The sequence below is a fragment of the Dipodomys merriami genome, unplaced genomic scaffold (genome assembly GCF_024711535.1).
Source record: "Dipodomys merriami isolate MVZ:Mamm:240054 unplaced genomic scaffold, mDipMer1.0.p SCAF_33, whole genome shotgun sequence".
Classification (NCBI taxonomy): domain Eukaryota; kingdom Metazoa; phylum Chordata; class Mammalia; order Rodentia; family Heteromyidae; genus Dipodomys; species Dipodomys merriami.
The window spans coordinates 609,815-680,657 of record NW_027204826.1 but is presented as its reverse complement, the minus strand read 5'-3'; the positions used below and the strand labels follow the sequence as shown (position 1 = coordinate 680,657).

General features: G+C 47.0%; 2 protein-coding genes across 7 annotated transcripts; both read right to left on the bottom strand.

Moving 5' to 3' along the window:
* Window positions 1-18,928: 18,928 nt before the first annotated feature.
* On the bottom strand, window positions 18,929-47,439 carry LOC138841855 (uncharacterized). 2 transcript variants are annotated; one of them, XM_070042767.1, is made up of 4 exons: window positions 46,856-47,439; window positions 32,551-33,339; window positions 23,828-23,914; window positions 18,929-19,094 (listed from the first exon to the last, which is right to left on the bottom strand). In XM_070042767.1, the coding sequence occupies exons 1-2, from the start codon at window positions 47,217-47,219 to the stop codon at window positions 32,672-32,674; spliced, it is 1,032 nt and encodes a 343-aa protein (XP_069898868.1). In that variant the 5' UTR covers window positions 47,220-47,439; the 3' UTR covers window positions 18,929-19,094; window positions 23,828-23,914; window positions 32,551-32,671. The 2 variants fall into 2 exon arrangements, with proteins under 2 accessions (XP_069898868.1, XP_069898867.1); XM_070042766.1 differs by lacking the exon at window positions 23,828-23,914.
* A 1,603-nt stretch (window positions 47,440-49,042) lies between these two features.
* Mthfs (methenyltetrahydrofolate synthetase) lies at window positions 49,043-70,405 on the bottom strand. Of its 5 annotated transcripts, none has more exons than XM_070042768.1 (3): window positions 70,180-70,405; window positions 64,449-64,728; window positions 49,043-49,672 (listed from the first exon to the last, which is right to left on the bottom strand). In XM_070042768.1, the coding sequence occupies exons 1-3, from the start codon at window positions 70,294-70,296 to the stop codon at window positions 49,425-49,427; spliced, it is 645 nt and encodes a 214-aa protein (XP_069898869.1). In that variant the 5' UTR covers window positions 70,297-70,405; the 3' UTR covers window positions 49,043-49,424. The 5 variants fall into 5 exon arrangements, with proteins under 5 accessions (XP_069898869.1, XP_069898870.1, XP_069898871.1 ...); XM_070042769.1 differs by having other exon boundaries at window positions 64,449-64,710; window positions 70,180-70,403; XM_070042770.1 differs by lacking the exon at window positions 70,180-70,405 and adding an exon at window positions 69,350-69,431 and having other exon boundaries at window positions 64,449-64,710.
* Window positions 70,406-70,843: the final 438 nt, after the last annotated feature.

The following is a 70,843-nucleotide window of genomic DNA, read 5'->3' as shown; positions in this document are numbered from 1 at the left end:
GGGTTAATTTCTTTTCCACTTTGGTTTCCATTAATGTTGTTCATACAAGGAATAATTTGTAAAAACCCATTAAGGTGCCTTGGTGACAATTGGGAAACCAATTATAAATTCCTGCATCTCTGAAATGAGGCGGAAGCGGTGGCACGGAGCCTCTGTGCTCAAAGGTTTTTCTTTTCTTTTCTGCCTCTGTGGAAGAAAGACTTTGTTTAGAGGGGGAAAGTCTTTTTTTGTTTGTTTTCGTGCATGCCTGCACCAGGGCTTGAGCTCAGGACTTGCTGTTCTCATTTGGCTTTTCTGCTCATAGGTGGATAATTCTACCATCTGAAATGCAGCTTCATTTCTGGCTTTTTGCTGGTGAATTGCAGATACGAGTCTTAGGAACTTTTTCTTCCCAGGCTGATTTTGAACCCTGACTCTCAGAACTCCAGTCTCCCAAGTAGCTGGTAGGACAGGTATGAGCCATCAGAAAAAGCATCTTTATCTCATTGATCATGTAGCTATAGTGTTTACTCTAGAAGCATGGCCTATTCAGAACAACAACAACAAAAAATTGGCCAGGTGCTGGTGGCTCACACTTATCATCCTAGCTACTCAGGAGGCTAAGATCTGAGGATCACAGTTTGAGGCCAGGTGGGCAGAAAAGTCCCTGTGAGACTCTCATCTCCAATGAACCATTCAAAACCAGAAGTAGTTCTGTTGCGTAAAGTGGTAGAGCGCTAGCCTTGAGCAGAAAAGCTCAGGGACAGTGCCCAGGCCATGAGTTCAAGTCCTGCAACCAATTAAAAAAAAATAATTGCTTAAATCATCTCTGAGATCCATTTCATCTCACACACTCAGTGCTGTGGGTTTGGTGGAAGCCCACACATACATGAACCATTCCCCCCAGGGAAGTTGGGGTCCCCGTGTCTGTACCCCCCCACGAGCCACTCCCTCCAGGCCCCTGCATACTCTGCTCTGCCAGGCCAAGGGTGTCACGTGTGAGGAACCTCACCCCCCCCCAGTGTCCAGAACAGAAGTGATGTCCGGTCCACCCAGGGAGAGAAGGAGATGTCAGATCAGGCCATGTGCCCTTGAATGCACAGGGCCTGGGGTGCAGCTGGCTGTGTCCCGCCATCAAGTAGTCATTGTAGGGTCTCATCCTCCCTGCCACCGAGATGGTGAGCACCCAGCTGCTGCTGCTTGGGGTAAGGAGCGAGCAGCAGGAAGGAGCGAGAGGCTGGAAGAGGCCGGGGAGGGGGGTTTGGTCCTGTCACACCCAGAGGGAAGGGCTGCATGCCCCATTGTTGTCATTAGCCTTCAGAGACAACGCTGGCCTCCTGTCACACATTGCCTCTGATTTCCAGTCCTGATGCCTTTGTGGATTGTGGCCATTTGAATTCCAGCTCTTCTGGCAACTTAATTGATACCAGAACAGATCACTGCCAGATGAGCAGAAGAGAGCTAAAAGCTCAAGCAGCAACAGGTGGCTCACACCTGTAATCCCGGACCTCAGGAGGCTGAGGTCTGAGGATCTCAGTTCAAAGGCAGTCTGGGCTGGAAAGTGCTAACTAGTAATGAATTAGAAGTGGAACTGTGGCCCAAGTGGTAGAGCACCAGCCTTGAGCAAAAAATCAAAAAGCCACTAAGTGAGAGTATAAGGCCCTGAGTTCAAGCCAGCTACCAGCAAGTTAAAAAAGTTCAGGCAGGCAAGTGGGATTCTCTCACTCACTCAATGCACACCGTCTGCACCGCTTTCTCCTCACACACTTGTGTGCACCTGCCTGGAGCTGCACACCTCAAATGACAATAGAAACAAAACAGGCCATTGAGGAGGCTGACACACTTCAACTCAAGCTGACACACACAGTTCTATGTGTGTGTATACGAGACAGAGACAGACAGACAGAGAAAAGAGAATTAGCTCCTTTTTTTAATGCTTGTACTGGGGCTTTAACTCAGATGCTGTCCCTTAGCTTTTTTTTTTCCCCCTTGTGGCTAGTGCTCTACCAGTTGAGCCACAGCTCCACTTCTGGCTTTTTAGTGGTTATTAAAGTCTCATGGACTTTTCCTGCCTGGGCTGGCTTTGAAGTGTGATCCTCAGATCTCAGCCTCCTGAGTAGCTAGGATGGCAGGCATGAGCCACAAACCACCAGCGCCATTTAATATCAACTTCTTTTTTTTTGGGGGGGGGGGGGTCCAGTCGTGGGGCCTGAACTCTGGGCCTGGGCACTGTCCCTCAGCTCTTCAGCTCAAGGCTAGTGCTCCACCACTTGAGCCACAGTGCCACTTCCGGCTTTTTTTTCTGCTTATGCGGTGCTGAGGAATCGAACCCAGGGCCTCATGCATGCAAGGCAAGCACTCTACCACTGAGCCACCTTCCCAGCCCTAATATCAACTTCTTAACAGACATTTCTCTATAATTATCTCCTTTCCCCCACTGTCTCTGTCCAAGCAGAACTGGTTACTCTGCCTTTCCTTTCTTTTTTCTTCCCTCTCCCTCTCCCTCTCCCCTTCTCTCTCTCTCTCTCCTTCTCCCCCTCCCTCTCCCCCCCCTCTTTCTCTTTCTTTTCTTGCCAGTATTGGGGTTTGAACTCAAGTCCCTTAGCTTTTTCACTCAAGGATTGTGCCACAGCTCCACTTCTGGCTTTTTGATGATTCATTGGCAATAAGAGTCTCACAGACTTTCCTGCCCAGGCTGGCTTTTTTTTTTTTTTTGGTCAGTTGTGGGTCTTGATCTCTGGGCCTAGGCACTATCTCTGAGCTCTTCAGCTCAAGGCTAGCCCTCTACCACTTGAGCCACCACACTACTTCCAGTTTTCTGGTGATTAATTGGAGATAAGAGTCTCAAGGACATTCCTGCCCAGGTTGGCTTTGAGCTGCAATCCTCAGATCTCAGTCTCCTGAGTAGTGGGGATTATAAGCATGCCCACCAGTGGTTGGCCTAGATTTGTGTGCACAGTGCAGTGTTTACTAACCTCAGTGGAGTGAAGATATTGATCCACGTCTGACATCTCCAGACTCCTAAGTCCCTGGAGACAGCCCATGGCTTCCACCATGACTGTGGGGATGGGCTGCCTAGAAGAGACTACCACCCCAAGCCCTCCTCCTTGCTCAGAACTGAGCTGCAAGCTTCCCTTCCTTCCTTCCTTCCCATCCCAGGAAGGTGAGGAACAGGCACAGACCTGCAGAACAATGAGGAGGCAGAGAACTGGGGAGGGGTGGGAGGAGACACACCTCAGATAATCAGGAAATGAAGCTGAGTGCTGATGCTCACGCCTGTAATCCCAGCTACTCAGGGCTGAAAAGTGGAGGTGTGGCTCAAGAGCACCAGCCTTGAGCGGAAAGGCTGAGCTAGAGCAGAAGGCCCTGAATTCAAGTCTAGGAGAGAGAGATAGAGAAAGAAAGAGAAAGGAAGGAAGGAAGGAAGGAAGGAAGGAAGGAAGGAAGGAAGGAAGGAAGGAAGGGAGGGAGGGAGGGAGGGAAGGAGGGAGGGACGGAGGGACGGAGGGACGGAGGGAGGAGGAGAGGGAAGAAAATTAGGAGGGAAAACTGGGAGAAAAAGATGCACTCATCACCTGATGTATGTAGCTGTAAACACTCTGTATGTTGCTTTTACAATAAAAAGAAACAACAAAAGGAAGGAAGGAGAGAGAGGAAGGAAGGGTGGAAGGAAGAAAGGAATGTGAAGAGAGATTAAAACGAAAGGGAAAGAAAGAAAGAAAAAGAGGGAGAAAGAGAAGGGAGGGGAGGGGAAGAGAGGGGAGGAGAGAAGGGTGGAAATCATTGGAAAGGGGAAAAGTAGCAGGCCCGGCAGACCGAGTGACCCCGCATGCAGCTGTCTGAGTAGAACCACACTGCCCTCCAAGTCTGAGTCTGAACAACCAAAACCCTGACTCCTTCCAGAGCCCGGCCAGCGTTTCTTACTCAGCTCAAGTCCGATATTTGCTTTCTTCCTGAAAGCTCCCAAATGTGACCGACTGAATCCGAGGAGCCCTGTGAACAGCTGTCTTCCAAATCCTCCCTCTCTCCCCAGATCTTCTCTCTCTCTCTAAATCCTCTCCCTCTCTCTGCAGCTGTGGAGAGTCTGGATCTCCTGTCTGTCCAGGCTGGAATGCTGCTCTCTCTTCTTGCCAGCTTGGGCTCTGCCGAAGGGACTTGTGGTCGCAGCGGCCGGGTTTACAGAAGGGAAAACAATCTACAGGGAACGCAAACCTACTCATGGGTAAAGAACGAGCTCCATGCTGGAAATGCAAATGTTGAAGGCTGAAAAAAAGAATCTCATTTCTTAATGCGTAACGGTCTCTAATGAGCTCACGAGTAATTAGAGCAATAATCAGGGGCCAGCCGGTAGTACATGCCTGTCATCCTGGCTACTCAGGAGGCTGAGATCTCAGGATCCTGGTTCAAAGCCAGCCCAGGCAGGAAAGTCCGTGAGACTCTTATCTCCAATGAACTGCTCAGGAAAAGGCGAATATAGTGCCCAGTCTATGTAGTCTAGTTTTCTGTTTACCAAACATGTACCCATTGATACTGGATACTATAGTAATTAATATAAATTCCTTAGTTCAGTGGATTTGCATAGAATCGGTGGAAGGCACTTTTCCTAATTCCCATTTTACAAATAACCACAGACCTGTCTTCTCCAGCTGACTTTGAACTTGGATCCTCAGCTCTCAGCCTCCTGAGTAGCCAAGATGACAGGAGTGAGCTTCCAGCGCCTAGCTGGAAGAGAACATTCTTAAGGATCCATATGGCCAATGGAGAGAATTCTGAGCATGGAGAACACATGGCGGGGGGGGGGGGGTGGAGGGGAAGGGGGGGTGTTGGTGTTTGCCACCTGTGCCCTTTGTCACTTTTCTGCTCTGGGTCCATCCCAGTAAACCATGTAGGAAATGCTGCTGAATAGAAATGAGAATCATTAAGTCATCAACTTGAATGAATGATTCTCATTTCTCATGAATGATTACAAAGGTTTATTGTCTACTTATTTGTTCGTTATCATTTCCTTGTGAGTTAGGTGAAGTAGAATGTGTCCCCTGAAAGCAAGAATTAGAAAGATGTGCTATTAGTCGGGTGCTAGTGGCTCACGTCTGTCATCCTAGCTACTCAGGAGGCCGAGATCTGAGGATTATGGTTCAAAACCAGCTCAGGCAGGAAAATCTGTGAGACTTTCCTGTGAGCAGAGAGCCGGAAGTGGAGCTGTGGCTCAAAGTGGTAGAGTGCTAGCCTTGAGCAAAAGAGCTCAGGGACAGTGCCCAGGCCCTGAGTTCAAGCTCCATGACTGGCAAAGAGAAAAAGAGAAATATTAGTTATTAAATTAACCCTCTGGCCAGCCCCATGCTGTGTGGTGTCATTATAATTCACGGCTATACCATTGTGTGGTTTGTATGGGCCTGCCAGGCCCCAGGCCTGGCTTGTCTAGCTCAGTGTGAGCCCCAGTACCCACCTCACCCCTCCAAAACCTCAGACCAACTCAGGGCAACCCCATGGCCAGAGAAAACAGAAGTCACTGCTCTGAACCCAGAAAGTGGAGCCTGCACATCAGGGTGACAAACTGCGCCATGGAATTCTATTAGCCATGAAATTTCTGAGAGCTTTGTACAGGACAAAGATGATCATAAATCTTTCATAAAAACTTCTCATAACAAATGCTCTGGCACCCGGGCACCTGTGGCTCAGGGCCATAACCCTAGCTACTCAGGAGGCCAAGGTCTGAGGACCATGGTTCAAATATAGCCCCTAGAAGAAAGGTCTGTGAGATTTCTACCTCCAATTAACCGCCAAAAAACTGAACGTAGAAGTGTAGCCTGAGTGGGTAGAGTGCCAGACTTAATCAGAAAAAAAGAAAAAAAGCTAAGCAAGACCAGTGTAAGGCTCTAAGTTCAAGCCCTGGTACTGGCATGAAAAGTCCCAGAGACCCCATCTGCATTTAGGAAACTGGACAAGGCTGGTGGCACATGCCGATGGCCACAGGAATGGCAGGAAGCCTAAATGTAGGTGAATGGTAACTCAGAAATACACCAGGGGAAGCAAGAAAGACCCTATCCTAAAACCAACCAGTGAACAACTGGGCTGGAGGTATGGCTCAAGTGGTAGAACTCCAGCCATGAGTGAGAGCCCAAAGCCCTCAGCCCAGCATGGTACCACAGTAAACAACAACAATAATAATAACAGCAGTAACAATAACATATAAAATAAATAAATGCTATATAATAACAACAAAACATGAATCCAAGGAAAAAACAGTTCAATCGGTTTTCCACAAACTCAAAAGAATTTAAATTTAAAAAAAAAAGGAGGAGGAAGTGGCACTGTGGATTAAGTGGTAGAGCGCTCGCCTTGAGTTGAAGAGCACAGGGACAGCACCCAGGCCCAGAGTTCAAGCCCCACGACCAACAACAACAACAAAAAAAGGAGGACGAGGAAGAGGAATGAGTTAGAAGCAAGTTTTTTTTTTTGAGAGCAGTTTTGAATTTTGATGAAGTCCAATATGTAGCTTTGTTTTGTTTTGTCTTGTTTTCATGAATGTGTGATGGGCCATTAATTCTAAAATGTTTACCTAATTTAAAACTTTCCTCCTCTGCCCTCTCCTAAAAGCTTACTGTTTGGGTTTTATATGTGAGTGTGCTCTATTTTAATTCTGGGGTTTTATTTTTTGTACATATCATCAGGTGACATTTAATTTCATCCTGTGGAAGGTAGATAACTAATTGCTTCTGTACCAAATTTTTTCATGAAATTTCTCTTTCATCAGAGAATTAAAGACTGTTGCAAAAAAAAAGTCAATTTATTTTGTGTATACAGATTTATTTCTGCAGCTTTATAGTAAGCATAGTGAGTTTGTGTGTGTGTTTGTACCTGTACTAGAGCTTAAAGAAAGGGTTTGGGTCCTGCTCCTTAGCTTTTTTTTTACTCAAGGCTGTGGCATTCAACCACTTGAGCCACAGAGCCACTTGCAGCTCTTTCTAAATAGTTTATTGGAGGTAAGAGTCTCATGGACTTTTCTGCTCAGGCTGGCTTTGAACCACGATCCTCAGATCTCAGTCTCCCGAGTAGCTGGGATTTATAGGCATGAGCCACCAGTGCCCAGCTAAGCAGATCTTATAAACAACAACAACAACAAACAAACTGTAAATAATTATGTACCGATTACATTTCTACTTCAATGAGTCTGTGTTAAACAGATGGAGTCAGAACATTCCTATTCTTTCTAAAGGAAACATAATACAAGCCACCAATGCAAAACCCAGACAATTTTCTAATAGACATACATTAGAAAAGCTTAAAAAAAAACAGATGAAATAAACATGAATAATATATACACACTTAACTTGGTATATCCAAAATAAAATCAGTTAACATATAACCAATAGAAAAAAATTGTTAATAAGTTTTTGTGTGTGTCAGTGCTGGGGCTTGAACTCAGGCCCTCACACTTTTGCTTAGCTTATTTGTTCCAGGCTGGTGTTCTAACACTTGGTCCAGGCCTCCATTTCAGGCTTTTTGCTGGTTTGTTAGAGATAAGAGTCTCTCAGCCCTGAGACTTTTCTGCCAAAGCTGGCTTTCAAACTATGATCCTCAGACCTCAGCCTCTCGAGTAACTAGGATTACAGGTGTGATCTACCAGGCTTAGTTTAATGGGATAGTTTACATTCTTACAACTCCTGTGCAGAGTTCATTCAAAGCAGAGCTCAGGAACAGCTCCACACAGCTGTCAGAGACTGCACTACCAAGGGAAGAAGATTTGTGCCTTTTTTTCACATCCGGAAAATTCCTTCTCTAATTAGCCAGTGCATTCCCAAAATAATCTTTAAGTGTGGTGCAATGTGAGAAAAAAAATCATCACATGGTTAGAAATTACAAGTCAGGCATCTGGAAGAATTTCTATGCCCAGTAATATGCTCCCAGGGAAGATAAAGTACACCTCCCTTGCCAGCAACTGCAAGGAATGATTTATTTCTACAGACACTCCAAGAGACTCTTGTCTCCAATTAATCAGGAAAAAGCTGAGAGTAGAAGTATAGCTTAAGTGGTAGGGCCCCAATTTCTCCCCCCCCCCCCCCCGCTCCCCCCCCCAATCATTGGAAGTCAACTGAGAACCAGGTCCCAGTCATGCCCAATCCACAAGTCCCACGCTCCCTGCTCTCAGTAGGCCTGGTCCTGCGCAGAGGGGCCTTGTGATCATGGGGTGTCCTGGGAGCTGTGGAGGGGTGACTCTGTGGGCAGTAGAGGGGGACCCTGTGTCCATCACTGGGGGCTGTGGAGGAGTGACCTTGTGTCCACCAATGAGGACCCTGAGCCCTCTGAGGCCACGCCCAGCCCACTGCACCAAGGAGGAGCTTGAGTCCTTCAAGCCCACGCCCATGGGCTGACCAATGAGGAGCCTGAGCCTCTGAGGCCACACCCTTCCCACTCCACATCTGGAAGCTCCCAGATGTGGATGGTTGTATGTGTGTGTGTGTGTGTGTGTGTGTGTGTGTGTGTGTGTGTGTGTGTGTATGTGTGTGTGTGTGTGTTTAATTGGAGATAAGAGTCTCACAGACTTCCCTGCTCATACTGGCTTCAAACCACAATCCTCAGCTCTCAGATCTCAGCCTGCTGAGTGGCTAGGATGACAGGTGTTGAGCCACCAGCTCCCAGTGAGTTTCTGCAAAGTCTTACAAGTTCCTTTCCTCGTCCTTCCCCCCATCATCTGTATAGCGAGAAGCTTCTTTCACTAACTCACAGCCTGGGTTGGCTTTTTTCTAAAATACTCAATGATTTTAGCTCTTATTACCTCAATGTTTCCATTTTCTTTCTTTTTATCTTGGGCCATCCCAACATTTGAACTCAGGGCTTTGCACTTGCTAAGCAAGGGTTCTACTTTTTGAGCCATCCTCCCAGCCCTTTTCACTTTTAGTTATTTTTCAGATAGGGTCTCATGTTTTTGCTTGATTAGGGGCTCTGATCCTTGCGTCTTTGCCTCCTGCCAGCTGGGGTTACAGGACCCTGGCAGTGCCCACCTCCTGCTCGGGATTTCAGACTATGAATATTCATGGCGTCTCCCTCAACCACAGCTGTCCTTGGAGCATAGAGCAATTAGATCCCAGGTGCATTTGGCTCATAGGATAGGGTGCCCAGAAACACTAACAAAACCCATGAAGGAGAAGAGAAACCACCTTTGTCCTAGAGGGGTTGTGCCCTAGCTACTGGGGTCACTCTAGTTCACCCAGAAGAAACCTCTTATACTGGACCTGATTGTGCCCCATGGTCCTCCTCCTCCTCCTAGCTCTGGTCCAAAGCCAGAAATCTCAGCCCTGGGCTTCCCCGCCCCCAGTTCCCAGGACATGTCTTACATCACCAGCTTTGTTCAAAACTTTGCCCTTCAGGGTTTGTGTGTGTGTGTTTGTTTTTGTTTTTTGTTGGTTGCTCATGAGGCTTGAAGTCTGGGCCTGTGCGCTGTCCCTAAGCTCTTTCGCTTAAGGGTGAGCCCTGTACCACTTGAGCCACCGTGCCACTTCTGGTTTTCTGATGGTTCATTGGAGACAAGAGTCTCACTGACTTTCCTGCCCAGGCTGGCTTTGAACCACAATTCTCAGATCTCAGCTGCTGCCGGAGTAGTTAGAATGACAGGGATGAGCCACTGGTGCCCAGCTTCACTGGTTATTTTAGGAAAGTCTCATTTCCTGCACAGGTGTGCACCTCATCTTTTATTCACCTGTTTGAGGCCTCCTCAGAGTTTCCGGGGTGACAGGCATGCATCGTAGCAGCTGTGCCCAGCTAGGGTTTGAAAAAGAGTCTCTTCAATTTTTCTGCCCCCAGAGAGCCTTGACCTGCAATGCTCACATGAAATTGCATCACAGAGCATTTGCAAATCACGTGTGCCAGATTTTCAATATACCTCACACAGAGATTACCGTGGTGCCCTGAGAATAATTACCTATCATTACCTAAGAGCCAGCATGCTCCACACAGTGGGAAAAAATAGCTGCACACAGAATTGGCGAGGTAATTCCCTTAAAACAAGGAATTCCCAAAATAAAAGGGCAGTCGTGGTGGAATTGGGCCAGCTGTTTCCTTGGCTTTCTTTTTCTGTAAAGACTTGCTTCTTGCTGAGTGCTGTGGCTCATGCCTGTCAGCCTAGTTACTCAGGAGGCTGAGATCTGAGGATCTTGGTTCAAAGCCAACCCTGTCAAGAAAGGCTGTGGGATTCTTATCTCCAACTAACCAACAGAAAACTGGAAGTTGGTGCTGGCTCAAGTGGTAGAGCAATAGCCTCGAACTGAAGAGCTCAGGAACAGCACCCAGAGCCAGAGTTCAAGCCCCACAATGGATATGTGTGTGTGTGTGTGTGTGTGTGTGTGTGTGTGTGTGTGTGTATACAAATACACATAAATACATATATACATACATACATATATAATATAAATTATAAAGACTTGCTTCTTTTTTCTCATTATCATGGTCTATAATGTTTGTGAATTCTATGAGCTTTGACACAGAATCAGAGAGAAATAGAAAAATATACAACAGAGGAGCCCATCAGCTGCACTTTGTCATATCTCCTTGCATTTTGAATTTAACATTTACATATCAGGGAGACCATGTGCCATTTGTCTCTCTGCTTTTGGCTTACCTTGCTCAAAATGATTTGTTCTAGATGAATGGATCCAAAAGTTGTGGTACCTATATACAATGGAATATTATGCAGCCACTAGAAAGGACAAAATAATGGCATTCACAGGGAAATGGGTGGAACTAGAAAAAAATCATTTTGAATGAGGTAAGCCAAGAGTAGAGAGACAAATCATGGTCTCCTATGTGGATGTTAAACCCAAAATGCAAGGAGATATGACAAAGTAAACAGGACTCAAGAAACAAAGGACCTCCACTCCTCTTGTCATATTACTAAATGACTCCATGTTCTTGACCTCATATATATATATATATATATATATATATATATATATATATATATATATATATATGCACCTCTGAGTCTGAGGGAAAGTAAGGAGGACACAGAATCAGAGAGAAATGGGAAAATATACAACACAGGAGCCCATCAGCTGCACTGGACATTGATGAAAATGAACTCAGCAACTCAAGGGCAGCGATGGAAGGCAAGAAATGTCCATATCACCTGATGTGGATGAAATAGTTGTATTATCAAAACTCATAGAATTCATAAACTTTATAGATCATGATAATGACAATTAGTCTCTATCTTGTTAATTTCAGCTCTGATTTTGGTTATCTTGCTTCATCTATTAAGTTTGGGTTCAATTTTTCTTGCTTTTCTAACAGTTTTAGTTGCATCCTGAGATTATTTACTTGGTATACCTCTATTTTCTTGATGTGTGCACTGAGAGCAATAAATTTGCCCCTCAGGACTGCTTTTGCTGTGTCCCACAGGTTTCTTTGTGATGTATATTCATTTTCATTGAATTGTAGGAACTTTTAAATTTCTTCTGTGACCCAGGTGTTACTCAGAAGTGTGCTGTTCAATTTCCCTATATTTGAGTAATTTCTATGGTATGCTTTGTTATTGAGAACTAGCTTGATTCCACTATGGTTGGATAGAATACAAGGGATTTTGTCAATCCTCTTGTATTTGCTTAAATTCTTTGTATGAACTATGATATGGTCTATTTTGGAGAAAGTCCCATGGGCTGTTGAGAAGAATGTGTACTGGGTTGTTGTTGGGTGGAAAACTCTGTAGATGTCAATTAAGTCCACTTTAAATATGGCATCACTTAATTTGGAGGTTTCTTTGTAGACCTATCTTTTGGTGAGAGTATAGTATTAAAGTCTCCTAGTATTATTATATTTGGATCTTTTTTTTCTGTAAGTCTGAGAGTATTTGCTTAACATATTTGGGTGCACCAATGTTTGAAGAGTATAAATTGATAATGGTGATATCCTCTTCTTGGACTGTTCCTTGTATTAGTATGTAGTGTCCTTCTTTGTCTTTCTGTATTGATTTTAATGAAAAGTTTATTTTGTCAGATATCAGGATGACAACGCCTGCCTTTTTGCTGGGAGCATTTGCATGGTAGATCTTCCTCCATCCCTCCACTCAGAGTTTGTTTTTATCTTTGGCTGTGAGATGGGTGTCTTGAAGACAACAAATGGAATGGACCTTGTTTTCTGATCCAATCTGCAGTTCTTTTTCTTTTGATTGGTGAATTGAATCCATTGATACTTATGGTTATTATAGAGAGATGCATTGTGTTTTCTGTCATTTTCCTGCTTTCCTAAGTGTTTTATTTTTCCTTTCTTCCTGTGCTTACTAATTTGGTCTTCTAGTGATAGATATGTCTGACATGGATCCCTGATCTTGATTGTTTTCTTCAGATTGTAATCTCCTTCTTAATATTCTTTGTAATGTTGGCTTATTGTTTACAAGTTCATTTAGTTTTTCTTTATTAAAAATTTCAGTTTCTCCATTGAATGTGAATGCTAGCTTCACTGGATATATCAGTCTGGGTTGGCAGTTATTGGTTCTCAGGGCTCAAATGGTACTTTCCTTGCATTCAGAGTCTGTGTGGCAAGAAATGCAGTGATTCTGATTTTTACCCATTGTAGTGTAGCTCCTTCTTTGCTTTTGCTGCATGCAAGATCGTTTCTTTATTGTTCAAATCTAGTGTTTTTACTGTGATGTGCCTAGAAGTGTTCCCCCCGATCCTGTTTGCTAGGTGTTCTGTTTGCTTCTGTTATGTAGGTAAGATTTTCTCTTTTAAGATTGGGGACATTTTTTGGTGATAATCTTATTGAAGAAGAGTTGCATCCCTCTGTTCTGGTATTCCTCAATTATACAAAGGTTAAATTCCTTGGCACTGTTTGCTTGTTCTTGGACTTTCCTTTGGCATATGTTGAGTGTTTTTTCCCATATCTTTGACTTTTTTTTTCCTGTTGCTGCATTTTGTCTTCAGTGCCTGATATTCTATTTCCCATCCATTCACTCTATTAACTATGGCTTCCATTGTGCTTTGCATGGAGGAAATTGAACCATTTATGATTTCATGTCAGTTCTCAAAGTATTTTGTCTTTTGAAGAGATGTGTACTGCATCTATTTTTGAGTGCATCTCTTGTTCGAAATCCTGGATCTCTTTTGATAATTTGTTTCTTTGTTCTTTAAATTTCTGATCCATTCCTCACCATAATTCTTGAGTCATTGCCTCTATCAACTCTTGGATGTAGCATTTGTCTTCCATTTCATTTTTGCTTTCACTAGAGTTTTTCCCTTGATGGCTGCTAGCCTTTGGGGATGATTTGTTGTCTTAGCTGTTGATGAATCTTGTAATATTTTGCTGTGATTTTTTGCATGAGGATTCAGGGATTATTGGAGATGAATCTCAAACTCTGACTATTTTGGTCAATAGGTGGCCACCTTCGCTTGGTTCTGGGTTGATTCCTGGGTCAGTTGCTGAAGGCTGCTCTCAGACCTGGACTGGCTGAGAGAGACTGCCCAGTCTCAGTTCTTTTGGGGGAGTGGGCCCCTGTAGCTGCTAGTCTGACTGACATAGGGCCCACTCTTGTTAGATTCTGGTGGGCTGACACACTCCATCCTCTGCTGAGGTGTGCACTCAGTTCCTGACTTCAGTCAGGGACAGGTGGTTTAGACAGCTGGGGCTCCTGCCTGGGACACAGGTGGGGTTGTTCAGCCACCTGCTGGAGTCCACAGAGTTCCCGGCTTCACCCCAGGGTGTTTGTGCTTCCTCCCAGGGGCACTCTTGGCAAAACCTGGTGGGCTGGATATATTGCTGGAGCCTGCTCACAGTCCCAACTTTAGCCAGGTACTGGTGGCCTAAGCTGCCTGACGCCCAGCCTGGGAAACATAGGTCGAGCTCCTTCCACCACTGGCTACTGAGACCCACGAGCGTGGTTCCTGACTTCAGCTAGGGTCTCATGGATCTAGGCTGCTGGGTCTCCCCTCCCCCGCAGGACACACAGGTCAGACTCCTTCCACCGCTGGCTGCTAGGGCCCATGGGCCCAGTTCCTGACTTTAGCCAGGGACCAGCCACATTCAAGCTCCCTCCCAGGGGTGCTCTTGGTCAAGTCTGGCAGGTTGGGTGTGCTCCACTGGTTTCTGGGGTGCTTGCACAATTCCCAGCTTCAGTGGGACCAGTAGGAGTGCGCTGCAGGTGACTGGTTGCCACTGCGTTCCACCTTCCATTGAGGTGACTGTGGCCTGGGCTGGGTGGTGGTTGAGGCTCCTGGTCTGGGCTTCTTGGTACCTTGTCTCTGGCTTCCCCCTCCATTTACACTGTCTGTCCACGGGAGTCTTCTGCACTGGCATTCTATGGACCGCTGTGGCTCTGGGGTCCCTGGCAGCCATGTGCCCGGCCACTTTGGCTGCTTGGCACAGAGCCACGCCACCAGCCAGTGGTGGGGGAAGGGTCCTCATGCTTTTCCATCTTTGTGCAAGCTCTGAATTTTTTTTCCTTTTCTTTTTTGGCTTTATGTATTTCTTCGAGTGTTCACCTTTTTGCTGTTGTTGGTCCCTTGGGGAAACCAAGCATTGGAACTTGAATTCTCTAATTAGTTAGCGAGAGCTGTGGTGTTTCCCTACTGTTCTGTGGCCATCTTGAGTCCCTCCCCCCCACAAGACTTGCTTCTTAAATAGTTGCAGTGTTTGAGATTTGGGGTTGTTTGGTTTTGTGCCAGTAGTGGGGCTTGAACTCAAGACCTTGATCTCTCCCTTGGCTTTTTCCGCTCAAGGCTGACACTCTGGCCACTTGAGCCACAGCTCCATTTCTGGGCCTTCTGAGAGTTAGTTGGACAGCAGAGTCTCTTGGTCTGTTTGCCCAGGCTGATTTCCAGCCTCAATCCTTAGATGTCAGCCTTCTGAGTAGCTGGGATTGCAGGCATGAGCCACAAGTGCCCAGCTTCGTAATTTGGCTTTCAGCCTAGAATAGGAAGTTTTCTGGTTGACCTGAGAGGTGTATAACCTCTTCCCTAACACTCCCATCTGTTACTGCAAAGCCAGTATTTCCTGGTACCACTTGCAAACTCCAGGTGAAACCCTGAGACCCCAGAGAACTGGTGGCCTACGAGATCAAGGTCTCCATGGGGCCATTTCTAGCTAACCATGGGGCAAAGGAGCTCAGCCAAGCATGGTCCTTGCAGATGCTTTGGCTGAACTCTAGAATGCCCCCCTTACAATGTGGATGGTAACTAATGATGCTGAAAAATCTCAACATCTTTCCTCTGTGACCTCTAAGATGAATCCAGGGACACAGAGGGAGAGGTAAAATGGCAGAGATTTATTGAAGATGAGCCAAGCTCCTGATAGACAGGAGGGGCCCCAAGGAGGGCACTTCCTTGGGTGCATGATGCAGGGGTGAATAAGGTCTCTTGGAGAGAGCTATGTGACAAGAACATTGGAGATCCCGCAGCCATAGCATCCCCCAGACCCAATCAGAGGCTCCCGCGCCTGCACCAGCTCCACATGCATCCTCTGGCCCTTCCCTGTGCCTGAGAATAGCTCTGAGGTTCAATCAGTTCGCTATTCACATGCAAGTCTTCCAGGGGCAACTGGCCACGACATGATGCCCGGGGGCCTGCGTGTGTGACTGCTCAGGGCCGTGGTGATGGGGTATCTGTGGGTGTGCACACCGGACTGCTTAGGGCTGTGGTGATGGGGTGTCCACACAGGATGGCTCAGCGCTGTGATAAGGAACACAGAAGCTCTGTGGGAGGGGATGGAGGTTTTGTCCTGATGGCTCAGCCTGGCTGTGTCTGCTCTCTTAAAACCTGTACAACTGGCACAAGGAAGTCACTGAGCTGATTTCACAGCTCTCTTATTTTCTTCCAGTCTGATCAAGAGATTCTGAGAAAGATTCTTGGAAAGTGTCCCACAGAATGTCACACAGAAACAGCATGGAGAAGCCAAAGTCTAATGGCTCACACCTGTAATCACAGCCACTCAGGAGTCAAGATCAGAGGACCACAGTTCAAAGCCAGCCCAGACAGGAAAATCAGTGAGACTCTTAGCTCCAATTAATCAGCAAAAAGCCAGACATGGGGTTGTGACTTAAGTGGCAGAGTGCCAGCTTTCAGCAAGGAAATGGAGAGTACAAGGCTCCTGGTTCAAGTCCAATGCTGGCACCAGTAGGTAAAAAGTGATCAATTCTGTGTATATTTTGCCAAAATAAAAACTGACTTTCAGAAGTGCGAGTGTAGTGAACTGTTGCACGCTCATTCTGTGTGAGGTCATTTTAATTATTCCTTCTCGGGTGCTGGAGTTGAATTCCGGGCCTTCTATTTGCACTCAAGCCACGCCTCCAACTCTCTTCCTATTCTCTCTTCAGATTGGATCTCACTTCAGGCCAGGAGCAGGCTAGACTGTGACCCTCCTGTTAGCGCTCCCAGTGAAGCTGGGATGACAGGCTCCTACCAGTATGCTTCCCCTATAGCTGGCATGGCAGGCACACACCACTCTACTCAGACACTCCTTGAGACGGAGTCTCAGCAGCTGGCCTTGTCTCCAGCACCTGGATAGCTCAGAATACAGGCTTGAGCCACTGCACCTGCCTGATTTAAACATATTGAGCTGCATGTGAATCTGACACATCTTACCAGTTTTTCTGGTGAGTTTTCCACAAGCCCCAGGCACTGTCTCTGCTCTTCACCTCCGCTGAGCCCCCAGCTCTGCACTCCTGGCCGCCGGCCTGGCCACGGCCTCTTCACTCCTGGTTCTACCTGCCGTCCATAGGCATCCCATGGTTGCTTCTCAGTCTATTTGTGATAGTCTCTACCACTTTAACCAGAGAGTAAAGGACTGGATGTGTATGTAGGAGTTGTAACGTAAGAAAATATGATGACTGGGGCTGGGAAGGTGGCTCAGTGGTAGAGCACTTGCCTTGCATGCTTGAGGCCCTGGGTTCGATTCCTCAGCACCACATAAGCAAAAAAAAAGAAAAGAAAAAAGCCAGAAGTGGCGCTGTGGCTCAAGTGGTGTATTGCTAGCCTTGAGCTGAAGAGCTGAGGGACAGTGCCCAGGCCCAGGGTTCAGGCCCCAGGACCGGACCCAAAAAAAAAAGAAAGAAAAGAAAATATGATGACTACCCTACTACAAATGGCAATAAAAGCAACAGATTAAATACACAACTCAAATACATGTTTCCATAAATATAGTACATCTATATCTTTATATATTTACCTTTGGATAGACAGATATATGTTATCTATTTGCTTATATGTATTATATAATTATATATGAATATAATACATACATATTTACTTATCATGTAATAATATATTTAATAGACATATATAACATATTTGTATATTATATAAGTAGTATATTATATTTTATTATATAATATTGTACATTATATATAATAATGTACATGTTATAGCATACAATATATTATGATGAGATGTTACATGTATATGTGTATATATGTATATGTGTATGTATATACACATATAATTCATATAATATGTATATGTAATACATATGTGTAATATAAATATTATAATACATATATCTATATATTATGTATTAGATATACATATATAGATCTATTTATACATAGTATGAATATACACCAAATATATATGTTTGAAATACATAGTTTAGATCTATTACCAAATAAATACAACTCTTCTGTAAAAAGAAGCTAATCAGAAAAGTGAAATGAGCAGTCTTCTCTAAAAAATTTAAAAAAAAACTTTTTTAAAATTAAAAATGACAAATAATAAAACCAAATATCATGATTTAGATGTCAAATATTCCATAATTGAGAACTGAATGCAATAAACAGGACAAAGAAGCATACTTTACAATGCTGCCATTATAATCCATTGCCCTTGCATTGCTGTTACTGATCTTATGTAGCAAACATGTTCACAAAGCAGAATGTAAAGAAAGAAGGAAAAATAAACCCATCCTAAAAATCAGAGGACTCAAAAAGCCTCGTCAGACCTAGAGAAATGACAGGGAAAATATTTGGCAAAGATAAACAATCAAGATCAGCACATGAAAAGTGAATCTAGGAAACTAACCTGCATCTTAACACAGAAAATTCTTTCTTTTTTAAGGGCAAATAACTCAGTTGTGAAAACAATCATTTTAAACCATAAGAAAGTCTAAATTTTAGTTTTAATTTTTTTTGTTTATTTGTTGTTGTTGCTGTTTTTGGGTCCGGTCATGGGGCCTGAACTCCGGGCCTGGGCGCTGTCCCTCAGCTCTTCCACTCGATGCTAGTGCTCTACCACTTGAGCCACAGCGCCACTTCTGGCTTTTTTTCTTTTTGCGTATGTGGTGTTGAGGAATTGAACCCAGGGCTTCATGCATGCAAGGCAAGCGCTCTACCACTGAGCCACCTTCCTAGCCCCAGTTTTAATTGTTTTTGTGTTTGTACTGGTCCTGGGGCTTGAACTCAAGGGCTGGGTGCTGTCCCATAGCTCTTTTGCTTGAGGCTAGCACTCTACCACTTTGAACAAGTTTTCTGGTGATTCATTGGAGATAAGAGTCTCACAGACTTTCCTGTCTGGGCTAGCCTTGAACTGTGATCCTCAGATCTCAGCCTCCTGAATAGCTAGGGTGACAGGAGTGAACTACCAGTGCCCAGCTAAACTAATTGGGTTTTCTTGTTTGTTTAATTTTTTTTTTTTTTGGTCAGTTGTGGGGCTTGAACTCTGGACCTGGGCACTGTCCCTGAGCTCTTCAACTCAAGGCTAGCATTCTAGCTCTTGAACCACAGCTCCACTTCTGGTTTTTTGAGTGGCTTATTGGAGATAAGAGTCTCACGGACTTTTCTGCCCAGGCTGGCTTTGAACTCAGATCTCAGCCTCCTGAGTAGCTAGGATTACAGGCATGAGCCACCAGTCCCTAGCTTGTTTGTTTGTTTTTGATAGAAAAATCACTGAGAACATTCTGGATAGAGTACAATAAAAACTTTGACCTTCTTTAAGATTCAGTTTCCTGTCACTATAACAAAACATCTGAGGCAATCAACTCATGAACAGGTTCATTTTGGCTTGTGGTTTTAAAGATTCATTCTAGTCTGTGGTTGTGTGGTCTCTTTGCCTTGGTCTTGAGTCAAAGCTGTATGTCTCTGCTGAATCGCCATTTAACAAAGCACTTTTATGAATGCAATGTATCTTGATACACCATTTCACCTAGAAAAAAAAAGAAGAAGAAAAATACTTAAGCTAACAACTCCTGAACCAAAGTGATATGCTAAATGAAATCCCCGTGTTTCTGGAAAGTATCCATAATAAAACACACCTGGAAATGGGAGGAGAGTCTTGCTCACAGGAAAACTATATATAACCATACCAACAAGCGTAGCAAGGAAAACATGCTCCGAATCAGCCAATTAGAACAAAAACAAGTGAACCAAATGAAAGCATAAGGAAATTATGACTGGATGCAAACAGAATCAATTACTTATCAAGGTAAAACTAGAGCTAATGCATAACCTTTTAAATTTAGCAACCCAAAGAGAGGAAGGGACAACATGGAGACAGTTTAAAAATCCATAACATCAGAATCTTAAAATAGTAAGAGATTCCCTTGCACCTGCCTATTCAGGAATTAAAAGGTTAAACTTTCTATCAGAACTAACCTTAGTAGCAGGTGCTGGTGGCTCATGCCTGTCATCCTAGCTACTCAGGAGGCTGAGATCTGAGGACAGTGGTTCAAAGCCAGCCTGGGTAGGAAAGGCCGTGAGACCCTTATCTCTAACAAACCACAGGAAAACTGGAAGTGGAACTGTGGCTCAAGTGACAGAGCACCAGCCTTGAGTGAAGGAGCTCAGGGACAGAGCCCTGGCCCTGAGTTCAAGCCCCATGACTGACAGAAAAAAATCTCTTTGGAGGTGGAAATTACAAGGTGAGAATATAGGTAATAAAATTTTGCTGAATGGGATATATGTGAAATGAGAACATTATAGCTATTCTTGCCCAGAGGAGGGTGGGAAAGAGTGAAGGGGGGGAAGGGAGGGTAAGAGGGAGGGATGACCATCCGTGGAAAGATGAATGCAGTAATTAACTTCTCTGTAGTGAACCTCTATACAATATGTGCACCCCATATATCCTGTTGTGTGCTGTTAATATATACAATAAAATTCATTTTGTTTAATATTAGCACATAGAAATTCACCACCACCAACAAAACACCTCCTAAGTATGATAATTTTAGGATTTTTGATTGCATGTTAAGAAGTTTTGTGGCTCAGAAACACAACAAATCAAAGAAAGGTTAGACAAATGGGATTGCATGAAATTGCAGAGCTTCTGCACGGCAAAGGATATACCTAGCAAGATCAACAGAAAGCCCACGGATTGGGAGAAGATCTTCACTAGCCATACAACAGACAAGGGTCTCATATCTAAAATACACCTGGAACTCAAAAAATTAAGTCCCCCAACAACAAATCCTGAAAGAAACAACTGTCCATCATTGAGATTCCACCACACCCCAGTTAGAATGGCTATAATCAAGAACCCTAATAACAACAGATGCTGGAGGGGATGTGGACAGAAGGGAACCTTACTGCATTGTTGGTGGGAGTATAAACTTGTTCAACCTCTTTGGAAAGTAGTATGGAGGTTCCTCAAAAGACTCCACATAGAGCTCCCCTATGACCCAGCAATCCCACTTTGGGCATTTACCCAAATGATCACAAACAAGACCATACTAAAGCTACCAGCACAACTATGTTTATTGCAGCATTATTTACCATAACTAAGATATGGAACCAACCCAGATGCCCCTCACTAGATGAATGGATCAAGAAAATGTGGTATATATACACAACGGAATTCTATACTTCCATCAGAAAGAATGACATTGCCCCATTTGTTAGGAAATAGGAAATGGAAAGACTTGGAAAAATTATATTAAGTGAAATAAGCCAGGCCCAAAGAAACATAGGTCCCATGGTTTCTCTTATTTGCAATAACTAGTATATGTCTGAGTCAAGCAGAAAAGGTCAGATAAGTTGATGGTAAGCGAAATGGACCCCAAGATAAGGACTCAAATGTTTTTTCTTTCTTGCTATTGTTTCTAACATATTTATAAGATGATTTCTTTGTTGCTTTGTATGTCCCTCCCCCAGGGTGTAATCCCTGTTTTCACTGTATTTGATGTTGGTATAATTTGTGGTGGGGGAAGGGAAAAAACAAATCGTTTAAATAGGGATACAAAGGAGGAGGAAACAATGCTTGATAAGAAATGCACTCATTACCTTGCCCATGTAATTGTAACCCCTCTATATGGTATTTTCACAAAAAAAAAAAAAAAAAGAAGTCTTGTGGGTTAGGAATGTAGATTACTGGTAGAGTGGTTGCCTAGCATGCATGAAGTCCTGGGTTCAATTCCTCAGTACCACATACATAGAAAAAGCTGAAAGTGGCGCTGTGGCTGAAGTGGCAGAGTATTAGCCTTGAGCAAAAGAAGCTTAGAGACAGTGCCCAGGCCCTGAGTTCAAGCCCCAGGACTCAAAAAAAAAAAAAATAAGGAAAGAAAGAAAAAAAGAAAGAAAGGAAGGAAGGAAGAAGGAAAAGAAAAAGAAAAAAGAAAAAGAAGTCTTGTACATAGCACATGGGAGGCCGAGAGAGAGGGGGATCATAGATTTGAAGCCAGCCTGGGCAACATAATAAGATCTCGTCTCAAAAAAAAGTTGCCTTTTATTTTTCCTGTTTTTGGTTTTGGTTTTTGTTGAGTGCATGTGGCTGACGTCTGCTATCCCAGCTACTCAGGAGGCTGAGATCTGAGGACAGCGGTTCAAAGCCAGCTCAAACAAGAAAGCCTGTGAGACTCTTATCTCCAATGAACCCCAGAAAGCCAGAAAGCGAGCTGCGGTAGAGGACCAGGCCTTGAGCACAAAAGCCTGGAGCCAGTGCCCAGGCCCAGAGTTCAATCAAACTTCAACACACACACACACACACACACACACACACACACACACACACACACACACACACACACACACACACACACACACACACACACACACACACACACACACACACACACACACACACACACACACACAGAGAGGCAGGCACTGTCAATGAACTTTCTGCCTTCAAAACCAGCCCCTGGTAGACAGGTGGCCGGTCCCCGCCTGACCACTGGGCTCTCTGGAGGCCGCTGACCGCCAGGCACCGTGGGGAGACTGCACTCTCTGGTGTGAAGCAGAAGGAAAGGGCTTTGAGCTGCTGCTGCTGGGGTGATCAGACATCACTGTATTGGGAGCCCTGTGTGGGGAGAACACTATGTGGGGAGCACTATAGGGGGAGAGGACTATATGGGGGAGCACTGTATGGGGGAGCACTGCATAGACACCACTGTATGGGGAGCACTGTATGGGGTCACCATGTCCAGGTCTCACTCTGTGGGTCAGGTTGTATATCTGTGGGGTATCCTACAAGGCAAGGGTACCAGAGCCTGGCCCAGAACTGATGCGTCTCTGGCCAGGGAAACTCAGGGCCCCATGCCTGAGCTTTTGCCTTAAGGATGAGTTCCATATGCCTGTCGTCCCAGAAACCCAGGAGGCTGAGGTCTGAGGATGGAGGTTCAAAGCCATCCTGGGTTGAAAAACACAATTCTAAGAGACTTCAGCTCCAATTTGCCAGCAAAAAATCTGGGCTGGGGATGTGATACAAACAGTAGAGCACCCACTGTGAGGAAACAAGCCAAGCGCACATGCAAAGGTCTTGAATCCAACCCCAGAGGAAATAGACAGACAGACAAGTTAGATAGATAGATACATAGATAGATAGATAGATAGATAGATAGATAGATAGATAGATAGATAGATAGATAGATAGATAGATAGATAGATAGATAGATAGATAGATTCACCCATGCCACAAGCCACAGAGAACTTGGACCGGACCATCCAGCAATGCTCAGGTGGTAGGACTCAGGCCCAGCAAGCCCTGAGCACCTAAGATCAACCCCTACTGCCATACACACATGATATTAAGGTCTTGCTCTTTTTTTCTGTATCTGTCTCTCTTTCTGTGTCTCTATCCCTCCCTCTTTCTCTCCTCTCTCCTCTCTTTCTGTCTCCCCATATCTTCCTCTCTCTTTCTCACACACAAGTGGACACACATGCATACACGTATACACATGCACACCCATGTGTGCGTGCTCACATGCAGCTTCTGATTGAGACTTGGTGCTCTGAATCCCATGGGGAAAAGCATTCTCACACAGCAGTTTTTTTGCTGGGCCTGGCAAGGCGGCAGGCTCCCAGGCAGGCCTTCCTTTAAAGGAAGAGATTGGCTTCTGATTGGACGTAAGCAATTATGAACCAGCAATGCCTTCTATAGGCAAGATCTGCATATGCAAATTAGACACGCATCCTCCACTTCTTTTCTGAGCAAAGCATGGCCAGGATGCCTTTCTCTGATTACATTTAAATATTCCTGCGGACCCCAGCTGTGTCTTGAATTAAGTGACACTGTGCCAAATGCCTCAAGGAGAAAGCCACTCTCCTGTATACATCCTGATAGTGTACTGACTTGGCCCAGCATGGTGGCTCATGCCTGTGATCCCAGCTACTCAGGAGGCTAAGATCTGAGGATCACAGTTCAAAGCCAGCCTGGGTGGGAAAGTCTGTGAGACTCTTATCTCCAATAAACCAGCAGAAAACTGGAAGTGGAGCGATGGCTCAAGTGGCAGAGCACCAAAAAAAGGTTAAGGGAGAGTTCAGCTCTGAGTTCAAGCCCCAATACTGGCATCAAAAGATACATAGTGTACTAGGATTGCTTTCAATATATTTGAATTTGCTTCTAACCAACTTCAAATAAAATTGAGCCTGGGTCACTGAAATCCAAGCCTACCACATTCTGCATGCAATACATGTAGACTTATCCCTTGAGGAACTAGAACTTACATGCTGCATATTTCACGCAGTATCATTGGGTGCAATTAAGAAAACATCGCTGGCTTGCAGACTCTTCCCGACAGTTCCTCTGTGCTGCTGGAGAATGTAGAACCCGAGAGTCACAAAGGAGAGCCAGGAATTCAAGCTGTTCACATAAAGGGTGCTTTGCCAGCTACTGCTGGGGAGAACCCGGAGTGAACCCTGCGTCAATGACGAGGGTGGTGGTGATGGTGATGATGGTGATGGTGATGGTGATGTTGGTGATGGTGGTGGTGGTGGTGATGGTGATGATGGTAATGGTGATGGTGATGTTGGTGATGATGGTGATGGTAGGAGCTGGGAGGTGTAGGTTCTGTCTACCATCTATTCAATGTCTTGGCTCATTTTCTGATGCTCTGGGTCCTTGGCCAGGGCTGTCATAAGGAACCAGCTGCTTCATGCAGCCAGGGGGTAGAGGAGAGGGGTCCTGCCCGTGCCCGGGAGAGGAGCGGAAGAGGCACTCTGGGGGTCGAACCTAGGGGCCTGGGCACTGTCTCCATTTTTCTCTCACAGGTGGCACTCTATCACTGCAGCCACAACTCCACATCCTGCTTTTTGCTGGTTAATTAGAGATAAGAATATTACAAACTTTCCTCTCTGGGCTGGCTTTGAACTCCAATCCTTGGATCGCAGCCTCCTGGGTAGCTGGGATGACAGGCGTGAGCCACCATCCCAGCCACACATATTTGTCTTCTGAGTTGAGTACACCAAGTCTGTGACCTTGAGATTCACCGTCATTCCCTGGTTCTAGGCTTCCAGACACTTGGGAGCCAGACACAGGTGATGCATTGAGGACTAAAAAATGTGACAAGGAAAGAACACAGAAGGGACTTTGTAAAAATGTGACAAGACACACACATGCACATGCATATGCGTGTGCACACGTGCATGCACACACACACAGGATGGCTGGTACCCCATCTCCTCTGGGAGGTCAGCTTTTGGGGAGATGCAAAGGGAAAGGACCGAGGTGCAAGTGTATCTGATAAAAGGCGTGATGAATGCCTCGTTACAGCTGTGGGTTTTCATGGTGAGAAAGCAGGTTGGGTTTGGCTCGGTTTCTCCAGAGGATGGAAGTCCCCCCCGTGTTCTAACCCCTGCTACTCCCCACCATCCTCACTGTTCTACCAGTCAGGCCCAAGAATTCAAGGGTGGCCCGGAAACTTGAGTCACGGAGGAGGTTGGGATTTTTCTTCAAATTTGAGTCACTGATGTCCATTTAATGATCTATATTAGATCTCTGTGGGTTTATATACATATAAAAATACGTATATTATATATATAACAACTTATATGTAATAACTCTAATAACTTTTGTTGGTGGTGGTGGTCATGGGGCCTGAACTCTGGGCCTGGGCACTGTCCCTCAGCTCTTCAGCTCAAGGCTAGCACTCTACCACTTGAGCCACGGCGCCACTTCTGGCTTTTTCTGCTTCTGTGGTGCCGAGGAATCAAACCCAGGGCCTCATGCATGCAAGACAAGTGCTCTACCACTGAGCCACCTTCCAAGTCCTCTATCTTTTCAATTTAATTTTTGTGTCAGTCCTAGGGCTCGAACTCAGGACTTGAATGCTCTCTCTAGGCCTTTTTTTTTTTTTTGCTGAAGGCTGGTGCTCTACCACTTGAACCACAGCCTCATTCCAGATTTTTGGTAATTAGTGATAAAGAGTCTCATGGACTTTCCTTCCCAGCCTGGCTTTGAACTGTTGGATCTTCATCCATCCCACGAAAGATGGACGGGGTCCGAGGAAAGGTAAGTGCGCCGCCCACCCATTCTCCAGCCTCCCTCAGCGGGGGAGACAATCAGACCCAGCGGGGAGTCAAGTCAAGCAGGAAGAAATTCATTTATTAACACAGAGCAGCCCTTTTTAAAGCAAAAAAGAGCGGGTGGCATGGGAGGAGAGGAAGAGGAACCAATCACTGTCAAGGTCACACCCTATCATGCACCTAAGCTTCCACGGGCTGGTTACGCACTGAACATAAGGTAAATTAGGCTCTGCCTACTCAACTCCCTCTCAGCGCCATCTTTGCTGCCCATGTGCTCTACAGATTCCCCCCTTTTTTTGTTTTAATGGCAGACCAACCTCCCAGTTAGTTATCCTTTTCCCTCCTCTGGAAAGGTTTTTTTTTTTTTTAATTTTTTTATTGTAAAGATTCTATACAGAGGGTTACAGTTACATGAGTGGGGTAATGAGTACACTTCCTCTTGAACATTGTTACCCCCTCCATTGTTTTCTCCCTACCATCCCCTCCCTCCCTCCCTTCCCCAAGGTTCTTTTTTTTTTTTTTTGATTGTGATTAAGTGATTACTTAATTTCCGGAAATTCACAGTATTGTGGAATAATGATGCTCATTTAAAGTCACAGGTTCATTCTAACTTTCCTGGAGCAAATTGTCTATCACAGTCTGTAATATATAACGGTGTTCATATGTTATATACCATACACGTGATCAGCAGCATGGGGATATTTAGTAGTGGTTCAACCAGATGAGTGGGAGTTCTTTGTTTCTTAAGTCCTGTTAGTTTTGTCATATCACCTAACATTTTGGATTTATCATCCGCTTATCAGGGAGACCATGTACTGTTTGTCTCTTCGTTCTTGGCTTACCTCGCTCAACATGATTCCTTCTAGCTCCATCCATTTCCCTGCAAATGCCATTATTTTGTCATTTCTAATGGCTGCATAATATTCCATTGTGTATAGATACCACAATTTTTGGATCCATTCATCTGTGGTGGGGCATCTAGGTTGTTTCCATATCCTAGCTATTGTGAACAGTGCTGCAATAAACATGGAGGTGCACGTGTCCTTGTATATTGGTTCCTGTTGTTCAGGGTAGATGCCTAGAAGTGGTATGACTGGGTCGTAAGGGAGGTCAATCTTTAGCTTTCTAAGGACCCTCCAGACTGCTTTCCAAAGTGGTTGTATGAGTGTACATTCCCACCAGCAGTGTAATAGCGTTCCTCGTTCTCCACATCCCCTCCAGCATTTGTCGTTGGCTGATTTGTGGATGTGGGACATTCTGACTGGGGTAAGGTGGTATCTCAGGGTTGTCTTTATTTGCATTTCCTTCACCACCAGGGATGATGAACATTTCCTCATGTGTTTCTTTGCCATTTTTATTTCTTCATTTGAGAAGTCCCTCTTTAGTTCCCTTGCCCATTTAGTAATTGGTTTGTTAGGTTTGGGAGGGATTAGTTTCTTGAGTTCCCTGTATATACAGGATGTTAACCCCTTGTCTGATATATTGCTGGTAAATATTTTTTCCCAATTAGTTGGTTGTCTTTCTAGCTTGGTTGCGATAGCTTTATTTGTGCAGAAGCTTTTTATTTTAAGGTAGTCCCATTTGTCGAGTCTCTCTCCAATTTGTTGTGACCCTGGGACTCTGTTCAGGAAGTTCCTTCCTGTGCCTATTAGTTCAAGTGTCTCTCCTACTCTGTCCTGCAGTAGTTTCAGAGATTCAGGTTTAATGTTAAGGTCTTTAATCCATTTTGAGTTGATGTTGGTGCATGGTGATAGGCTGGGGTCCACTTTTAGTTTTCTGCATGTGGCTGCCCAGTTTTCCCAGCACCAGCGGTTGAAGAGGCTGTGTTTCTTCCATTGTATGTCTTTGGCTCCTTTGTCGAATATCAGCTGGCTGTAGGCCTGTGGATTTATTTCTGGATCTTCTATTCTGTTCCATTGGTCTTCGGGTCTGTTTTTGTGCCAGTACCATGCTGTCTTTGTTATTATAGCTCTGTAGTAGAGTTTGAAGTTCGGCATGGATAGCCCTCCCATATTGTCTTTATCCCCTAGAATTGTTTTGGCTATTCTAGGTCTTTTGTTGTTCCATATGAATTTTTGGACTGTTTTCTGTATTTCAGAGATGTACGTCATTGGGATTTTAATAGGAATTGCGTTGAATTTGTATATTAGTTTTGGAAGTATTACCATCTTTACTATATTAAGTCGGCCTATCCAGGAGCATGGGAGGTCTTTCCATTTCCTAGTGTCTTCTGCAATTTCTTTCTTTAACTTTTTATAGTTCTCATTAAATAGTTCTTTTACATCTTTGGTTAGGTTAATTCCTAAATATTTTATTTTTCGGGAGGTTATTGTGAATGGGGTTGCTCCCTTTATTTCCCTCTCTTCCTGTACATTATCAGTGTATAGGAAGGCAACTGATTTTTGTGGGTTTATTTTGTATCCTGCTATTTTGCCAAAGTGATTTATGATTTCTAAGAGTTTGGGGATGGAGTTTTTGGGATCTTGGAGGTATAGTATCATGTCGTCTGCAAAAAGGGATAGTTTAACTTCTTCTTTTCCTATGCGGATCCCTTTAATGTCTTTTTCTTGCCTTATTGCCCTGGCTAAGGGTTCTAGGACTATATTGAAGAGGAGTGGAGACAGTGGGCATCCTTGCCTTGTTCCTGATTTTAGGAGAATTGGTTGTAGCTTTTCCCCATTAAGTATAATATTGGCTATTGGTCTGTCATAAATGGCTTTTATTGTTTTTAGAAATGTTCCTTCTATTCCTATTTTCTCCAGAGCTTTTAGCATGAATGAATGTTGAATTTTGTCAAAGGCCTTTTCTGCATCTGTAGCGATAATCATGTGATTCTTGACCTTGGCTCTGTTGATATGTTGGATTACATTTATTGACTTACGTATGTTAAACCATCCCTGTGTCTCTGGGATGAAGCCTACCTGGTCATAGTGAATTATTTTTTTTATGTGTTTCTGGATTCTGTTAGCTAGAATCTTGTTAAGGATCTTTGCATCTGTGTTCATCAAGGAGATTGGCCTGTAATTCTCCTTTTTGGTTGGGTCTTTGCCTGGTTTGGGGATGAGTGTGATATTGGCTTCGTAGAATGAGTTTGGGATAGCTCCTTCCTTCTCTGTTTCTCTGAAGAGCTTGAGGAGTATGGGTATTAGTTCTTGTTTGAAGGTCTTATAGAATTCTGCTGTGAATCCATCTGGTCCTGGGCTTTTTTTTGTTGGAAGACTTTTGATAGCTTCCTGTATCTCATTATAGGATATTGGCTTATTTAATTGGTTAACTTCTTCTTTGCTCAGTTTGGGCAACTTGTATTTCTCTAAAAATGCATCCATTTCTGCCCGATTTTCTTCCTTTAGAGAGTATAGCTTTTGAAAGTAGTCTGTTAGAATTGTTTGGATATCTTGGGTACGTGTGGTGATGTTTCCCGTGGCATCCCTAATCCTATTAATATGGGTTTCCTCTCTTCTTTTTTTAATTAATCTAGCCAATGGGCCATCAATTTTGTTTATTTTTTCAAAGAACCAGCTTTTTGTTTGGTTTATTTTGGTTATGGTTTTCTGATTTTCTAATTGGTTAATCTCTGCTTTTAATTTGGTTATCTGGCTTCTTCTAGTAGCTTTAGGTCCCATTTTTTCCTGTTTTTCTAGCTGTTTTAATTGCAACATGAGATTATTTACTTGGTCTGTCTCCATTCTCTTGATGTGGGCACTGAGGGCAATAAATTTGCCCCTCAGGACTGCTTTTGCTGTGTCCCACAAGTTTCTTTGTGAGGTGTTTTCATTTTCATTGAGTTGTAGGAAATGCTTTATTTCTTCTCTGATCTCTTCTGTTATCCAGGCATTGTTAAGGAGTGTGCTGTTCAATTTCCATGTATTGGAGAAATTTCTGCGGTATGCTTTGTTATTGAGAGCTAGCTTGATTCCACTGTGGTCAGATAGGATACAGGGGATTATGTCGATCCCTTTGTATTTGCTTAAGTTCCTTGCATGAACTATGATATGGTCTATTTTGGAGAAAGTTCCGTGAGCTGCTGAGAAGAATGTGTACTGTGTTGTTTTAGGGTGAAATACTCGGTAGATGTCAGTTAATTCCGCTTGCAGTATGGCCTCTCTTAATTCGGTAGCTTCTTTGCCAATCCTCTGGTTGGTAGACCTGTCCTTTGGTGAGAGTGGTGTGTTAAAGTCTCCTAGTATTATCGTATTGGGATCTATTTTATTCTGTAAGTTTGAGAGCATTTGTTTGACATATCTGGGTGCACCAATATTTGGGGCATATAAGTTGATGATGGTTATATCCTCCTCTTGGATTGTTCCCTTTATTAATATGTAGTGTCCGTCCTTGTCTTTCTGTACTGATTTTAATGAAAAGTTTATTTTGTCAGATATCAGGATAGCTACACCTGCTTTCTTACTGGGGGCGTTTGATTGGTAGATCCTTTTCCACCCCTTCACTCTGAGTTTGTTTGTATGTTTGGCTGAGAGGTGGGTCTCCTGAAGGCAACAGATGGATGGGTCTTGTTTTCTTATCCAGTCCTCAGTTCGTTTTCTTTTAATTGGCGAATTCAGCCCATTTATATTAAGAGAAAGTATAGAGAGATGCATTGTTGTCCCTGCCATTCCGTTTTCCTAAGTTTTTCTTTTTTCCTTTCCTCCTGTGCTTGCTCAGTTAGACTTTGAGTAACGCCTGTTTGGGGCAGGCCCCAGTTCCTGGCTGCTTTCTTCAGGTTGTGTCCCCCCTCTTAGAATTCTTTGTAATGCTGGCTTAATGTTTATGTATTCATTTAGTTTTTCTTTGCTATTAAAAGTTTTCAGTTCTCCATCAAATGTGAATGCTAGCTTTGCCAGGTAGATCAGTCTGGGTTGGCAGTTATTGGCTCTCAGGGCTCGTATGGTGCTTTCCCAGGCTTTTCTTGCATTCATTGTTTGTGTGGAGAGATCTGCAGTAATTCTTATTTTTTTCCCATTGTAGTATAGCTCCTTCTTCATTTTTGCTGCATGCAGGATTGTTTCCTTATTATTCAGATCTATCATTTTTACTATAATGTGTCTAGAAGTGTTTCTCCTGGGGTCTTGCTTGTTGGGTGTTCGATAAGCTTTTGTGATGTAGTTAAGATGGTCGTTTTTGAGGTGGGGAAAATTTTCATTGATTATATTGTTAAATAGGTGGTGCATTCCCTTGCTCTGGAATTCCTCACCTTCGTCCACTCCAATTATGCGAAGGTTAAATTTTTTAGCATTATCTGCTTGCTCTTGAATATCCCTTTGGTTTAATTTGAGTAATTTTTCCATATCTGTCACTTTTTGGTACAGTTGGTGTATTCTGTCTTCTGTATCTGACACTCGACCTTCCATTTCATTCACTCTGTTGACAGTGGCTTCTATTGTGGTTTGCATGGAGGAAATGGATCCCTTTATGGATTCAATGTTGGTTCTCAGAGTACTGATCTCACCTCTCAATGAGGTATGCATTACCTCTAATTTGGCGTTTATCTCACTTCTTACTGAGGTTTGTGCAGCTTCTATTTTTGCATGCATCTCTTGTTTGATACCCTGTATCTCTTTGGATAGTTCATCCTTGTGCTCTTTCAATTTCTGATCAATTTCTCGCTTTATTTCTTGAGTCATTGCCTCCAGCAACCCTTGGAAGTAGCCTTTGTCTTCCATTCCTGCTTTGCTCCCACTGGGGCTCTCCCCTGTGTGGCTGCTGGCTTTTGAGGTGAGCTTGCTGTCCTGGGTGGTAGTAAACCTTGTGATTTTTCTCTGTGATTTTCGCATGGAGGTTCAGGAGACTGCTCTTCAATTTTGTTTTGGTGTGTCTGTCTTTGCTTGGTTGCTGATTCTGTATTGGTAGAGAGAGTCTGTGCCTGATCTGGGTTCTGTTGGGAGCCTATTTCCAGCTGCTATTCTGACTTACTTAGGATTCTCAGCTCTCTGCTGTAGATTGCTGGCAGTTCCCGCCTTTGGAAGGGTTGAGCAGCCTAGACTGCTTGTGTTTGCTCCTACGGGTGCTCTTGTGAAGAACAGATGCTCTGGATGCACTCTCCCAAATGCTGGAGTCTGCTATGGGCTCCTGATGTGTTTTTGTTTATTTGTTTTGGGCTGGTTGTGGGCTTGAACTCTAGGTTTGGGTGCTGTCCCTCAGCTTTTCAGCTCAAGGCTGGCACCCTACCGTTTGAGCCACAGCACCACTTCTGACCCTTTTTGCTTTTGTGATGCTGAGGAATCAGATCCAGGGCCTCATACATCCAAGACTATCACTCTATTGCTGAGCTGCCTTAACAGTCTGAGCTCCTGCTTACTATCAGGTGCTGGCAGCCTGTGTTGCCCAATTCCCAGTCTAGGGTATATGGGTGGAGTTTTGGTGGGGTTTGGGCTTCTCTTGTCCTGGGCCTCCAGGTCTTTTGTTGTCACAGGCGTGCTTCCCCGGGGAGTGTTGTTTCCTGGCTTTCTCCCCTCTGTTGAGGCGTATGCTCAGCTTTTTACTTCAATTGGGAGGAGTTGTTTGTGTTGTTCAGGCGCCGGATCCCCGGGCCTGGTTCCGGCCCCAGCCTGGAGCGCGCTTGTTAGACCTGTGCTGATGTGTATACCACCTAGGTTATGCAGCCTGGAGCGCACTCGTTAGGCCTGTGCTGATGTGTATACCACCTAGGTTATACAGCCTGGGGGACACAGTTCAAATTTCTTCTACTGTTGGTAGTCTTGACCCAGGGGCACTGTTCCTGGCTTGGGCATTTAAGCTCCCTTCCAGGGGCGCTCTTGCTCTAGCCTGGCCAGCTGAGTGTGCTCCACGGGCTGGTGGAGCTCTCAAACAGTTCCCAGTTTTAGTGGGTCCTGTGGTCCGGGTGTTGGGGTAGGGAGTCTAGGTCAGGGTCTGGGGATTCCCTCCAGCTCTGGTCTCCCTTGAGGGATACACTTCCCCTGTGGGGTACTCACCCTGGAGCTGGTTGTTTCTGTGTGGTGTAGGTCGTCAGTTGTTGTTGCAATCCGGGCTGGGTTGGGCGGTGGTGGCTCTGTGTGATTCTTTTCTGTCTCTGCCTCTGTCGAAGCTGTCGGGTCAAGAGTGTCCCCGCTCAGGCAGCTTCTTCGCGGTACCTCTGGGGCCCGAGTGGCCCCGCCGGGTCGTTGCGATCGTGATCGGGCGGGCGGGTGGGTGGTCTGCAGACAGTTCCCTTTGCGCGCTGCTGGCGGTTTTGGCGGGATGGAACCTCTCTGCTCGGGTGGAGAGTGCCGGGTCGTTGCGATCGCCATCGGGAGGGCGCGCTGCTGGTGCCGAGCGGCTTTGGCGGGATGGAGCCTCTCTGCTCGGGTGGAGAGTGAGGGGTGGGGGTGGGATCCTCGTGGAGACTCCCGGCTGGTAGGCTTCTCTGTTCCTGGCGATCCGCTGTTCTGTAAACCAGTACCTGGTGATCTGAAAGCGGCCCCCTGTGTCTCTGCTGTGTCTCTTGGGGCTCCCGCAGCCCCCGCCGGGCCGGCTGGCTGGCGGCTTGGCGCACTGCCGCGCGGCCAGTAAAGGTTGGGGGAGGGGTCTTCGCTTTTCTTCTGAAATTCTTCTTTTCCTTTGTTTCTTTTTTGTTATTCTCCGCCTCTGGTTTTTCTCTGAGTGTTCATCTTTTTGTTGTTGTCGGTCTCTTGGGGAGATTAAGCGTTGGAGCTCAAACTCTCTTTTTGGTTGGAGAGAGCTGTGGCGTTTCCCTACTGCCCCGTCGCCATCTTCCCAGAATCCTGTAAAGGTTATTTTAACAGGATTACTTTGGAAAGGATAGCATTGGCCACGCAGGGGGTTTGAGGCAAATCTGGGGGTCGAGATTTGCCAGACAAGGATAGGGAGGGCCCTTGTGCATGATCCAAGAGCCCATCTCAGTTACCTCACATCCCCACCTAGCACAGAAATAAACATCAGTCCCACCACAGTTAGAAATGTCCGAAGCAGTTCAATTAATTCCTGGGCATATATAAAAGTCAGTATCTCGTAAGATCATCCTCTTCAGAACCTGGGAGCAGGCTGGGTATTGGGAGTTCCACACATGCGGCACGGTGCATCCTCGTGGGCCCCCACATTGAACCACGATCCTCAGATCTCAGCCTCCTGAGTAGCTGTGATGACAGGCGTGAGCCACCAGTACCTGGCCTTTTCCCTCTTTTTTAAGTATAATTTTTGCTAAATATAACAGGTTATAAGAGAGTGTAAGACTTAAAACAGAAACTGTGCTTGTATTCCTGATGCCAGTGGCTCAAGCCTATCATCTGAGCTACTTGGGAGGCAAAGATCGAAGGATCACAGTTCAAAATCAGCCTGGCCAGGAAAGTCCATGAGCATTTCATCTGCACTCAACTACCAAAAAGCTGGACGTGGAGGTGCGGCTCAAGTGGTAGAGCATGCCAGCCATGAGCAACAAAACTAAAGGACAGCATCTTAGTAGTTCAAGTCCCAGGACCTGTGCGGACACACTTGTGCATATGCATACACACACACAATTGTGCCAGTGTGCTTTCAGCCAAGCTCTTCCTGAATCCAGTACTGGTCTGTCTGAGTTCCTGCCTGCGGTGCCCCAGGCCTTACTGTCCTGCTGTGACTCTGTGTCATCTCTTCCATAGGAGTTGCATATGGCCAAATTCCAAATAAGAGCGCGAGCTTCTATGCTATCAGCTAGTGTCGCCCTTCTCCCCATCCAAACCCTCTCTCCACCTCTGTGGTTGTTTCCATCCTTCGACTCTCAAGCTCCAGTTTGCTGGGCACAGCTCTGGCTGCCCAGGCCAAAAGCCACAGGGTGGCATCACCCCCAGCCCTCCCATGGAAAACCACAGGAATGAAATGGGGAGACTTGGTCAGGGGAGAGCCTGGGAGTGGGAGGAATGGAGAGAGCAGGCTGCCAGCAGGCACCTCGTCACAAACCACCAACTGTGTGGGTGACCAGGGGAGCTGGGCAAAGGGAGGTGCTGTCCAGGGACGAGGACACAAAAGCCTGGCCTAGTACTTGCAGTGATGAGGTGAGCAAGAGAGAGAGTGAAAGAGAGAGGGGGTGGGAGAGGGCGAGGGAGAGGGAGAGAATGAGAATGAGATCACAAACACCCCATGGTGCTCATTAGCGTTTAACTGACCTCACTAGAGCCCAGTGAACGCTCTCACATCCATGCCACATCCCCTGAGCACGCAGAGCAGGAGGAATACAATGACCCCTTCTTGAGCAGCCACGCTAAGAGCTGCCTGTTTACTTACACTGTGCTAGGTTTCATAGATACCTCTTCAATCCTTCCCACCATTGCTAGGAAAGCATCACCACCAATGTCCCGAGGAGAAAACTGACAGCACAGGTCACTAAGCTGACACATGGCACATGGCAGCTTTTCTTTTCTTCTTTCTTTTTCTTTCTCTCTTTTTTTCTTTCCTTTCTTTCTTTCTTTCTTTCTTTCTCCTTCCTTCCTTCCTTCCTTCCTTCCTTCCTTTCTTTCTTTCTTTCTTTCTTTCTTTCTTTCTTTCTTTCTTCCTTCCTTCCTTCCTTCCTTCCTTCCTTTTTGTGCCAGTGCTGGGGCTCAAAGTCAGGGCCTCATACTCTTTTTTTTTTTTGCTGGATGTGGGGCCTGAACTCTGGGCCTGGGCACTGTCCCTCAGCTCTTCAGCTCAAGGCTAGCGCTCTACCACTTGAGCCACAGCACCACTTCCAGCTTTTTCTGCTTATGTGGTGCCGAGGAATCGAACCCAGGGCCTCATGCATGCAAGACAAGCGCTCTGCCACTGAGCCACCTTCCCAGCCCCAGGGCCTCATACTCTTGAGTGACTTTTTCACTCAAGGCTGGTGTTCTACCACTTGATCCACACCTCCACTTCTGGCTTTTTGCTGCTTCATTGGAGATGAGAATCTCCCAGACCTTTCTGCCCAAGCTGGCTTTGAACCTTGATCCTCAGAGCTTAGCCTCCTGAGTAGCTGGTTGGTGTCTGGCTCTTTGTTTTCTTCTTCTTCTTCTTCCCCCAGTACTGGGGTTTAAACTCAGCCTTGGGCTCTCACCCAGCTTTCTTGCAGTGGGCACCCTACCAACTGGAGTCATGACTCCAGCCTTGCTTTTTGCTGGCTGATCAGAGAAGGAGTCTGATGGAATTTTCTGGCTCTCAGCCCCACTAACTAGCCAAGACTATAGGTGTGAGCCGCTGACACCTGGATGGTAATTTTATCATTTATGAATTATCTCAATTAAATTGTTTCTCTTTAATACTATATCCTCCTAGAGCAAAGGATGTATGAGGCCTTCAAAGATGAAGAGCAAACTTCTTGCTTGGCTAGCAAGAAAGGAGACAATATCTGATTTCTCTCCCAGGTCACCCTCCTCATGTGGAAAATGCTCCTTTACTATAGTAAATTTGCTTTCCTTTCTCTTATTTGCAACCAAAACATCTGAGATGTGTTTATCTTCCACTTGTGCTGGGGCTTGAACTCAGGGCTTCATGTGTGACCAGATGACCTGCCCATGGTTGATGGTTGACCACGTCAGCCACGCTCCCAAGCCTCTAATATTTTATTTGATCTCAGCCTTCCGAGTAGCTGGGATGACAGGCCTGAGCACCAGTGCCCGGCTTCCTAATTCTTCAAGTCAGGTGTTTTGGAATTCTGCTGGGACATCAGTATAGAACTCATGTTGTCTCTGGGAAATCAGATATATTTTTAATTATCCTTCTTTATTTTTTTAATCCCCCAAACACCCAGAAAGAAATGTGTATAAATAAATGAAAAGCGGTGGTGTGTGTATAGGAGATGAAAGGTGAGTTCAAATGAGAGGTCTGGGGGACATTTGGGGAATTTCCTGAGTGGAGGGAGAGCCGTTTAACAGAAGTGAAAATAGTTCAGTGCGTCTAGAAACTCCTGACCTGACATTTTGGCTTTCTAATGAGCACCGCTGGGGTATCTGTAATCCCCCCCACCTCTGTCTTTCTCTCCTCTTACTCATTTTCCTCACATTGTCTTGCAGCAAACATCCTTGTGACATTGCTGAAACACATTCTCTCCAATGGTGTGCTTTGGCCATGTGGCCAATTAAAATCACAATTAAAAGTACTTCTGGGGGAAAAAAGAAAGAAAGAAAGCAAGACAGCAGATGGTTCCTCCTTGTATAAGGTGGGAAAAAAAGTACTTCTAAGCCAAGTGCCAATGGCCCACTCCTGTTGTCCCAACTACTCAGGAGGCTGAGATCTGAGGATTGTGATTATGGTTCAAAGCCAACCTGGGCAGGAAAGTCTTGTGAGATGCTCACCTCCAATGAACCACCAGAAAACCGGATGTGGAGCTGTGATTTAAGTGGTAGAGTGTCAGCTTAAAGTAAATAAGTTCAGGGACAGCGCCCAGGCCCAGAGTTCAAGCCCTAAGATTGGCATACAAATTGTTTTAAAAAGCAGGAAATAGAGGTATGATTCAAGTGGCAGAGCACTAGCCTTGAGCAACAAAGCCAAGCAAGAGTGTGAGACCCTTGGTTCAAGACCCAGCAGTAGCCCCAGGACCAGCACACACAAACAAATAAATATATGTAATATATTTTATATATAATGAAGTATATGTAATATACCATATCATAGTATATGTTATATATCATAGTGTATATTATTATATATACTATGACATACATGATACATAAAAATATAGCATATATGTTATGCATATTGTACATTAGGACTGGCACAAAATCTATACTATATTTTGTTATTATATATAATAAAAATAGAGATAATTTTTAAAATAAAAAGCATATTAAAAATCAAAAGATTTATTAGAATTAAAACAAAATGCCAGCATCTGGCCTGGGCATCCCTGGTCTTTCTGCTGTCCCCAACCAGGCCTTCCAGCATCTTCCAGTGCAAGGGTTACTGCACCTCCCCTGCCCCCGCTTGGTGGGTTTTGGGGAGACCCATACAGTCATCCCAACTCCTCCAGACCGTGCCCCCACCCCAGGTCCAGGCAGCACAAAAATGAAAATGCAAGCTCACCCTCCATCTTTCCTTGAGACTGGAATTCCCTGAGGCCCTGACTCTTTGGCTCACTGGCTGGTGCTCTACCAACTAAGCCACGCCCCAGCCCCTCTCCCTCCACCTAACTGCAGCCTGTCAAGGTTCACCGAGAGGCTGCCCAAAAATCCTCGGCTACAAATGTTGAGACTGAGTTTTATCTCATGAGATCAAAAGCACAAGAAGACAGCTTCAACCCTCATGAAAAATGGCTATTCTCAGAAATAGAAAATAATTCTGGGTCCCGTGAGGAAGAAGAAATGAGGCGGCCACTCTGTGAAATCACATGGTGGTTCCTCAAAAATTAAAACAGATCCAGAACTCCTACTTCTGGGTGTATTCACAAAAGAAGTGAAATCGTACATCCATGTCCCAAGCTGCATCAGCCACAAGAGTCAGTTGGTGGAAGTAACCCATCAAAGTTCATCAAAGATGGATGGAAAAACAAAATGTGGTCTACACATACAATGGAATATAATTCACCCTTGAAAAGGAAAGATATTCTGATTCCTATCACAATGCAGAAGAACCTTGAAGACCCTGTATTCGATGTGACTGCACTTATACAAGGGACCTAAAAGCAGAGCTCTAGCCTTGAGCTGAAAGGCTAAGGAACAGTGCCCAGGCCCAGAGTTCAGGCCCCCACAACCAACTGACCAAGAAAATAAATAAAGTTTTATTGTTGAAAGATTAAAAATTAGAATTACATTTTACAATTGCTAACTGCTGATTTTGCTTTTGTAAACTTGCTCACCCTAGCACTAACCCCCCCTCCCTTCTGGAAATAAGGAATTGAGTAAAAAGTCTTGGAGCCCAGATGCCGGCCCCGGGACAAGGTCTGTGGTCATAAATAAAGAACCAACAAGTAAATTCCCAAAGTGGTCAAATGGGACCCAAGAATGGGACCCAAGATAAAGACCCAGGATAAGGACCACCTGGCAAGTCCAGCAAACTAGGCCAAATGTTAATCAATCACAAGCCCAGGAGTCTGGGGTCTTTCAATTGTAACATGGCAACATCCAGTTGAGTAGTGAGGATAGAGACTCCCTAACCCCTCTCAGCCCCTGACTCTTTGCTGGACCCTGGCTGGACCTGCTTCCTGGGCTTCCCAAAGACAATGGCAAGCCTGTGACCATGGGCAGGGGATGTGGCCAGCTATGAACATGCAGCCAATCACATTCCTGAGCATCTCTCTCCTCTTTGATGTCCACATGAATGAACTAATTTGCCCTGCCCCTCACCATTGCCTGTTACCTGAACAACCTTATCCCCAGTACTCAGCTCCTTATAGCAAAGGTAGGCACCCCAAAGTCATTTACAGGCTCTCCCTTTTGGTTATGTGTGCCATGTTAGGCAGAGCACAGCCTTGATACTGTCTCCATATGGGGAATAACATGGTTTAAGGTGACAGAATGGACCATAGTGGCTTTCTGATAGACCTAGTTAGGATGAACTACTGGATCCTGAGCTACATACAGCCTAGCTGGGATTCCCGTGGTTAGGCTAAACTACAACTCCCAGGACTCCTGTGGTTAGGCTGAACTACAAACCCCAAGGTTCCCTCTACTGCAGGTTTCCGGTCAGGGCCCAGAGCCCATTTGAAGTTCCATGGCAGAGCTGGAGGGCTGAGGAGCTATCTGTGGAGCAGCCATGTGCTCCCTGGTCTTCCTGCTCCCTGCTTCAGATTCCCCAATTCCTAGGCCAGACATGTACACTTTGTTTGCTGCATGGGAACTCAGTGAGAGAGATAACAGAGAAGCCACATCTTGAGAGGTCAAATCCAGAGTGTTTATGGGAGATCTGGTGCAGATGAACCTGCAGCCCTGCAACTACACTTAACACTGTCAGAAAACTGAGCCATGAGAGCAGGAGAGGGGAGAAAGGGCAGAAAAATGATCCCAACAAACCATCAGCTCCAATGGAGAGCTGAAGTGGGCCGCCATGGTGACTGGAGGAGAGCCAGGAGACACAGGCATGGCATCATGGTGCCTGAGCTGGTCTGGGCCTAAATAGGGCCAGGTCAGGGGCTAGGGTCACAGGAGTCTTGTGATGAAGGCATAGGACTGACAGGTCCAGTAACCTATCATCCAAGTCCCCACCTCTGCCTCTAGGAATTCAGGTATGCCCATCATCAGGGGGTGGGACTTCCTGACTTTACCACAAAGACAAGATGGCACCAGTTAAACCCAATGCCCTATCGTCCACCACATAGCCAAAATGACACCAGTAACACTCAGGATCCTTATTTCAGTTTCAAGAAGAAGCACCCTGCCAGGCGCCAGTGGCTCATTCCTGTCATCCTAGCTACTCAGGAGGCTGAGATCTGAGGATAGCAGTTCAAAGCCAGCCTGAGCAGCAAAGTGTGTGAGACTCTTATCTCCAATAAACCACTAGAAAACCGGAAGTGGCACTGTGGCTCAAGCGGTAGTGCACTTGCCTTGAGCTGAAGAGCACAAGGACAACCCCCAAGCCCAGAGTTCAAGCCCCATGACTGACCAAAAGAAAAAAGAAGAAAAGCAGCACCCTGGGTCCCACAAAACATCCTGCCTCCCCATCCGTGTGGCAGGTCCAGGCCACCCTCGAGTCCCTGTCCTTTACTGTGGCCGACTCCCTGCCACTCCCCAAGCCCTTGGTGTGGGAACTTCAACCTCTAGGCTCCAAGAACCACATTCCTGCATTAGTCCCTAGAAGAGATCCCGTGATGTCTTTATCAGGTCAGGCTATGGCTCTGCTGGAAGTCAAGTAGCCAGGTGACTGAAAATGGTGATCCACGCAGAACGACCCCATGTTTCCCAGAGCTCGCCTCACAGTGGAGGAAATGGGCTCACAGTGCCCCAACAGAAGGAAAACAAGAAAAAAAAGAGGGGAACCTCACAGCAGAAGCATGGACAATGGCAGTCTGCCAGGCCTGAATCATCACCTCCCTATGGCCAGCCTTGACCTTGACCCCTAGTGACCAGCCTTGACCTCAGCCCCCCATGAACAGCCTTGACCTCAACCCCCAGCAGTGTATGACTCTTGCAACTTCCCTTTCCGGAAGGGAACCTTCAGGGAAGGGGAAAGCCTTTGTGCCAGAAGAGATTTGCTTTTAAAGAAATGCAATGTGTCGGCAGGAATCTTAGAGGATAGCGTGTGTGTGTGTGTGTGTGTGTGTGTGTGTGTGTGTGTGTGTGTGTGTGTGTGTGTGTGTGTAAACACGTTCCCTGTTCTGTGTGTGCAAAACAGAGTGAGGGAGGCCTGAGGCTGGGACAGGGGAAAGGTCATTCTGCAAAAATCCCAAAGCAATTGTAGAAAATGATGGGCATTCATCTGCCTGCAGTCACAAACGCCCAGTCCCTGTGCAGCCTTCCCGTGGTATAACTCAGCAGAATTATGACTCTCACCGGGAAAACAACACAGCTCCTCCCAGGCTGCGATGCGAGACGCGCGTACAGCCTGTACCCAGACAGCACGCCCTGGGCAGCCTGCAGCCAGTGGGGCTTGTTCATAGGAAATTAATGATAAATCAATCTGCAGCCACTGCCCATAGCGAGTTTAAAAAAAAAATTTAAGTCTCTGACTGATATTCTAGCAATGGAAGAATTTCACAGTAAACAAGTACAATCTTAGCCATAATTGGATGACAAAATTGGGTGCATGTGTTGCTAAAAAGAGGCAATCTGCAATTTTCACAATGAGCCTCTTCCCCAAAAAGAGGCCTCGAGATGAGGGCGTACTAGAATCAAGTAAAGGCCCTGGGACAGGGAAGCTGTGGGTTTTGAGGGAGGAAGAAGAGATTGCAGAGAATGTGCCCACACTGGTGAGAGCAATAGCATCACCTGCAACTGCACCCTGCAGACAGCTGACCTGTTCATGAGCCAGGAGACAACTTGATTTTCTTTTCCCCAGCCTGGGGGGAGTGCTGGTACTAGGACTTGGACTCAGGGCTTGGTCACTATCCCTGAATTTTTTCTCTCAAGGCTGGTACTCAACCACTCAAGCCACAGCTCCACTTCTGGCTTTGGGCTGGTTCATTTGAGATAAGTCTCACAGACTTTCCTGCCTGGGCTGGCTTTGAACTGCGACCCTCTGATCTCAGCCTCTGAGTAGCTGGGATGACTAGTGTGATCCTGTCTTGTGCCTGGCCTGTATTTGTTTTTCTATGAGTCAGGTCTTTTCCCTCTTCGGCTCTTTTCCAGCAGGTGCATTGTTCTCATGCTGATTCAGGTAGCACTTGGGGAAGTCAGGATGGGTGTGACCAAGGGCCTTCACAGAGATCCATCTTGGGAGTCAAGAGGACCAAGTAAGGGCGCCCGCACTTCTGGGGGGGGGGGAGGGAGGGGTGAGACCGCCACAGCCCTCACCTAGACTCCACCTCCCCTGAGAGATGTTCTGAAAGAAAGCTGTATCAGTAGGCAGCAGAGGGAGGACAGGAGAGGAACCACCACCTCTGGGAGAGGGAAGTGGAGGAGGAGGAGGTGGTGGTGGAGGAAGAGAAGGAGGAGGTAGAGGAGGAGGTAGAAGAAGAAGAGGAAGAGGAGGTAGAGAAGAAGGCGGAGGGGGAGGAGAAGGAGGAGGAAGTAGTGGAGCAAAAGGAGGATGTAGAGGAGGAAGAGGAGAAAGAAATAGAGGAGGAGAAGGAGGAGAAGGTGGAGGATGAAGTAGAGGAGGACGAAGAGGAGGAGGAGGAGGTGGTAGAGGAAGAAGAGGTAGAGGAGGAGGACTGAGGGCCAGCAGACACCTAGCTCTACCACCAGAAAACCAAGTTTGGGTCTGCTGCTGAAGGTGAAAAGCACACACACTAGTGTCCACCAAGGAAATGTACATCAGGGGAAGGAGGCGGGGCACAGAGCAGCGACTCATGCCTGTCAGCCCAGCTGCTCGGAGGCCTAGATCCGAGGATCCTGGTTCAAAGACAGCCCAGTAGGAACGTCTGAGAGACTCTTATCTCCAATTAACCACCGGGAAACCGGAAGTGGTGCTGTGGCTTAAGTGGTAGAGTGCCCAGGCTCTGCACAGAAGGGAAGGGGAGAGGAGGAAGGGGGAAGGGGGAAGAGGGAAGGGGAAAGGAAAGGGAAAGGGAAGGGGAAGGGAGGAGAAGGGAGGGGAGGGGAGAGGAGGAAGGGGGAAGGGGGAAGGGGAAAGGGAAGGGAAGGGAAGGGAGGGAAGGGGAGGGGTAAGGGGGAGGGGAGGGAAGGAAAGGGAGAAAGAAAGAAAGAAAGAAAGAAAGAAAGAAAGAAAGAAAGAAAGAAAGAAAGAAAGAAAGAAGAAAGGAAGGAAGGAAAAGAGAGGGAGAGGGAAGGAGGGAGGGAGGGACGGAGGGAGGGGAGGAGGGAAAGGAAGGGCAAGGGAGATGCCACATGGCTCTTGCATCTTTCAGCCCCACCCCACCCCAGGCCCCAGGGTTCATCTCCAGCCCCCTCTCCCCGATTCCAGCCCCTTCCCTGCAGGACCCCCTCACTTTCAGGAAAGCCACTGACTGCACACTCATGGACCTGTGAGAGACAGATAACTTCCTCACGGCTGAAGTGCTGGCGAAAGGCACACCATTTTTCATCTCTGATTAAAATGTCTAGGGGAGAAATTAAAAAATAATTCAGCCCAGCGGCTCACGCGGGGAGCTGCAGGATTGGTGTGCAGGAGGGGTCTAGGGGTCATGGGGATTCTGTGTCATGCTGCCACGTTCTTTCCAGGACAGTGAGCAGGCTGCTGGGCACTGCCACACTCACGGGCAGCATAGCCAGACGCCCCTCAAGCCCGCTTCCCAGCCAGGCACAAACCGGAAGTCATTGTTGTGTTTTGTGTTCTGGAAATTCTGGTTCCATGCGTCCAGGGTGGGAGTAAGAGCCTTGGATGATCATAATGTGGTGAGGGCAAGCACTGGTGCTCATGCCTGTAATCTCAGCTACTGGGGAAGCTGAGACCTGAGGATCACAGCCCGGAAAAACCATGAGATGCTTATCTCTAGTTAACCACCAAAAAGCTGGAAGCAGAGCTGTAGCTCAAGTTGTAGAGCACCAGCCTTGAGCAAAAGAGCTCAGGGACAGCACCCAGGCCAGGAGTCCATGCCCCAGGATTAACACACACACACGCCCCAGGATTAACACACACACACACACACACACACACACACACACACACACACACACACACACACACACACACACACACACACACACACACACACACACACACACACACACACACACACACACACGGTAAGAAGCTGGTTCGCCCAGTGAGTTCCACTTTTAAAATCACTAGGAGAGATTAAAAAGCCAGTATTACTGAGTTCCATTCCTGCCTGTGACAGACTAATTTATCCAGATCAACTCTTCTTATCAAGATCAAATAGAAATATTCTTTTAACTCAGGGCCTGGGCGCTCGCTGTCCCTGAGCTCTTCAGCTCAAGGTAAGCATTCTACCTCTTTGAGTCACAGGGCCACTTCTAGTTTTCTGATGGTTAATTGGAGATAAGAGTCTCCTGGACTACCCAGGCTGTCTTTCCATCAAAAGCCTCAGATCTCAGTTTCTTGAGTAGCTGGGATGACAGGCGTGAGCCACTGGCACCTGGCATCAACAGAATAAATTTTAAAAAGGCAGATGCCAGTGGCTCACGCCTGTCATCCTAGCTACTGAAGAAGATAAAATATGAGGATGAAGGTATGAAGCCAGCCTGGGCAGAAAAAGTCTGTGAGACTCTCTAATTAACCAGTAAAAAACTAGAAGGGGAGGTGCGGTTCAAATGGTTGAGGACCAACCTTGAGTGACAAAGCAAAGCAAGATTGTGAGGCCCTGAGTTCAAGTCCAAATACTGGTATGCACATGAACACCTGTGCACACGCATGCACGCACACACACAGAGTACAATCTCACAGAGAGTAAGTGGGGGAGGTGGGGCATGAACCCACGGATTCTGGTCTAGCCAGTCTGTGCACAGCTCCTGTGTCTCTGCACGGCCCTGCCCTTCCCTCCCTCCTCTCTTGCTCCACAGGAAGAAGATGGCATCCATGCCCCTCTGGCCTGTTCTGAGCAGCTGGGGTGCCCCTGCAAGAAATGGCCTAGTGCTAGCTAGCACCTGGGAATCCAGGTGGTGCTCACCCCCCCCCCCCCCCCCCGCTCCAGTCTGTGTTTAGATAGCAGCCCTTCCCAGCCTTGGGTGAAAAAGTTAATAGCGCTCAGGAACTGAGTTCAAGGTAAAACCAGCATCATCCTCATCAAAGACTCTTCCTATGCACACAGGCCTGTCTCCCAAGATTCCAGGTGGAGGGGGACAAGGAGGGGGGCGAGGAGGAAGAGACAGGTGGAAAGGTGGGGGGCAGGGTGGTAGAGAGAGGAGAGCCAGGAGCAAAGGGAGAGAGGAGAGAAAGGAAATAGTGATATGGGCTTGGAGAAGCAGATGGAATTCTGGTCTGATTACTGACAGACAGAGACACTGACTGACTAGTCAGTCAGTCTGACTAGAGTCATCTGACTCCAGGCCAGATGAATTTTGGGGTTTCATAAGAGAGACAGAGATAGAGAAGAGAGAGAGAAGGGAGGAGGGAGGGAAGAAGGAGGAGAGAGGCAGGAGGGAGAGAGGAAGGGGAGGAGGAAGGGTAAGGAGAGAGAGCAGGATGGAGAGAGGAAAGGGGGGGAGGGAGGGAGGGATGTAGAGAGGAAAGGGGGGGAGGGAGGGAGGGAGGAGGAAGGGAGGCTAGTTTAAGTCAATCCCACTCTGTGGGTGCTGGGACCTGGGAAGCACAGTCTTCAGGTCCAGGACCCCAAGGGCTCAGGGCAGCCACTATGCTAGGAACAGGAGACTGCCGTGCCTGCTGACGCGAGCTGGCGGGGCACACCTGAGCCGGGCTCACGGGTGCTCACGTTGGGGCAAGGCCTCGGCCTCGGTGGTCTATGAAATGGGCACTGGGACCATACCAGGCTGAGAAGCAAGCTGGTGCCTTCCTCCCCGCTCCCATCCCTCCTCTCCTCTCTCCCTCCTCCCCACTCCCATCTCTCCCTCCTTTCCTCCTCTCTCCATCCTCACTCCCATCCTTCCTCTCCCTCCTTCCCTCCTCTCTCCCTCCTCCACACCCCAACTTGGTGTGTGCTACAGAAGGACACAAGTGAGATCTCAGCAGGCCATTCCTGTGCCTCAGGCCATGCTCCTGGCGCTGGCCCCTGCGGCTACTATGGGCAGGACGGGCAGGGGGACTGCTATCAATCACATGTACACGCCAGTACTGGGACTGGAACTCAAGGCCTCCAGCTCTTGCTTAGCTTTAGTTGTTCAAGGCTGGCACAGCCACAGCTCCACTTCTGACTTTTTGGTGGTTCACTGGAGATAAGAGTCTCAAGGGCTTTTCTGCCCTGGCTGGCTTTGAACCACAATCTTCAGATCTCGGCCTCCTGAGTAGCTGGGATGACAGGTGTGAGCCATCAGAGCCGGCTGCCTCCGTCTGATCTTAAGTGAGCCTCTGTACCTCAGTTTAGTAATTCACTCTCGGTTGGTATACTTAACTTCTTCTCTCCCCCCCCCCCAACCCAAAATGCCTCAGGGCATTTTGGCCTCTGGAGGATACCTGCTGCCTAGGCCATAGACACCACCACACCCCACGCCCACTGTCTTCCCACGTAGGCATGGAAAGTTTGTGAGCCTCTCCTGTCATCCTAGCTACTCAGGGGACTGAATTCTGAGGATTGTGGCTGCCACGCTGACAGGTACTGGGTATAGACTGTCACCCTTTAAGGAGTTGCAAGCTAGGCGCTGTGGCTCTCACCTGGCATCCTACTGAGGAGGCTGAGATTTGAGGATCGCAGTTCAAAGCCAGCCCGGGCAGTTAAGTCCGTGAGACTCTCCTCTCCAATGAACCGCTTAGAAAAACAGAGGTGGAGCTGTGGCTCAAGTGGTAGAGTTAAGAGCCTTGAGAAAAAGAGCTCAGGGACAGCACCCAGGCCACAAGTTCAAGCCCCAGGACTGGGGTGCTCGCGTGGACGCATGTGTGTGTACACACACACACACACACACACACACACACACACACACACACACACACACACACACACACACACACACACACACACACAGCATGAAAGCCTCTGCCCAAAGAGGCATCTCGTTCTTGGTGGAACCAGCAAGCCAAGTGTTCTACCCGGCCGGGTGGGGTTGGACAGAAGTGCTGGGAGGTGGGTGGCTCCCCTTGCGAGGTGGGTTGTTAGGAAACAGCAGCTCTCTGTGGGCTGCGCTGGGTGGGAGCCGCATGCGCAGAGCGGGAACAGGCGATGGGCTGTACCTGGGTGGGAGCCGCATGCGCAGAGCGGGAACAGGCGATGGGCTGCACCTGGGTGGGAGCCGCATGCGCAGAGCGGGAGCAGGCAGACGGTGGACAAGAAGGCAGCCGGCAGCTGGTCAGCCAAGCCGTCATGGCACGTGGAAGTCGGCGTGCAGCCACTGCTGGAGGCCCTTGGCGGAAGGCGGCGTTGGAGCTGAGGGGCTCGGGTGAGACCCCGCTGCAGGCGGGGCGCTGAAAGGGGCAGGCCCACAGACGGGACGCCGGCTCCCGGGCGATGGGGCTCCGTGAGGACATCTTGTCTGGCAGGAACTGATCCTGAGGGCAAGCCTGGCCGGGGGAGCCCAGCGCCGTGGGCCCCGGGCATTTCTGCTCAGCCTGGCCACCACCCCAGCCACGGCCCCTCTTCCAGCCGTGTGGGGGTTTACTAGGCTCCGCGGCCATCCCAGGGACCACACGGAGGCCAGGCAGGCACAGGAACAGGATTATGCTACGGTTTGTTAGAGGGAGGGGAGCGCGTGGGGGTCTGCCCCCAGCCAGGTGGCAGGTCGCTGCGGGGCAGGAAGGGAGGTAGGTGCTTGGGCCGGTGGGGGGGGGGGGGAGGGTGGGTCTGGGTGGAGCTGAGGACCAGAGGTGGGGACAATGCTAACAGGATTCACCAAACGTAAAGTCTCACAGACTTCCCTCCCCAGGCTGGCTTTGAACTGTGATCCTCGGATCTCAGCCACCTGAGTAGCTGAGATTACATGAGCCACAGCACCTAACAGATCTTTGTCCTGGACCTGACTTATTTTGCTTCACAAGACAATCTCATTAGATCCACTTCCCTGCAAGCAATATAATTCCATTCTTAAAGCTAAATAATTCTTTTTCTCTTATCTTTTTTTAGGTGCAAGACTGGGACTTAAACTGAATATCTGACACGTTGACTCACAACCAAGCCACTCCTCCAACCCCACTAAATAATTCTCTCTCAAACACTATTTCATTCTTCTTTATAACTAAATAATCCTTTTTCCCATCCCCCGCCCCCGGCTGGCCCCCCCCCCCCCCCACCGTGTGTATCACAACAAATGTCCATCTACCTTTTAAAGGTTTTCTCAATAGGAAGACAGAATGCATCCTGGAACGAAACCCTCGCTCTTCCCACTGCAGAAATGAGGGCAGGCTGAGCAGCGTGGACAATGACCCTGGGGGCGCGGTTCCCCAGAGCTCAGAGTAGCGCATGGCACAGACAGTGCTCCAGACAGTCTGCAGGCAAGGACAAGAGGACATTCTCCAGGCTGAGATGAGCGAACACATGCGTCCGGCCTGCTTGCCCTGCAGCATCACTGTCAGGGGAAAGATGCTAGGGAGCGCTGCATGAATATTGCTCAAAATAAACCTTTAGAAATATCCAGTCAGGCACCAGAGGCTCATGCCTGCCATCCCAGCTACTCAGGAGGCTGAGATCTGAGGATCATGGTTCAAAGCCAGCCTGGGCAGGAAAGTCTATGAGACTCTTCCCTCCAATTAACTAGCAAAAAGTCACAAGTGGAGTTGTGGCTCAACTGACAGAGCACTAGCCTTGAGCAAAAAAGCTAAGGGAGAGCACCCATGCTCTGAGTTCAAGTCCCAGGACAGGCACAAAAAATTTAAAAATCCAGAGTTTTTAGCTGGGCACTGGTGGATCATGTCTATAATCTTGGGAGGCTAAAATCTGAGGATCAAGGTCCAAAGCCAGCCCAGGCAGGAAGATCTGTGACCAGCAAAAAGTCACATGGGGAGCTGTGGCTTACATGGTAGAGTTCTAGTCTTGAGCAAAAAAGACAAACAAGAGTGCAAGGTTCAGAGTGCAAGCCCCAGTGCCAGCACGCACAAAGGAAGGAAGCTTCCATCCAGGAAGCAGCAGGAGCTGGTATGGAGCATGCTGTTCTGGCTGGGCAAATAAAGTCCTCATGAAATAGGACAGAATCCCCAGGGAACTCTGTCCCCACACTAAACACCAGCAAGATCAGCGCATACACACTGCATCCCCACATGTGTGCAGGGACTCAAAGGAGGTGAGGAAACATGGCATCCGCCACAGCGTGTGAACCCCTTGCCAGAGCCCAGCCCAGCACAAAGCCCAGAGCCTCGCCTCACACCAGGAGAGTGCGCTGGGATCCACACACGCAAAGCCTCACTTTAATCCCAGGGCCCACATTCCACTGATTTCAGAGACAATTTAATGTTAGGACCCGCACACTTACACCCAAACATTTGCAGCCCACAATCACCGTTTGTGCTGCTGTCGCCGTTGTTTTGTGCTCGCCGTGGGGGTTGAGCTGAAGGCCTGGGTGCTGTCCCTTAGCTTTTTCACTTAAGGTTGGGGCTCTACCAGTTGATTCCTCTTCTAGCTTTTTGGTTATTAAGCAGAGTCTCTCAGACTTCCCTGTGTGGGCTGGCCTCGAACTAGGCTCCTCAGATCTCAGCCTCCTGAGTAACTGGGATGATAGGCGTGAACCAGCACGCCTGACTTCCGAGCTGTGAGAGGGCAGGCAGGCACACTGGGAAGAAGGCACTGCTGTGTGGCTGGTCTGCAGTCCCGGGACTAAGGCACGGAGCTGTCATCTGTGTCTGCGTCTTCATAGAGGACCTCGTCCACCCTCATGTCCTGGTCACCCACAGGGATCCAGGGGCAGAGCTGCTCCTTGAAGGCTAAGGCCAGGAGGTAGGGCCTCTGCCCCTGGCCCTGGAGGCAGCGCCTGATGTAGGCGTCGTAGTAGCCTCCACCCCGGCCCAGCCTGTTGCCGTCTTCATCAAAGCCCAGGCCTGGCATGAAGATGAGATCCAGTCCTCCTGTGGAGACAGAGACAGATGCTGGAGGACCCATGGCACACCGGTCAGCTCGGGGAGGAGGGTGGGCTCGAATGACTTCCATCTCCGATTGCTAAAGGAATCAGCAGTACTCCATAAAATGCCGACACAGAGTTGGACAAAGAAGGAAATAATTACTCAGCAACTCAGTCCTATCCGCCCTTCTGCACGTTCTGTGGACATCTCTAGAGAAAATGCCAGATCCTGTCAGATCTCGTGGCTCCTGCCTGTAATCCCAGCTATTCGGCAGGCTGAGGTCTGAGGATTAACATTCAAAGCCAACCCAGGTAGAAAAGTCTGTAAGGCTCTTATCTCCAATTCGCCACACAGACACAAAAGAACTAAGCTTGAAAATGGCACTGTGGCTCAAGTGAAGCACGCTAGCCTTGTGCACAAAAGCTCAGGGACAACGCCCAGGTCCTGAGTTCAAGCCCCAGGATGGATACAAGCCCTGGACAGTGAAAGGCCAGGCTTCAAGTTATGCCCATTTCTGGGGTTTCCAATGCCAATTCACCCCAAAGAAAAGGAAGCAGCCCCAAGCCTCCTCCTTCAGGCCACAGCATAACCCAGCCTCCCTCAGACAGCAGGACTCCATTGCCTACCCTTCATTCCTCAGCAGACCCCAGGCCTCCTTCCTCAGGCCAGCAGCCCACAACCCAGCCCTCTTCCCTCAGACTCAAGATTCTAAACTCCAACCGTCTTCACCTGAACCAAAAGCCCAGGCCTCCTCCCTCAGACCTGGACCAACATGAGAAGGGGAGAGAAAGAAAAAGAGGATGAGAAAGAGAGAGGGGAAGGAAGGAAGGAAGGACAGAAAAAATGAAAGAGAACAAAAAGAAAGAAAAAGAAAGAAAGAAAGAAAGAAAGAAAGAAAGAAAGAAAGAAAGAAAGAAAGGAAAGAAAAAGGAAGGAGGGAAAAGGAAGGAAGGGAGGAAGGGAAGAAAAGGACTAAGGAAGGATGGATGATGGATACTGTGGAGCCGCTGGCAGGCAGAGGCAGAACCCCTGGGGTTCATCAGCTGCCGAATGTGGAGGCAGGCCCCACATGCTGTCAGAGCTGGCTCTTCCGGGGTTTCTCAGGCCACAGAGCAGGAACCACCGCTGTCCATCCCCTGATGGTGAGAGAGTGAGTAACCCGGGGTTCGAGAGCCATCGCTCTGGCTCTACCTTGTTCCAGAAAGAGCCACTGCACCCCGACATGGAGAGGGGTGATACCCATGGGCCGCCGACCACTAACCTCTTCTAGAGGACAGAATTAAGAGTTTCCAAAACAGAGCAGCACAGACAGTGGCACGTGTGGCACATGAGGCCGAGCCCCGGTGGCTGATCCTGTCATCCCTGCTGCATGGGAGAGGCAGGGCGGGGGATCAGGTTCCAGGACAGCCTGGGCAGAAAACTCACAAAACTCCATCCAGCAAAGGAGCTGGACATGGTGACGGGCGCCTGTAATCCCCGCTATGACAGGGAGCTGAAATAGGTGGCTCACTGTCCAGGAACACACCTGGGCTCAAAAATAATCAGCCCCAAAAGAGGTGGACGAGGGGAGGAGGCTGGAGACTCAGCTCAGAGGCAGAGTCTTCGGCCTAGCAAAATGGAAGCCCTGAGTTCAAGCCCCAAGATCTGTGCGTGCACATGCGTGCGTATGTGTGTGCGTGCACGCACGCTCGCACGCGCACACATACACACACATGAAGGTGGCAGAACACACTGGCCAAGATGAAGACAGAAAAATGTCTGCCACGGGGGAACAGACATGGGCTGCCCAGCCCTCATGGAAAACAAAACCAAATCAGACCTGAGAAGTAGGCCTCAGGAAAAACTAAGAGGGCATTTCATGAATGTTCCTTCACCCTGCCAGTTCTGATGGTGGAGGCTCAGGCTCACCTCACCAGAGGGGCAGTGGGGACAGTGGTGCCTCTCATGACACTGGACCCCAAACCTCTCCCGAGGCCCTCTCTTGGGACCCTGCGGTGACCCCATCTGTGCTGTGGCCGGAGTTCTCTCCCCCTCTTGTGATGCTGAACATGCTGGAAGTCCCCCCGGTTATCCCACCTCTGGTCATGGCTCATCTCAAGCGGGTCTCCATTCTGGTTCTCCCTTGCTCAAAAGCTTGGAGCCACAGCTCTGGGTCAGCTGACCCCACCACCTAGAGGCCCAGAGGGCTGGTGGAGGCAAGGGGCGAAATCCACGCAGCCAGGCTGTGAAGAGGGCAGAGAAGGGGACAAACACCCTCCTCAGACACGCCCTCGCCCCACTTCCTCCAGCCAGGCCCTACCTCCTTCTTTCCAACATGGCTGTCAGGTCCGTCTGTGGACCTAGCCACTGACAAGGCCAGACCCCTGGTGATCCAAGCCTGCAACCCAGGACCCCCCCAGGGAGAGCTCCTACACAGACTGCAAAACCCTACCGGGCTGACCCTCCACATTACCTCCCACTGCCTCCTTCTTCCTCCCCCAGCCTCCTCTTTCCTTTCCTTTCCTTTGTGTATCTGTAGGTACTGGGGCTTGAACAGAGGCCCTTAGTTTTTTTTTTTTGCTCAAGGCTAGCACTCTTCCATTTGAACCACACTTCCACTTCCAGCTTTTTGTGGTTAATTGGAAATAAAGAATCTCAGGGGCTGGCTTCAAACTGTGAATCTTAGACTGCAGCCTCCTGAGCAGCCAGGGTTACAGGAGTGAGCCACCCGTGCCTGCAATGCAGTGTTCACTATGGTCACCTTAGAAAGCAGATAGGGAGGCCATGCCCCGGCTCCAGTGTTGGCTGAGTAACGTAAGAAGAGCACACAGACAAGAAACAAAACCGCCATGTGCCCACGGGAATAAAGCACAGTCAGCTTCTAGATAGATAGATAGATACATATATACATAAGCATACATACATACATATACATAAACTATATACATATGTAGAAGTAGCTATCTCTATCATATAGATAGAGACAGAAATACATACAGAACATATATCTATAAACATCTATATATCTACATACAAAATGGAGTTGGAAAAACTGCATCTCCAGGCAGGAGCTCACAGCTGTCATCGCAGCCACTCAGGAGGCTGAGATCTGAGGCTCTCGGTTCAAAGCCAGACTAAGCAGGAAAGTCCATGAGACTCTCATCTCCAAGTAACCAGCAAAAAGCTGCAGTGGACATGTGGTTCAAATGGGAGGGCGCCAGCCTTGAGGGGATGTATGTATCTACAAAACCCCCGACATGGCAAGGAGGCAGATGAGCACCGAGGCTGACCCTGTGGCCTTCCAGGCCTGGGCTGAAATCCCGCAACCCCTGCACTGGCTGTGGAGGCCGGATAGAGACCCCGGTACTCCCAGTGACGAGTGAGGGCTGAGGAAGCTCTCCCAGCAGCTCTGCCTGGCTTGGAGTCCACTCTGCCCTAGCTGCAGGGAGCAAGGGTGGGCCTGGATCTCAGCTGCCCCCTGTTGCCCGCCATCGGTGATGCGGTCCACCAGGGCCGGCTCAGCACAAGCAGGGCTAGACATGCCACCTCTGAACTGCTGTGGCGTTGGCAAGGAGAGGAAGGACTCCTGTGTCACAGACAGTGACACGACAGACCATGCTCTGTCCACATTGGTCAAGCACCAGGACCCATCAAGACTCTCATGTCTCCAGTGGCCCCTCCCGGGTGGCCAGCAGCAGGGAGCAATGATCTGATGCGCACCATCTGAAGTCACCATCGCCACCTCCATCAACACCAAGACAGTGAGGCAGGCGCTGGCAGCTCACGCCTCTCCTCCCAGCTACTCAGGAGGCTGAGATCTGAGGATCACAGTTCAAAGCCAGGCAGGAAAGTCCATGACACTCTTATTTCCAACCACCAAAAAGCCGGGAGTGGAGGTGGGGCTCAAGTGGTTGAGTGCCAGCCTGGATCACAAAAGTTCAAGAACAGCTCTCAGGCCCTGAATTCAAGGACCAGGACCAGGAACAAAACACAAACATAAGAACAGGTGTCCCCAAAACTTTAACTACAAACACAAGGGACAGCTGGACCCAGTGCTGGGCATGCCCACAAAAACAGCAGAGCTCACCATCGCTGCAAATGGGACATGGGATGGGGCCTCAAGTTCCAAGTATTCACTATTGGCTTTTTGGGGGCGGGGAAGGAGGCGGTCCTGGGGCTTGAACTCAGGTGGGGCACTGTCCCTGAGCCTCTTTGTGCTCAAGATTAATGCTCTACCACTTGAGCCACTGTACCATTTCCAGCTTTTATGAGTAGTTTATGGGAGACAGGGACTTTCCATCCCAGGCTGGCTTTGAACTATGATCCTCAGATCTTAGCCTCCTGAGTAGGTAGAATGCCAGGTGTGAGCCATCGGCACCTGGCTACTATCAGCTTCTTTATAGGAAAACTTCACCAACCCCGGCTTCAGAGAATCTACCACCAGGATTGAGGGTTGGATGAGGGGTTTCAATACTTCAGTTTATCCTGACTTAGCAGATATTGATAGATAATGAATTTGTGGGTGCGCGCACACACATGTGTGTATGTGTATGTACCAGTACTGAGACTTGAAAGCAAGGCCTTGAACTCTCTCCTGAGTCTTACACTCAAGGCTGGCACTCTACCACTTAAGCCACAGCTCTACTTCTGGCTTTTTGTTGGCTAATTGGAAATAAGAGTCTCAGGGCTTTCCAGCCTGGGGTGGCTTCAAACTTCTGATCCTCAGGTTCTAGCCTCTTGAATAGCTAGGATTGCAGGCCTGAGCCACTGGCGCCCAATGCAACCAAAGTAAGTCTTACTGGAAAAAGAATAACTGAGCTTGTCTTTACTGAAGATACACAGCAATATGGGCAACTGGCCACAGCCACAGCTGCCCAAGCCAATGGTACACCCAGCACAGAGCCCCAATCACCAGGCCGACAGGTAAACTGGCATGACACTGCTCTCTGCTGGTGACTCGGAAAACTACTACTGACTTCATCTAAGCCTTGTTCTTCCTGTGGTCCTGGGATTTAACTCGGGGCCTCCCACTTTCTAGACAGTCCAGAAAACTGCCTTTAAACTCCCAGTCCTGCACAGCACACTCTGAAAACACATTACCAAACATACATACTTATGATATCAAATCAAACTTCAGAAAAGTTTGAAAAAGAAAGAAAAATTCAGCCAGGTGCCAGGCAGTGGTTCATATTGAGGATCACAGTTCAAAGCCAGCCTGAGCAGAAAAGTTCCTGAGACATTTCCCTGTGATTAGCCACCAAAAAGGCAGAAACAGAGCTGTTGTTCAAGTGGTAGAGCACTTGCCTTGAGCAAAAACACAGTTCAGGGTCAGTGCCTAGGCCCTGAGTTGGAGCTCCAGGATCTGCATATACACACACAAAAATGAATGATATTTTTAAAAATTAAAATTCAGATACTCAAGACTCCATTTAGAAATTTGAGCCCATGCTCTTCTCATTTCCTATATAACAAAATGAAAATAACCAGCTTGAAAATACAATGGCATCGCTAGGCCATGTTGAGTGCCTGCGACCCCAGAAGTTGGGAGGCTGAGGCAGGAGGATTGGAGATCTGAGGCTTGCCTGCTCCACACACTGATACCCTGCTGCAAAGCAAAATTCATGTGTGTGTTCATACATATGTATATATACACACCCCGAACAGCCAGGAAGGGTGATTTCCCTGGTAAGCAGTGGCGCAGACAGACACATACAGGAAAGCATGCACGGGGCTCGGGGGAGAGGCTCCCATGGGTAGGAGGATAAGAAAGGGAGTTCACGTGTCAGTCCCTACCCCAGCTTTCTCAGAGTAGTCTCATGGAAACCACTGCAGGTTGAGTGTTGAAAGCCCCCACTGGGGGCACTGTTGTATTCTGTGTGCATTTCTTAGTGAAATCACGATGATGATGATTATTGTTATTATTTTTCAGCTTGGAAGGTCCTGTAGTTAGGAAAATTGAGTCTTTCAGAATAATTCTGAATGTGTCATAGTATCCACTTTGAACAACTTGTACCAGATTATATGTCTTCTTTTTCTTTTCTTTTTTGTGTCAGTCTTAGGGTTTGAACTCAGGGTCTAGGTGCTGTCCCTGAGTTTTTTCGCTCAAGGCTGGTGCTCTAGTACTTTGAACCACAGCTCCATTTCTGGCTTTTTGGTGGTTAAATGGAAATAAGAGTATCACAGGAGGTTCCTGAAAAGACTTCACATAGATCCCCTATGACCCAGCAATCCCACTTTTGGGCATTTACCCAAATGTTTACAAACAAGACCACACTAAAGCTACCAGTACAACTATGTTTCTTGCAACATTATTTACCATAGCTAAGATCTGGAACCAACCCAGATGCCCCTCAGTAGATGAATGGATCAAGAAAATGTGGTATATATACACAATGGAATTCTATGCCTCCATCAGAAAGAATGACATTGCCCCATTTGTTAGGAAATGGAAAGGCTTGGAAAAAATTATATTAAGTGAAGTAAGCCAAGCCCAAAGAAACATAGGTCCCATGGTTTCCCTTATTTGCAATATCTAGTATATGTATGAGTCAAGCAGAAAAGGTCAGATAATGTGATGTTAGGAAAATGAACCCTTAGATATGTATTTAAATGTTTTCTTCTTTCATGCATGTGTTTCTAACGCATTTATAAGCTTATTTCTTTGTTGCTTTGTATGTCCCTCCCCCACAGTATAACCCCTGCTTTCACTATATTTGATGTCGGTATAATTTGTGGAGGAGATGGTGAAAAACAAGTCGTTTAAGGATACAGGTGGACCCATTGCAACTATGAGAAGTACAAGTTGTCATGTCGAAAACGAACTTTACAACTTTGTGTGTGGGGGGGGAATGGATGGGGGGGAATGGGGGGGCGGGGGGAGGCTGGGAAGGGATGTGAAGGGTAAACAAAGGAGGAGGCTGCAATGCTTGATAAGAAATGTACTCAATATCTTGCCCATGTAATTGTAACCCCTCTGTACAGTATGTTCACAAAAAATAAAAATTAAAAAAAAAAGAAAACAAACTTTACAACTTTGGTGTGGGGGGGGAGGAAGCGGGGAGGATGGGGGGGCGGGAGGGGAGGATGGGAAGGGATGGGAAGGGGAAACAAAGGAGGCTACAATGCTTGATAAGAAATGCACTCATTATCTTGCCCATGTAATTGTAACCCCTCTGTACAATATTTTCACAATAAAAAAAAAAACAAAAAACAAATGAAACAAAAAAAATCAATAAATTGAAAGAAAAAAAAAAGAAAAGAAAAATGATCCACCAAAAAAAAAAAAAAAAAAAAAAAAAAGAGTCTCACAGCCTTTCCTGCTCAGGCTGGCTTCAAACCATGATCCTCAGCGCTCAGCCTCCTAAGTAGCTAGGATGACAGGCATGAACCACAGGCACCTGGCTACACTCCAAGTCTTTTAACGGTTCCCATAAACCTAAGAAGCTGGGAACTTTGGGTTTATGATTTTCCCTAATAGAAAAATAATTCTAAACATTAAAAGCGACACAGCATCGCATTTTACATGAAACCATTTCAAGAAGTTGATAAGCATAAAAGCCTATAGATCTTAAATTCTATAATGATGACATTTTTGTCATAACAATTTTAGAAAATGGAAAGGAAATTATAGCAAAATGTAATGGAATGTTTGTGATTAATTCTTCAATATCCATCAAACTCTCAATGACATTTTTCTCAGACACAGAACTCAATTCTAGAATTCATAAGGAACCACAAAAGGCCCTGAATAGCTAAAGCAATCCTGGAGAGGAGGATAGTGCTGGACCACAATTCTGAATTCCAGATTTACTACCTACCTAGAGTAACAAATACAGCTTGGTCCTGGCACAAAAATAGGCTCCAACAACCAATGGAATTGACTAGGAGACTCAAAAATAAACGCACAGACCTACAGCCATCCAATATTTGATAAAGGAGCCAAACACTTAAGAAGGAAAAAGAAAAGGCCTCTTTAATAAATGATGCTGGGAAACCTGGAAATCCACATACAGAAACTCAAACTGGGCTAGGTACTGGGGGGCTCACGCCTGTTATCCTAGCTGCCCAAGATCCAAGGATCACGGTTCAAAGTCCAGGTAGGAAAGTCTGTGAGACTCTTATCCCCAATTAACTATCAAAAAGGCTAGACCTAGAGCTGTGGCTCAAGTGGTAGAGAGCTGGTTTTGAATGAAAAAGCTCATAGACAATACCAGGTCCCTGAGTTCAAGCCCCAATACCAGCAGAAAAATAAATAAATAACTGAGCCTTGATCCCTATCTTCACCCCATACTAGTAACAATTCAAAATGAATCAAAGACTTTGCTGTAAGACTGGAAACCATAACATCACAAGGAACAGAAAAAACAGAACTTGTCGGCCCAGGCAGGAACTTTCTAAGTAAAGTTCCAGGGGCTCAACAAATCACAGAGAGTTGACAAATGGGACTGCATCAAGCTAAAAACTTTCCATACCATGAAGAGCACAGTCACTGGGCCCATGCGGGGAGGTGGGGTGGGAATCTGCTAGCTAAACACCTGACAAGATTGAATAACCAAAAATATACAGGGGCTTGAAAAATTAAACCCCCAAAGAAACAATGATCCAATTAGTACATTGGTAAAGGAGTGAGAAACTTCTCCAAAGTAGAAATGGTCAACAGACACATGAAAAAAACCGCTCCACATCTCTGACCATAAAGGAAATGGAAATCAAAGCAACACTGAGATTCCACCTCACCCCACTTAGACCCACCACCATCAAGAATGCAAGCAAGCTGGCACTGGTGGCTCACGCCTGATATCCTTGCTACTCAGGAGGCTGTGATCTAAGGATCACAGTTCAAAGCCAACTGGGCCAGAAAAGCCCTTGAGACACTTACTACCAATTAACCAGCAAAAAGCCAGACATGGAGCTGTGATTCAAGTAGTAGAGCATCAGCCTTGAGTGAAAATGCTATGTGAAAGCACCCAGGCCCTGAGTTCTTACACACACACACACACACACACACACACACACACACACACACACACACACACACACACTGAAGTACACCAACAAAGCATTCTAAAAATACGTCACACATAGACCATACTGGAAAATTACTTTAAGGAATATTCCATCTGACAGAGGAAATTAATCAAAATACATCAATCTAGCATAACAAGAAAGGATGTGTATAAACACAGAATCACTAGACCACTGTCTATAGGATTGCTCTGGTGGCTCAGGCCTGTAATCCCTGCTATTCAGGAGGCTGAGATCCAAAAGTTGACATTATTAAAAAAAAAAATCAAGAAAATAATTCCTGAAAGGGCTTATATGCATCTTTAGTATTCACAGTAATTCAAAAATATACACATACACAAATAAATAAAAATCCACAATTAAATGTAACAATTAGATGGCACATAATACTATACCAAATATTATATTCTAGAGTGGGACACTATGACTCACACCTGTAATCTTAGCTTTTTTTTTTTTTTGGTCCTGGACTTGAACTTAGAACCTGGGTAGTGTCCCTGAGCATTTTTGCTCAAAACTGGCATTCTACCACTTGAGCCACAGCTCTCCTTCCAGCTTTTTGGTGGTTAATTGGAAGAGTCTTTTGGACTTTCCTGCCTGGATTGGCTGTTGATGGAAATCCTCAGCTCTCAGCCTCCTGAGATGATAGACGTAAGCCACCGCACCTGGCTCCAGTTTGGTTTTTATCCACAATTTTTTTGGGGGGGTCCAGTCGTGGGGCTTGTACTCTGGGCCTGGGCACTGTCCCTCAGCTCTTCAGCTCAAGGCTAGCGCTCTACCACTTGAGCCACAGTGCCACTTCCGGCTTTTTTCTTTTTGCTTATGTGGTGCTGAGGAATCGAACCCAGGGCCTCAGGCATGCAAGGCAAGCGCTCTACCACTGAGCCACCTTCCCAGCCTCCAGTTTGATTTTGATGAAACCATTTAACAACATTTGCCATCCTCACATTCCCTGAAGCTAGGATTCACCACACGGCCCAAACCAAACCCCGGTAAGGGAGAGCAGCACTGGGATTTGAACTCTGGGTTTCACACTTGCTATGGAGGTGCTCTACCAGTTAAGCCAATATCCTCAGCTCTTTACACATCCATTATTCTTCCAAGAGTCTCCTGTTTTTGCCCAGGAACAGCCTCAGACAGCAATCCTCCTACCCACAGTCTCCCATGTGGCTACGATCATAGAATCATACCACATCAGACTTAGAAGTTGGTAGCTTGCCAACTTTTCCTCCACACCGGCCTTGAACTATAGTCTTCCTGGTCTCTGCCTCCTCGGTCGCTGGGATTACAGAGGTGAGCTACCACGTCCTGCTCTGGAGAAGCGTCTTTTGAGAACACGGGATGTTCAATCACCACCATCCATCCACTCCTTCTCCCCTTGTGTACTGTAGGCCTGATGGCTGGATCCACAGCAGCCATTTTTCAGCTAGGACAGTAAGGCTGGGAAGTCTGCAGAGACCACGCTACTGGTGTCCTTGAGATGGAGGGCCAGGAATCAGCAGCACTTAAATTTCCTCACCTGAAAACAATAATCTCCTTCCCTGTTCAAGCTTCTATGTCACAGGATGTCTATTTCTTGTAATTCTAAACTGTGATAACCTAAATGTACTAGCCTACCAAGACAAGTTTAAACTGTTTTAAATTATCCTTAAGTAGTTGTACAAAGGGGTTTCCATTTAAAATGCCAATTTCTGAGCAAAAAGCATCTTGATCAGCATCACCTGTCAGTCATTCTCCCCCATCTCTCATAGGGAAGATTTAATAAATTCCCAAAGTGATCAATGCCAAGACAACAGAAAAGAAAGTGGTCACAAACATTTTCTACCTCACCCCAGTTAGAATGGCTATAATCAAGAGATCTAATAACAACAGATGCTGGAGGAGATGTGGCCAAAAGGGAACCCTACTGCATTGTTGGTGGGAGTATAAACTTGTTCAACCACTCTGGAAAGAAGTATGGAGGTTCCTCAAAAGACTCCATATAGAGTTCTCCTATGACCCAGCAATCCCTCTTTTGGGCATTTACCCAAATGTTTACAAACAAGACCACACTAAAGCTATCAGCACAACTATGTTTATTGCAGCATTATGCACCATAGCTAAGATATAGAACCAACCCAGATGCCCCTCAGTAGATGAATGGATCAAGAAAATGTGATATATATATATATATATATATATATATATATATATATATATATATATATATATATATATATATATGAATTCTATGCCTCCATCAGAAAGAATGACACTGCCCTATTTGTTAGGAAATGGAAAGACTTAGAAAAAATCATATTAAGTGAAGTAAGCCAGACAAAAAGAAATACAGGTCCCATGGTTTCCCTTATAATGCAATAATTAGTATAGGTCTAGGATAATCTTATCAGATGAGCAGAAAAGCTCAAAAGCTATGTACATATGACCATATAAGTTGATGCTAAGTGAAATGAACCCCAAGATATAGACATAAGAGGTCTTCTTTGTTGTGTTGTTTTTAATATACTATGTGATTTTCTTTTCTTTCTTTTGTATGTATGTTCTCCCTCCTATGGAATATCCCTGTTGTCACTGTATTTGATTTCGGTACCCTGCATCTTGTATAAGCATTTATCTTATTTGGGAAAGGGAAGAGGAATAACAAAATGTTGAAATAAGGACACAGAATGACCCATTCCAACAATGATACCTACAAGACATTAGGTTGGAAATAAACTATACAACTTGGGAACGGGGGGGGGGGGGGGGAAGGGAAGGAATAGTGGGAGAAAAACAAAGGAGAGGTAAGAATGCTCCACAAGAAATGTACTCATTACCCTACTCATGTAATTGTAATCCGTCTGTACAGCATCTTTACAATAAAATAAAATAAACATTTTAGTGATTTCTTTTTCCTTTTTCTTTTTTCTTTCCTTCTTTCTTTCTTTCTTTCTTTCTTTCTTTCTTTCTTTCTTTCTTTCTTTCTTTCTTTCTTTTTTTGCCAGTCCTGGTGCTCAAACTCAGGGCCTAGGCACTGTCCCTAAGTTTCTTTTGCTCAAGGCTAGTGCTCTACCACTTGAGCCACAGCACCACTTCTAGCTTTTTCTGTGATTTAATTGGAGATAAGAGTCTCATGGGTTTTCCTGCCCAGTCTGGTTTTGAACTTTGATCCTCAGATCTCAGCCTCCAGAGTAGCTAGGATTATAGGCATAAGCCACCAGCGCCCAGCAGTAATTTTTTTTTTTTTTTTTTGTTGGTTGTGGGGGCTGAACTTTGGGCCCTGGTGCTGTCTCTCAGCTCTTCAGCTCAAGGTTAATGCCCTACCACTTGAGCCACAGTGCCACTTCCAGCTTTTTTTTCTGCTTATGTGGTGTTAAGGAATCAAACCCAGGGCCTCATGCATGCAAGGCAAGCACTCTACCACTGAGCCAACTTCACAGCCCCCAGCAGTAATTTTTTTAAATAATGTTAAATATCTCTTGAGCCAACAAAGCATCAAATACTAGTAATACTTTAAAAAAAAATAGAAGTAGCTAATGACAAATTAGGAAAGAGGGGAAGGGAGGGAAGGACAGGGCAGGGCAGGGAAGCCAGGCCCCAGAGGCTCACACCTATCATCCTAGCTACTCAAAAGGCTGAGATCTGAAGAACATGGTTCAAAGCCAGCCTTGCAGAATAGTCCATGAGACTCTTATCTCCATTAACAACCAAGAAGCCTGAAGGAGAGCTGCGGCTCAAGTGGTAGAGCACCAGTCTTAAGCAAAGGAAAAGCTCAGAGACAAAGCCCAGGTCCAGAGATCAAACCTCAAGACTGACACCAAAAGAGAGACTTGCCCTTCCCTGCTGGGGCTGCTGTGGAGGGCAGGGCTGCCCCATGTGAGCCATGACAGAGGAAAGCAGTCAGAAGCCAGCCACTTGGCTTCCAGCTTCAGGAAGTGGGGCACATCTCCAGCTCCTCCGATTCTTCTTCTTTTAGGCTGATAAAATTCTATTTAAATCGAATTTTATCATCTCCATGGGGAAATTCCTGATGAGTCCAATCACCCAAGCAGACCTCTTGCTGAAGATAAATTCAGTAAAGAACCAAGTTCCACTAGGCACTGGTGGCTCGCACCTGCAATCCCAGCAACTTGGGAGGCTGAGAGCTGAGGATGGTGGTTCAAAGCCAGCCTGGACAGGAAAGTCCCTGAGACTCTTATCTCCCATAAACCACCAGAAAACTGGAAGCGGTACTGTGGCTCAAGTGGTAAAGTGTTGGCCTTGAGCTGAAGAGCTGAAGGACAGTGCCTAGGCCCAGAGTTCAAGGCCTGGGTCCAGGCACACACGTGCGTGCACACGTACACACACACACACACACACACACACACACACACACACACACACACACACACACACACACACACACACACACACACACACACACACACAGTGCAGAGTGTGAGCTGTGCAGACAGGAAACAGCAGGCACTGCTGACTCAAATTCTTCTAAAAACAACTCGCTTACAAGAAAAACAGCATTGCCCATCACCTCCCAACCCACTGCGAACAGACCGCAAATATGTGTGAGAAACAAGAATGGGGTATGGGTGAGCCACTGGTACCACAAAGATGGCACAAAAGAAATGCTTCAAAGGGGGAGAAAATAAACAACTGGTTTTTCTGGAGGGGGGGGGGGGGAATTGGATCTTTTCTAGTCAGGACCAATCCCTGGACTTGTGTATTTTCAATATTCAGTATTTCTCCCTTGATACTTGTATCTGCCATGCAGCACATGTTGGGAGATTATCTGTTAACACATGATTCCTGGCTCCTCCGCTGCAGTGAGTGTCTCCATGCCTTCCTGGTTTCAAAGCTAAAATGGTCCATGACACAGAGTCCATGCAAATGTCTGATACAAGCGGGGCATGGTAGCTACTACCTGTAATCCTAGCTACTTAAGAGGCTGAGAACTGAGAATGGTGGTTCAAAGCCAGCCCCTAGACTCTTCTCTCCAATGAAGCAGCAAAATACTGGAAGAGGAGGTGTGGATCAAGTGGTAGAGGGTCAGACACAAGTGAAAAAGCCAAGGGAGAATGAATATAAGGCTCTGACTTCCAGCCCCATAAAGAGCTTCCCTTCCTGCATTTCTCCACAGCAGTGCTGTGGTGTCCCACAATCATTGGTTCTCCTCAGCTCACAGAAAGTTCTTGTACCCCAGGCACTGTGGAGATCTTAGAACACAGGTGAAACAGATTTATCTCTGTGGCTAAAACAGTTCCCTCTGTCCCAGGAAACAGATGATAGAGCACTAATACATCATTGCAAGCCATGTGCTGGTATGCACGCCTGCCATCCCAGCCACTCAGGAGGCTGAGATCTGAGGCTCAAGATTCGAAGCCAGCCCAGGCAGGAAAAGGCTATGAAACTCTTATCTCCAAATAGCCAGCAAAAAGCCAGAAGTGGAACTGTGGCAAGTGGTAGAGCACTAGCCTTGAGCATAAAAGCTCAGGGACAGCACCCAGGCCCTGAATTCAAGTTCCAGGAGAACACACACACACACACACACACACACACACACACACACACACACACACACACACACACACACACACACACACACACACACACACACACACACACACACACACACACACACACACAGCACCCAGGCCCTGAATTCAAGTTCCAGGAGAGCACACACACACACACACACACACACACACACACACACACTCTCTCTCTCTCTCTCTCTCTCTCTCTCTCTCCCTCACCACAGTGTGACCTCATGATAAGACATTGGTCCTGAGACTGAGACACTCACCCGAGGACAGGGCCTCCTCCCGCACCTCACCAGCGGCAGGCTGCGCGATGTTCCACGAGGTTTTGGGAAGTAAAGGAATTTCTTCAGGTGATGCCAGTCTCACCATGTCCATGTGGTTGCTCTGGGACTGGTAGCGGGGAATGAAGCAGGTTTTGCCTTGCCGAAAAATGTCCCGGATGATCTCTTCCGTCTCCACCTCATCCTGCATGCTCAGAAAGATGGAGACCCTCTGGGAACGCTGGTACCGGCTGTGGGCCATCACCTGACAGGAAATGACCACCTGTTACAGTGTGCAAGGTCATACATGCATAGGATATATTATACAGCATATTTCATATAGTCCCATATCTATTATATATAACATACAGTATATAGTATATTTTTGTTTAAATATGTTTATATCGATTAATCATATCCATTTATTTATACCTATTATGTTATATTTTGTATATTTTGTATATATATTATATACTCTTTTGTTATATATATTATATATGTATGATATATATTACTATACTATATATTATATATTAGATATACTATTGTATATATTGTTATATGTACTATATTATATATACTATATCATATATTATGCTGTTATATATTTTATATAGAGTTGCAAAAAAGAATATGTATATGATACTATATATATCATTAATCTAGAATATGATTTCTTTTCAATATTACATACAATATGTTCTATATAACATGCATCATAACTATCATTAATAATTATATATAAACAAACATATATTATTATGTATGTTTCTCCAGTCCTTGCATTATCCAGAGTCTCTCCTCTCATAATTCAACTAAAGCTCAAACTTTCCTGAGCTCTCCAGAGAACCGTCTCAACTTTCAGGTAGGATAATGGACAGATGATTCAACAGAGAAATTAAAAATAATCAATATTAAAAGGGGCACATATATGGCTATACCTCCAGTATGGCTTTTTGCTGGTTGATTGTAAACAAGAGTCTCTTGGATTTCCCTGTCTGGGATGGCTTCTGTGATCTTCAGATCTCAGAGTCCTCAACAGCTGGGATTTCAGGCATGAGTCATCATTCCCCACTGATTTTTTTTTTTTCTGATTTCCTTTTTTAAATAGTAATTCCTTTTTTGAATTTTTTATTGTTATTATAAAGGTGATATACAAAGAGGTTACAGTTATATAAATCAGATAAGAGTATATTTCTTTTTTTTTTTTTTTGTCGATTGTGGGACTTGAACTCAGGGCCTGGGCACTGTCCCTGAGCTCTTTTGCTAGCACTCTACCACTTGAGCCACAGCACCACTTCTGGTTTTCTGATGGTTTATTGGAGATGAGTCTCATGGACTTTCCTGCCTGGGCTGGCTTTGAACCACGATCCTCAGATCTCAGCCTTCTGAGTCACTAGGATGACAGGCGTGAGCCACCAGCACCTTGCTGGCAGTACATTTCTTTTTGGACAATGTCCTCGATTATTCTTTTAAACATTAGCAATTTCCCCCCTCTCTCCTACCCCCCTCAACCTTCTCCAGCCTCCCTAACTTTCCAGAAGCAAAGAGCCACATGGTAAGACAGTGCTAAGCACAGGTGCCTGACTTTTAGTGCAAGCCCCCAAGCCTTCCTTCCTGTGTGACCCTCCGGCCTCTGGTACACTGCGGCTGCCACCTGCTCTATGTTTTTCATTAAAGCAGGATAAAGAAAGCCAAGCGCTGAATAAGCAGTAAGAAACAGCACTTACAGTTCCTTCCTCTGGTCCATTGTTACACATTTGTAAAGTGGTCTCAAAAAAGAAAACCCACTACAGTAATGAGAACAAGAGGAGAGATCTGCCTATGTCCTGTAAGATGTGAGGTATTTATAGACAAAACAGCAGATGCTAACGCTGTGAAAGCTGGGTACAAGGCAGGCCGAATCCATTCCTCCCTCAGCATCCCTATCACAGAGACAAAGAAGGCAGGCGATGCCACTGGGTGAACACAGGTTTATTCACAAATACCTACAGAAAAAAAAAAAAACAAATACCTACAGAAAATCAAGCATCACCAAATATTCTGGAAAGTCAAAGTATAAAATAGAAGGATTTCGGGGCTGGGAAGGTAGCTCAGTGGTAGAGTGCTTGCCCTTGCATGCATGAGGCCCTGGGTTCGATTCCTCAGCACCACATAAGCAGAAAAAGCTGGAAGTGGTGCTGTGGCTCAAGTGGTAGAGCACTAGCCTTGAGCTGAAGAGCTGAGGGACTGTGCCCAGGCCCAGAGTTCAGGTACCATGACTGGCAAAAAAAAAAAAAAAAAAATAGAAGGATTTCATAAATTCATCTAAAAGAGCAGAAAATGAGCCAGGTGAAGACAGATAATTCAGAGAACTGAAGTTTCTTGAAATTAGCCTCTCAGACAAACTCAGAAAGAAAACTGAACCTATAAAACATCAATGCTGGGATGAGGCTTAGTGGTAGAGTGTTTGCCTAGAATGCACCAGGCCCTGGGTTCAATTCCTTGGTACCACACAAACAAAATTTAAGTAAGCAAAAATTCAGTAAACTTGAAAGCAATAAACAAAATTTATCATATCATATAATTCTTCTAACACACACACACACACACACACACACACACACACACACACACACACACACACACACACACACACACACACACACACACACACACACACACACACACACACACACACCCCCTAGACAGACAGCTATAGGAAAGGCAACCATCACAATTTAAGGAATATTTCGAGAAACTAAAATAAATAAATTAAAAGTTTAGGAGGCTGGGAATGTGGATAAATGGTAGAGTGCTTGCCTAACATACATGAAGTCCTGGATTCAATTCCTCAGTACCACATAAACAGAAAAAGACAGAAATGGTGCCATGGCTCAGGGGGTAGAATGCTAGCCTTGAGCAAAAGAAGCTCAGGGACAAAACCCAGGCCCTGAGTTCAAGCCCCAGGACCAGAAGGGAAAAAAAAAAAAAAAAAAAAGACAAAAAAAAGGCTAAGAAACATGGTAGTAAATACCTACTGGAATTTCAAGTTTGGAAATGAGCTAGAATTACAATAGATTACTACTTACAGAAGAGAGTTTAAATATGAAACTTAACAATTTAATAAGTCAAGTTTGATATCTCAATTGAGAGAGTGGAGACAAAGAGCCACTAATTCTCTCCCCTTAATTATTTGGGGAGCCAAGATAGGGTGTACAGTAGAATTTCTTCACCATGTATTTTCTGATAAAATTTTAAATTATATTGAAAACAAAGAGGCCAATAAGGATAATTTAATGGTTTAGAAAAACAAAAACACACTACTGAACACTGCTGATCATGGTGCACGGGTGTTTGGGGACACAATGCACTGATTGGTCAGGAAATGGGTGGTGAGGGCCAGTCAGGACTCTTAGATGAAATGGACTGGAACATTAAAGTCCCTTGCATATGGAGAAAGGCATCTCCCCGTGGGGCTGCATTTGCTGGTGTGCTCATCCTCTCTGTGAGTCATGAATTTGTTTTTTTGTTTGTTTGTTTGTTTTTTGGGGGGGGGTCTGGTCGTGGGGCCTGAACTCTGGGCCTGGGCGCTGTCCCTCAGCTCTTCAGCTCAAGGCTAGCGCTCTACCACTTGAGCCACAGCGCCACTTCCGGCTTTTTTCTTTTTGCTTATGTGGTGCTGAGGAATTGAACCCAGGGCTTCAGGCATGCAAGGCAAGCGCTCTACCACTGAGCCACCTTCCCAGCCCATGAATCTGTTTTCTAATTTACCTTCTTTTACATCAGCTGTCATTCTACCACCCGCAGTGCTGCTACTGTCTAGCTAATAATATTCCCATCCAATTTTCTGTAGTGGAATCTACTATGGCCACTGCTTGGATTCTGACTGGAGACCACATGAGCCCAGCTTGAGAGTCTCAGAGGTGATAAACTCCTCTCAAAAGATATTAAAATTAAAAATCTTATGGGCAAGAACCAAACTGAGGGGCTGGGAAGGTGGGTCAGTAGTAGAGTGCTTGAAACCCTGGGTTTGATTCCTCAGCACCACATAAATAGAAAAAGTCAGCAGTGGCACTGTGGCTCAAGTGGTAGAGTGCTAGCCTTGAGCTGAAGAGCTCAGGGACAGTGCCCAGGCCCAGAGTTCAAGCCCCACAACCAACCAAAAAAAACTAAATCTGTCTGTCTGTCTGTCTCTCTCTCTCCCTCGCCTTCTTCTTCTCCCTCTCCCTCTCTTTCCTATCAGTTGTGGGGCTTGAACTCTGGTCCTGGGCACTGAGCTCTCCAGCTCAAGAAGTGCTCTACCACTTGAGCCACAGTACCACTTCTGGTTGTCTGGTGGTTCACTGAGATAAGAGATAAAGGACTTTCCTGCCTCGGCTGGCTTTGAACCTCGATCCTCAGATCTCAGCCTCCTGAGTAGCTGAGATGACAGCTGTGAGCTCCAGCCTGGCTCCTACATTTCTTATGCTTAGGCCCAGGGCTGGCGGCTTAGGCCCACAATCCTAGCTACTCAAGAGGCTCAGAGCTAAAGGTCACTGTTCAAAGCCAGCCCCAGGAGGAAAAATGTCAGTGACTCACCTCATCAACTGGCCAAAAGCCAGACGTGGACGTGTGGCGCCAAGTGGTAGAGCAGTGCGGGCCACAAGCGGAAAAAGCCAAGCAAAGCGAGGCCTTGAGTTTAAGCCCCAGAAAGGGCACACGTGCACCCACACATGCGAGCCCATGCACGCACGCACGCACGCACGATCCGAAGCTCTAAACGTGTGAATCACGAGCAGGGCCCTTCTCGGTCCTGCACCCGTCTATTCACCCGGGGCGTTCCGCTGAACCCCCCTCCCGCCCCCCCACCCCCCTCTCCCGCAGTCTCCTGCTGACTGGCTCCATCCAGAATCCCATCCAAATCCACCAAAACACCGGATTACCCTCTTCCTCGCAGTCCCGCCCTCAGCACGCCAGGCCTCCACCGGCCAGGCCTCGGGTGAGGGGGCAGCAGGAGGCGCGGGAAGACCGTTTTGGTTCAATGAGAAGTGCAGAGTGGGTCGTCCAGCTACTCGGGAGGCTGAGATCTGAGGGCAGAGGTTCAAAGCCAGCCCGGGCAAGAAAGTCCGGAGACTCAGATCCAATTTAATCACGGAAAAAAGCCAGAAGTGGAACTGCGGCTCAAGTGGGTTGAGCGCCTGCCTTGAGTGAAAGAACTCGCGGACAACGCTCACGACCCCCCCCCCCCCACGGACACACGCGCATGCGCACGCGCGCGCACTCGCCCGTCCACCAGGCCCCGGCTCCCCGCAGTGGGGACCGCGGCCGTCCTCATCCACATCCGGACTGCGGATAACGGCACGTCCCTGTTCGTTTTCACCCCGCGTTTGCTTTTACTGGCGGTTCTGAGATTTGAACGCGGGCACCACGGGCCGCCCTCACCCGGAGCCACATTTACACAAACCGGAGCGAGGGCAGAGCTTCATGCTCTACGGCATATACTACGCTCGACCCCGACTGCAGCACCCGGCGGTGCCTGATCGTCATCAATAACAATAACAACGATGACGATAACTTCTCTTAAACGAACGCATTCGCGCCGACCGCCCCCGGGCCACGGGGCGCCGCACCCCTCACCCCCGCCTGTGGGAACGCTGGCCCGAGAGTACGTAAGCGCGCCAGGGTGACGCGCGCGCCCTCGGGGGAGACGTGCGCGGCTCCGCGTCCTCCGGCCCGCCACCCTCTAGGAGCCCTTCCGCCGCGGCGCGCGCACCTTCTGGGTCAGGAGGCGGGACTGGCGCAGCCGCTCCTCGACGCTCAAGGCTCGTAGTCGCTGTTTCAGTTCCGCCCGCAGGCTCCGCTTGGCTCCGCTCACCGCCGCCGCCGCCATCTCGCGCTGAAGGGAGCCCACACCTGGCCGCTCCCAGCTGGACCCACTGGCCGGCCAGGGAGCGGGCCTCGGGGCTCGCCCCAACTTCCGGGTTGCAGATGGCCACGCCCCTGGCCACGCCCCTCCTGAGAGCCCCTGGTGCCGCTGGCTGTGACGGCCCCTGGGCCCGCCCCCACACTTGGCTCCGCCTCTAGTCTAGTTTTGCTCCTCTGATTGGCTCTGCCCGAATCTAGTTCCTAGATTCGCCCCTAGCCTAGCCCTACCTCCTCATATGGCTCCGCCCCTCGTAGAGCTCCACCCCCACGTTGCTTAAAGCGAAGGAAGGACCTGTGGGCCTGCCGGGGTGAGGCTCGCGATCGCCCGGCATCCTGTCTTCTGCTGGGGGCCCGCGGCCAATGGACTGCACAGGTCATTGGGCAGCCAGAGGCTGGCCGGTCCCGGAGCAGGATGCCTCTCACCTCTGGGAGACTTAAGATTCAAAGTGAGAGCTGGCGCGGGACTTCCTAGCCTCCGGAGGCTGAGCTCTGAGGATCGCGGTTCAAAGCCA

Excerpts from the sequence above, each read along its gene's own strand:
- Mthfs (XM_070042768.1), bottom strand. The coding sequence starts at position 70,296 with ATGGCGGCGGCGGCGGTGAGCGGAGCCAAGCGGAGCCTGCGGGCGGAA. Across the intron at positions 64,729-70,179 it reads CCCGCCTCCTGACCCAGAAG|GTGGTCATTTCCTGTCAGGT; the intron begins GTGCGCGCGCCG and ends ACACTGTAACAG. Across the intron at positions 49,673-64,448 it reads GGAGGAGGCCCTGTCCTCGG|GAGGACTGGATCTCATCTTC; the intron begins GTGAGTGTCTCA and ends CTGTCTCCACAG.
- LOC138841855 (XM_070042767.1), bottom strand. The coding sequence starts at position 47,219 with ATGCCCGGGGCCCACGGCGCTGGGCTCCCCCGGCCAGGCTTGCCCTCA. Across the intron at positions 33,340-46,855 it reads CGCATGCGGCTCCCACCCAG|GATTCTGGGAAGATGGCGAC; the intron begins GTACAGCCCATC and ends TAACCTTTACAG.